The following is a 72,089-nucleotide window of genomic DNA, read 5'->3' on the forward strand; positions in this document are numbered from 1 at the left end:
AAACTGTAATATTGTCTTTTTAAGACCAGCAGTACGATTCCCCAAAACCAACAAGATAAAACTTCTGCACTGTAAGAAAAGTTGTCAAGAGCATAGTTTCCGAACTCAGAAATAACTTACTCATCTCTAAATAGATAGGAACAAAAGAAGTCAAGAGTTAGATCAGTTTATTGTACAGTGGCAAAAAATCTCCCACCGCTTAAAGTCCAAATCGTGGGCTTTTTAATATTTAAAATCATACAAATTTGATCGAATCCATATAAATATTTTGTTTCCATGGAACTTTTTTCAGAGGTTGGGGTTATTTACTATTAGATTATCTGATGGGCCCAAAAAAAAAAAATTCCTCGAACGTCAAAAATATTGGTAAAAAACTTACCTTTCACAAAGGTGACCCCATAGCACTAGCATATTATATCATGGGAAGGAGTGAAGGACAAGTATCGTCAAGCTTCACCGCAAGAAAATAACAGAAAACAGCAATTGAGATTTTCATTACTCCCAAAAACACTACAAAAAGAAGTGACACCCAGAATTTTGCTATAAACAGATGGATTTCGTTGTAGCAGAGTACAATTTCACATTTGAATACAAGGCCGAATGAAATTGACAGTTCATGGTATACAAGGAAAGCCCACATCAACCTCTCCGGACTTGACACCACTCTCAGGCTTTCTCGTAAAGGAGAACATTTGCTATTGGACGGTATAAGGCAACCACAAAATCTCAAGGCAATGGAAATCCGTCGACCATAGTAATCAAGGCAAGCCAAATTTGGACAAAGCTGACTGGAACAATGTCGAGAAAGCCTCAGATGAACTTTGATCATCAGCTTTAATTTTAATTTGTGACTTGGCTGAAGATGTGTTGATTACACACTCTACAAGAAATGTTGATATTTCTTCTGCTTTTTGAGCAAAGAAAAAGTACTTGAAGTTAGGGGACTGACCCCCTGATGCAATGCAGTGTATCGAATTATCTTTCATGTGCTTGAGTAGTGCATTAGGAGCTGTCAAAGAGGCAACTCCTTGAGGACTCATTGCATATTCCTGCAAAACATCGCCAAAGTTATCTTACAACAAATAATCCCTAATGTTTTGGGGAGAGGCAATGGAGCAAAGATAAAATAAAAAAGAGGAGTCATGTATTCGATAAGGGAAGGGGCCAACAAGAAAGGGTAGAGGGCTACGTCAATGCTGCCAATAAAAAAAAATGAAACTGAGATAATAATTTCCATGAAAACCTGAGATAAAGATACAGGCAGTTGGCGCCATTTCTGCTGAAATGTGCCAGGATCCAATACAGCTTTTGGGTTCAGCCTCAAAGGAGGGGGTGAAGGTGTGGCAGCAGTCACACCAACTGGAAAATCTAAACCAAGCAGATCATCAATTGCCAAGCTAGATGCTGGAGCCTGACCCGACATGCTGGCATTGGTAAACACGAGCTCTCCATGTGATTGTGTAGTTGCAGCGGGGCTGGATGAACTGCTGTAGGATGGAGCACTATAGGCAGACCCATTGCCGCCAAGATCTCTACCATCCTCCTTTTCTGCAGTACTCAGAAGCAAATCCTTGTCATTTGCCTCCACACTCTGGGCTGGAACAACAGTATCGGCAGATTCTGCACTGATAGATAGATTTCCAAGCTCATCTGAAAACTCAAATGGCCCTCTATGTTCCTTATCAGTAAACATGTAAGAAGGCTGCAAGAATTTGTTATTGTAAGTTCAAAGAATTTTGATGTACAATGAACAAGACATCTTTTAGAGATGATTTGTGTCAATTAAAAACCACTTGGAGAGGGTAACTACCTACCTTTTGGTACACGACAGACAGACTATTGAACTCATCAAATATGCGATCTTTAACTTCACTGCTCTGAGTGTCAGCAAAGACCGAAACTGCTTGCTTTGGAGGGTTCACCACTCGCTCTGCCACCGATACATTGTATTGCAGAAGCCTATAATAAAATAGAGCTCTATCATGAACATCCTGCAATTAGCAGTAGTTCATTTAAGATAATGAGAACAAGCAAAAATATAATAATTTCTTTGTCTAGAAAATTCAAAGTAGCAACTATTCACACCTGATGAAAATCTGCGAGACCAGCAGCCAACGCAGCTCCCAATGCTTTCTGAGTCTCGGGTGGTCTCTTAAAGAAACACTTCATAGCCGCAGTAAGAAGATGCAAGCGAACCTGCACAATGAGACAGTTGTTCAATAGACAGACGAGAAAACATAAAGACAAGAATGGAATTAGTATATACATGAGAAGAAAGACCACTAAACCACTGAGAAGTCAGTATTTATTCTTTCTTGTCTGTTTTCCTTAACGGGTAGGTATCTCTTTTTTCGGAACCAACATTGTTTGGAGATTAAAACACAAGGAATATGATGATCATTAACGTAGGATTTGAATTATTCATTAAGGAAGATGAGATTATCCCATTTGTGGTGTATTTTCTGCGTTTTCGTTGGTTTTAAGTTTATTAGGATAGAGGGTTCCAACAGAATCCCATCCAAACCCTCCTTCACCTACAACTGTTCATGCACCTAGCAAGGGTTCTTGTTATTAACAGGAAGTTAGGGACTGCAAAGGCAGGTTAGTTTTATATCTTGCTGTTTCCCCACTAAGATTGACAGTCAGTGGCAGCAGAGGGTTGCAGCATCATAAGGATTCTCAAGTGTCAGTTGAAGAGAATATGGCCGTGATTGTGCCACAAATTTGGCCACATACAGAAAGTTGAACTTGGTAGAGAATTTGCCACAGTACATTGGTAAATTCACAAATAAATCCTACAAACTTCTACAATAGATTTGTCAAAATAAATTTACTACACAGCCAGAGGGAATTTTACAAGCACGCACCAAAAGGAAAACATTCTGTGGGGTGAGAACCAGAAAGCATTAGAGACTCACGGTACAGATTGATATGTATAATGAAGTTATTCTTAGCATCACAAAATCTAAATCCAACCAGGATATACAGTTAAAAAAACAAGCAAGAATCAAATACCCAACTTTATTTCACATAACTTAACATCCAAAAGGAAACTACAAATTTCCCATGCTATAATCAACCAACTACAAACCATCATAAGGCAGGCATACTACCTCAGGGGAATGCTCCTCGTCCCAATTTTCAACTAAACTCTCCAAGGCATAAGGAGCATCTTGCATGTCCTGTGAATATTCCCCTAACATCCATATAAGAGCTGCCTTGGCCTTGGGTTCTTGGACATTTTTGCTACTGATATTCCCAACAACAGCGATACAATCTTGACTCCATTGTGGATATTTTCTTAGCAGATCTTTCACAAGCACCTGTGCAGAACAACTCCGGATAGTATTAATCCATCCTCCATAATTTAGCCAAACTAAAATGGCATTCTTTCCATCTTTTGCTGTAAATAGAGAAAACACTGCACTATAGTTAGGCACAATTCCTAGCATCTAGTGGACAGACTGTCGTGTTTACCAGAGCTTCAGCAGTGACATAGTCCTTTTCCATTTCAAGAAACTGTAGAAGTCGATCAACAATAGCATTGACATCATACTGCTGCAATGCTATCTTCCCAACGGCTCGAATTGACTCCCTAGCAATTGGAATATCAACATTTGCAGCATATTCACATAGTTCCGTCACTGAAATGGACCCAGGAAGGTCAAGCATGAGTCACGCTGAAGACTACATTTCAATTTAGAAAAACATGAGCAAAGGAATTAAGACCATGGATCAGAATATTAAACAAAGATATTTGGCAAATTAATTTTGGTTTTCCCCCTTTCTTTAGGACAGTTCTCGGTGTCAGAGGAAAGACATTGGGAGGAGTTCCTCACCTATCTCATAGGTATTGCTTTCATTTGCCACTGCAGTCAACATTTCAAGTTTCAATTTTTTGACATAAGATGGCTCATTATACTGACAATAGAAGTGTTTGTAGTCTGTGGAAAATATATAAGGTGCACGCATCACCAAGAGGTGCAGGTGGCTTAAAACCGCATAAGATTGTTCTGAACTTCCTGAACTCACTAGAGTTAAGAGAGGAGCTTTAATACGCTCATATACCTATCCCAAAAAAATTGCATCAGAAATCACAGCGCTTCATGTAATTAAAAAAAAAATGATATAAGCAAAAGGAAAATTTAGGAAGACTAAAAAAATCTGCAAAATTACACAATCCAAAACATCGTTTCAGATAAAATCCATCTTTGCCAAGATATCATTTTTTACTAACATAAAATTGGAATTAATTGAAACATGGAGACTGGATAAGGGGCACAACACAGGATAGAAACAGACACAAAAATATCCAAAACATGGGAAATAATTTAATGGTCTCGCTAGCTAAAAGTGAAGTCCTTGTCAAATGCAAAGCATCGCCCATACAGAGGACTTGATGGATCGCAAACTCACCAAAATACAGTTCCTTCTGTAATGTGAAATATAGTTAACTTGAGATAATAACAAGAAACAAGCTAGACAAATACCTGCTGATGAACGTCAGCCATAGACAAAGTCAACTGCAGAAATACTTTAGTAGTTGCCAAGACAACAGCACCATTTGCATGCTGCAATCTATCTTCAAGGAGATTCATGATATCAAATATTTCATTGCTATCTGAGGGAACATACTTGGCTGCCAACTCCAGTACAAGACACTGAGCCCATTCACTGAATTCTTTAATGCTGTATGTAGAAAAATGTAATGAAAGAACCAGTTACAAATGCTGTGCGTGCGCATGAGTGAGAGAGAGAGAGAGAGATGGAGAGAATTCAAGTATGCATTTTACAGTTCAAATGACCAGATTCTGCATAAGCATCAAAACTAGGGTTCTCTTTCACATATGTCTATATACTATAAATCCACGTTTCTTTGAGCACAAAGAACCAGAAAGCACCTGTTACATTATACAGTATATATAAATCAGTGCAGTAGAGAATACATATGAATGCTGTTTCTTTTCTTTCTTTATTCGTGCGTGCTCTAATTTCTTAGTGAAAAGACATTTCTGAGCAGCAGCCTTTCTTAGGGAAAAAAGAAAAGGAGTTTTGCACCAAACTTTATCTAGTAGAGTTCATTAAAATGTCTGAGTAAAGATCTACTAGTAACAGCTTACCGGTTCAGAAGGTAATATACAACTGGCTTGCTAAGCAGAGTTTCTCTCTCCCTGGCTGCTTCCTCGGATGTACTTGCCTCTAAGGTCCAAATCTCTTGTAAAGCAGACAAGCAATTTGCGACCACCTGACGAAACAATGCATATGAAAATTAAAGATAGCAGAAAAGCTAACATAACCACTATAATAAGCAAGGTATAATTTTGTTTAGATGACTGTTATCACTAAAATATAGGGAAGTTGCAATAGATCAGTTGTCTCCATCCTCCTAGTGAAATTTATTCCAGCATAAAGTATAGTAAGCCAGTGCTCTATCCATGATTCATGCCTAAAGAGTTTTTGCTTGAAGGATCATGGCAGAAATATTAAGAACCAACTATGGACCTTCACCGAACAAGCTTTTGTATAAAATGATCCTTGAATAAGAAAAACTGTGGAACTGGCTCAAAGGTATCATTTTGATGATTTTTTTTTAATACCCATCATCATGATTCTCTTTAAAGTTTTTTACTATAATACCCTCTATTAAGCTATATACAAATATATTTTGGTCAAATAATTTGAAAAAGGAATAAATGATAAGGTTTTTTTTTTTTTTTGGGTTTCAAGTATGGTTTGTGCAAATTTGAAAAAAAAAAAAAATAAAGGATACATTTGTGTAATTTCACTAAAAACTCTTGAGTAATTTGTGTGATTTTCTGAAATCCTTAATCATTTGAACTATGTAGACAGTGTTAGGTCTAGGCAAGAGTCTTCGCAATTTAAAGAGAAAAATAAGAAATCATGGCCTAAGCATGACAGTAAGTGGAACTGGCATCGCACCTGAGCATCTGGGTCATGAAGCATCAAATGCTTCAATGTTGATGGAAAATCCGCATCAACACAGGTGGAAGCTGATATATGATACAGCTTCAAAACCCCAATAACTGCCACCATCCTGACATAGCTATTACTGTCCTTCAACCCTGATCCTAATGGCCCAACCAAATACTCCACCAAGTTTGCCACTCTAAGGGAACACAAGCTCCTCAAAGCTAGTCCTCGTATCATCGGATCTTCATCTTTGCAATCTCTTTGTAGAAAGTTGATTGTCAAAAGTGCAAGATCAGGATTGACCCTTGCATAGTTCCCAACATATAGGTAGCACATTTTCTTCAGAACAATATCTGATGCTGCTGAGCACATAACCATCTCACCAAAGAGAGGCGAGACATCAATACCTATTGTCATGTAGGAAATCACCTTCTTAAAGAGCTCCCTCTTGGAATCATCAACACCTGGAGCTCGGCTCCCAGCAAGCTGACGGAGCTGTGATTTTAGATCAGAGACCTCACCTTTCCTGGCCAAATTAATATTGCATGAGTTTACAGACAAGGCATGCCATCAGAAAGAATGGATAATGTACCACAAGAGAACTGTAACAGTTATGGACTGAGAGAAGCATACGCAAATTCCCAAAAAAAGGTTGAGCCGTAATAACTAAAGAACAAATTCAATGGAACCAATACAGTAAATTGATTTTACTATTCCAAACAAGCTTCCAAAATGGAGAAACTGCGGTGATTATCGAATGTTGGCCCTATACTTGGTTGCTATCGAACTTAAAGCATGCAAGTACACCGAGATTAATCAAGCAGTTTATGTATGTGGAGACTACTTAGGACAAGAATTAAGTGGCATGCGACCTTAATGTTCCCGACAGCCAAACGGAAGTTAAGCGTGCACTATTCAATTAATTGAAGATGTGGAATAAGAAGGAACCTAGAGTCAAAATCAACCGAATTTGAAGATATGGAATAGCAAGGGTGCCAATTGCCATGCAATTGCTTCCACTGATGAGTCTAAATTATCAGTTGTTCAATCTAGGATGAAAAAGAGAAGAAAAGTATTCACTGTCTTCTGTGATCTGAGGTTTTATTGGCCAGGATTCCAAGAAACTGAATTCAGATTCAGAGTTGGCATTTCAAAGAGAAATCAGAAAACTCACCCAGATGGTTGCGAGGGCGAGGGAGATCGCTGGGACTGTTGTGGGGGAGCCATAGCCACTCGCAGTTGCGGCACTGCAACGAGCAGTTAGATCTTCGTTGTTGCTCAGATAAAGGAAGATCTAAACCAAAAAATGAACGGAGAGCAATCGTAGTTACTGGTAGAACTTGTATCCTACGAAAATCGGGAACTTTGAGACTTTAGAAGTTAACCCACAAGAAAAATTGAAACAACCCCCACCCCAACTCGAGAGAGCCCATAGACGTAAACGGTGTCGATGTGGCTAGATCTTATTGGCTCTGCCCATTCCGAGCTTCCAACATCACCACGAGAAACGACGACCTTCGTGTTCGACGACGTTTACTCTCAAGGAGTCGAGGTACATATGCACGTCCTACTAAATTGCAAGCAGTACAAGGTCCCGGTAAAAAAATAAAATAAAATAAAATAAACTTGCAAGCATTACAGCTATTGTCATTCTAGAGCCTGAAATTTGAGGGATCAAACTTATTTGGATCAGACTCAGTTGAAGTCAAGTTGATTCAAATTAAATTTAAAGAATTTTACTCATTTTAAAAAGTTTATATAGTCAAATCTGACCCTAACATTTTTAAATTTCAGGTCGGCCTGAATACCCAAAAATTTTTTTAAAACATATTTTTTTAATCAATTTAAATTTTTAAATAATTTTATTAAATATAAAATATTATTTTAACTTGAAAGGAATGAAAAAATAACAATTTATTAACTTTGTAGTTAAATACTTAAGCAGCTCTGTTACTATTTTGTTGTATTATATGCAATTTATTCATAAATATTTCCTTTACTTATAAATTAATATCTTATTTGTTTAAATATTATCCTTATCATGGTTATATAAAGATATTTATAAATTTTAATTAAATTATATTATTTTAATTATCATCAAGTTAATCTTAATTCAACTACAGTTAAACTACTAATTTAAAATCATTGCCTTGATTAGCTCAAAGTTTTTAATAACTATTGGATAAACTATACTTTTTATTTTTAAGAATATGAGAAATATAATTATCATTATATTATATAAAAAAATCATTAATTATGGGTAAAACACTATTTTTTTAAATTTTTTTCTTTAACCTTTTATATTGTTTAAGGCCTATATACAAAAGGTATTTACTTTAGTTTATTCTTAATTTTTAACCAAGTCTAACATGGATAATGATTAAATAATTATTTAAAAATATTATTTTATTTATTATGTTTGTTTAGTAGTAGAACCAGAAATTTGTACATATCCAAATTTATTTTTAAAATTATTTTTAATTTAAAATTAATTATTTTATTTTATAAAAAATATAAAATATATTTTTTGGACAAGAGAATTGTGTACATCACTCAACTTTTTTTAAAAAAAAATTGAGTCCTAAAATATAAAAATTAATATTAAAATATATTTTAATTATTATTTTGAGATATTTTATTTGATTAAAAATAATAAAAATAAGAAAATATAAATATTTTTATTTTTTTTAAAATAACTATAATAATACACTCAAATATATGGTATTTTAGAATAAAATAATATAAAACTTTAAAAATAATTAATATTTATTATATTATATATATTTTTAAAAATGTATTTTTTTCTATTCGAGTATTCGAGTCTATTCGGGCGACCTGAATAGGCCGAATAATAAAAAAATATTATTTTTTTAAGCTTGAGTCTAAATTTTTCGAGCGGATTCAAGTTGGCATATTGAGTTTGGTTCAAATTACTGACTCTATTTTATTTACAATTAAAAATCAATCATTTCTATCTAATTTTCCATCATTCAATTAGGGAACTATGAGCCAAATTTTATTATTTATGTAGAAAATAATTTAAATTTTAAATAGTAACAAGGAATCAATACAGGACTTAAAGCACGAAGAAGTACATACTGCTACTATTAGATTAAGTATCGTATTTGTATTACAAAACAAGTACAAATAATGCTCTATGTTAATTCAAAACAGTGGCAATAAATAGGATTAAGGGTGAATGATTAATTTCACCATTCAACTTTACCCTAGTTACTAGAAATTATAAACTTAATGAATCAATTTTATTTTTTAATATTAAATATTTTCTCTTTCACCATTCTGATATTAAAAACATTTAAAATTTATTAATCATTAATAAGTTTTATTATTTTTTTAAAAAATATAACTTTAGGTCCATGTAATTTACCCGAATTTTGCTATTAATCTTGTACTTTTTTCGGTATTTTTGATTCTTATATTTTTGTTTTTCAGATGGACCTAAAATAATAAAAAATAAAAATACAAGAACTAAAAATATTAAAAAATATAAAGATTAATAGTAAAATATAAGTAAAGTATAAGAATTTAAAATTATATTTTTTTTATTTTTTTATTGTGTTGAGGGTTATTTTTCTCCCATCGATTTTTATTCAAAGCACTAACACCTCAACTTAAATATTTTATAATAGAAAGATTAAAACATGTAATAGGGGGTACCAACTATCAATTAATAGTGAGAAAATAGCATGTCAATGAAACAAAAAAAATTTAAAATTAAAGAATAGAATTGATTAATAATTAAATTTAGGGTCCTCAATGATCTTTCAGATAAAGTTAAAGGATAAAAATAAATCTTTATTTAATTTTAGTATACATGGCAAACGACGTCCCGTTCACCAGTCACTCGGGTACGGCGTAAACGACGTAAATCCACAGACTCGGTGCGTGTGTGGGGGGCCGACCATGGATCTTTCCATGAGTCATAGCATCCAGTGTGGATATGTTAGATATTTACCGTTTGGAGCCACCTTCCTCTAATGCCCCGTCTTCCTCCTCCCGGTGTCGACTCGACTAGGCACGCTTCGCAAATCACGCACGCTAGACCGCGCCACTGATAACAAGCGCTTATAAGTCGACAGAGATCGGAGGAAATGGCTCTGCTTCACCTCCCAAGACTTCGTTCTTCCATTTTATCTTCGCATTCTCTCTCTTCCCACTCCAATCCTTTCACTGGCCACAAGCTTCCCTGCAAAAATTACTTCTTTATCAATACTCGCGCCGTCTTTTCTGCACCCAAATCCACCCTCACCACCTCCGAACCCATACCTATTAGTCACTTCCCCGATACTCCGGTCGAGAACCACGTAGAATTTTCACTAGAGAAGCTTTTTGTGCCCCCAGACACCGATGTCTCGTTCGATAGTGCTAACTTGAGCACTAGAATTTTGAAGGGGTCTAACATAGTGCTTAGTAAGTACGCGAGGGATGCACAGGTAGTGCAAGCCGAATTTGTCAAAAGTAGTGTAAGAACTGAGGATTGCCCTTCTGATGGGCTTCCTGAATTTGCTCTTGTTGGACGATCCAACGTGGGAAAATCTTCATTGCTCAATTCGCTCGTGCGGCGCAAGAAGTTGGCTCTAACATCAAAGAAACCCGGTGAGTGGTAAATGCACTGCTCCGTTTCAAGTTCTTGTACTAGTAAATAATTCATTGCTTGCTTATTGAACAAACAGAACATGAATTTTTGTGTTTTTATATAACAAATTTCAACTTCAAATTCATGGCTAGGAAGAGAACTGAATAGTTCGGTTGGTTATGAAAGAATAGGTGCTAACTTCACAATCAATTTTCTAACCAGCATATTTGTTTTAAAGTATACGAAACCTTGATCAATATGAGAGTGAATTTCATGTTCTTAGAGAGTGGGTTTCCAAGAATCCAACCAGGACATCCATTCAGTGGCGTATGTAACGTACGAACTGATGAATATATTCTATGATTATCCTAAGGTTGCTATGCTGAAAGTAAAATTTGTGGACTCCCATGATTAACGTGTAAGCTTTCATTTAGGTTTATTGATAGAAACATTTGGAATCTTAGTGTGATTATTTCATGAATATTAATGGAATCTTCGTCTGATATTCAAGTGAATTTTTGATAATACTTTCTCTACCCATCAACAGTTTCATTCTCAATGATGTTCTTTCTGTTCGTTATGTTCAAAGATTTGACGTGATTTATTTGGGGGGAAAAATAAAACATTTCATTCTGTGATTTATGTAATATCAGGCATGAAAAAGAAATTAGAACGGTCCCTTGATTAGATAGTACAGAGGATTTAGACAACCCAGATGTTCAAACCATTATATGCATGATATTCTGTCATTATTCATTTTGGGAGCATTAAAATTGGAAATTTAAGGTGCAAATTCTCTTCAGCGAAGGTTTAACATGAACTTGAATCATTAATTCTGTTGAGGTGGATGAAAAAGGAAAATTATTTTGAACTTGTTGGTCATTGACTTTCGTCTGAACTATGTGCCCGCTAACAATTTTTAACTCTATAATCAAATATTTTAGGTAAGACACAGTGCATCAACCATTTTCGGATCAATGATACCTGGTATCTGGTTGATTTGCCTGGATATGGGTATGTCTTCTATATATACTCACTTCCTCCATACTTTCTGTGTTGAAGATTGCAGTCCTTTTCTATATGCAGTTGAGATTGTGACGGATTATGATGGGGACAAATTAATATGATCTCTGAACAGTATTTATAAGGTTTGATTATGCTAGACTCTGGGCAGAATGATCTCTTTGGGTTCTTGTGTCCCACTTGTTTATGGTTGATGCATAAATATACTTTTGATCTCTCTAGCTTAGCAAATTTGTCAATTTAGTCACCTTTGATTCGGAATGCTGCATGTCCACCTCCTTGTTCTCATGTCGCAATCAGATTCCATTGGTTATAGCCTCTTTCATTGCAAATGGATAATGGAAATATAGTGCCATGGGATGGCACTGATCTGCTAATGTAGGCCCTTCTATTGCATTAATGGAGTCTTGAATCTGCACCATGTCATCCAAGTGTGACATGGCAATTCTACATCACCTTAGTTTCTAATTGGTTGATTGTTGACAGTGGTGCTTAGTTGCACTGGTTCAAAGGCTACCCTTGGGAGGCAACTCATTCACACCTTTTGCTCCACTTCTATTTGACAGTTTATCTATACTTTGGCCGGTCTTTTTCCTTTCTATCTATCTTTTTTACCCAAACATTCTTGTTTGTACTGTTTCTCCAAGTCTTTAACTAATGAAAAAATTGATACGTAGCTGGAGATAACTATTTGCCATTTTGTTCTATTGAATAGGTATGCTGCTGCTCCTCAGGAGCTTAGAACAGATTGGGCAAAATTCACTAAGGATTATTTCCTTAACCGATCAACTTTAGTTTCAGTATTCCTTCTAATTGATGCTAGCATTCCTGCAAAACAAATTGATCTCGAGTACGCCAGCTGGTTGGGTCAGAATCAGGTATGTATCTATCTTCCTTCACTGGTCAAATGAATGAATAATTACTGAAGTTAGATGCTTTAAGTCAACCATTAAATTTAAACCTGCGGATGTTCTAAATTCTGTTTCTATGAATGCCTGAATACTTCCAAAACCTGATTGACATAGCACGACCTTGTTGCTTTGTTTTGCTCATCTTCATCTCCCTTCCTTTACCTATTTTGGATCCCACCACAGACACTCCGCAGCTCTGGTAGATTTTTTTATATAAAAATAGTTGACCAATACATATGAGCTACTTCCATTGCCTGCCATTCTGAGAGTATCACAGTCACATTTAGACTTTGACATGTATGCTGCTGAAACCACCTCTCACATTTTCTGTATTTTTTGTGACATCTATTAGAGGTCTGCCTTTGCTCTGCTGCTACTCTATATGTAGGGGAAAATGGAAAATATAAGAACCTGTTTGTATTGAGTAGAGCAATGTAAGTTGGCTAATAGGAGTTGTGCTATCTTCCGTTTCAGATTCCGATGACATTAATCTTCACCAAATGTGACAAGCGAAAGAAGAAAAAGAATGGAGGCAAAAGACCAGAAGAAAATGTGAACGATTTTCAGGAGCTGATTCGAGGTTTCTTCCAGACTGTGCCGCCATGGATAATGACTAGCAGTGTCACTAATCAGGGTCGTGATGAGATACTACTCCATATGGCCCAACTACGAAATTACTGGCTCAAACACTAGGTGCATCAATCTTTGCCATATCTTCTTCCTGCCAACTGGTCACAGACTCAACATGCCGTGGATTTACGTTTTGATGTCAGCAAAAGCTTGTGTTTCTAACAAGAGAGATGGATTCAAATTGAAATAGCATGTTATGTTGTACCAAGAAATTGATGAAATGCATTTAAAGAAGCCACAAAAAGTAGCAATCATTTTTTGATTTTGCAGATAGGCATGTTTCTGAACTAAAGAAATCCTATGGACTATGGAGGGAGGTTTGAGGTTACAGGCAAATTCATGCATAGGCAAATAATTGCTGTATTGACCATGCACCTTCAGGTCCTGTTCAAGTGACAGGGAGGTTAGCCGGAGAATACTAAGCAGCAAAGCTTTGTCCCTTCCTCTGAAGATCTTTGCAACGACAGAATCTATTTCCAGCTATCTGTTTTCTTTTTTAAATGTTAGATATATGCATGTTGTAGTTTCTAATTGTCGGTGTTCAGAAAATCAGTTCATTGGATTTTATATTAGGAACTGAATCCACTCCCAACGCTTAATAAGAGGAAAAAGAAGAATCAATTGTGGAATCCTATGGCTAACATTGATAACGCAATGAGCTAAAGCTTGTTTAGGACGATAATTCCATGAATAAGCCCAAAAAAAAAAAACCAAGAGATTTAAAAATCCTTAGGAGGCAACCCTGGTACCTGGACTACACGCACAACATATAAGCAACCATCCATGGATGTGTTATGAAGCTGTTGCGAGTTGAAGGATTTCCCTCCTCAGTCTCTTTTTTTTTACTTGGAAAAAAAAAAAGACCAAATCGGAGTTGCAGATCCGCAAGGCCCGATAAATAGAATTTAGGAAGAATGACAATAAAGTCCCCAAACTAGGACTTTTTGACAGTTAAATCCTTCACAAAATTTTCTAAAAGTAAGTTGTAAATATTAATCTCAACACATGCGAATAGAGAGTTATATTTAAATTTTAAATATTTTATTTAAAATTTTTATTCTTAAATTTGTAATTATTTGAATCAGTATATGCAATTTATTATGGAAAAATTGTTGGAAGTGTCATAAACTCCGAAGACTTTAATATCATTTTTCCTGGAATTTATCATCACTGACACTGAACCTAATGTCTGCTTGCTACGAAGGATAACAGATTATAATGCTGCTTTTAAAGGCACAGTGAATTTCGCTGGCACGTCATGTAAATGTATTGTTAAAAATATAAGATTTTACATCCAATCCAATTGCGGGGATAGCTCAGTTGGGAGAGCGTCAGACTGAAGATCTGAAGGTCGCGTGTTCGATCCACGCTCACCGCAAAACGCAAGTTTTTATTCCGCACTGCCTTTCCCTTGAAAGAATAATGAGTTTTTGAATGCAGCCCAGCATAAATGAAACATGCACCTGACTCCCCCCCCCCCCAACCAACCCCATGCTTTTGTTGCATTTGGTTAGCAGCTGAATGATTCAAAGGAGTGATATTAAAATTGTGAGAGGAGAAAAAGTAAAAGTAAAACATGGATGTACGAGGCAGCAGCTAGGTAGCGAATTAGGAGCATTAAGCAAGATCAAATAATGGCCAGAGGGTACAAAAACCTTGATAGGTGATACAGACTGCCCCAGTAGGTTTTAAAAAAAAGAAAATTTTGCACGTTCGTCTTTTCACTTTTGAAATCACCACGCCTCAGACACACTGGTACAACATTATTCACTGCTGCATATTTGCAAAGATTCACTGTCTGCCAACTCATCTGATACATATCTCCAATATTTCATCTTCCCTTCCACCATCAACATCGTCCACACAATCAAAACCTAATCATCTTATACCAGTTAATATATTGTTGGTGGGCCCATTTTGAATGCGTGATATGATTAAGCACGAGGAAGGTGGTGCTGTCTTGAGCTATGATTTCTAAACGAGGCAGCCACTATTATAAAATAGACTTTTTACATTATATTTTTAGGCATTTTCACATCACAATTAAAAGAGACATTATATTGAGTGACTTAGAATAATAGCTTATTCACGTCACAAATACCTATGACATAAAATATCATAAACCACATACCCTTTAATAATAGGTGAGGTGGTTTCTATAAAATTTACGTCCCCCCTTATAGGTGGTGGACATGATTTATAAAGAAACTACATCCCCCTCTAATGAGAGAGACGTGGTTTCTCATTGCCTAGTTCATAGATTGAGAAACCACATCCCTCTTGATATAGGGGGACGTGGTTTCTTAAGAATCCACACCCCCTATGGTATAGGGGGATGTGATTTCTCATCTAATTCACAAACCACGTCCCTTTCTACTTATAGGGGGATGTGGTTTTTAAAATTTTTTATATATAATTTATATTTATTTTACAATTAAAATAGAATCTGTCAAAATATGTTATAAAAACAGTCAATTCATCTAACAAAAGTTTAATAAATAGCAATTCATTTACAACCATTTATACATTATCACAACAAAATACACCAAATGTAATGGAAAAACAAAACGATTGCACCTATAATTATATAATTATAAAATTATTTAAAATAATAAGTACATACTTTCATGGGCTCAAACAAAATTTAAGCATCATAATATCATATATATAATGTAAAACTAAAATTAATTGATCATATTCTTAGGTCAAAACAAAAATCACATTTTACGTGGAGACTTGTACAAGAAAATAAAAAAACAAGGAAAAAAAATACCTGGAGAGAAGAGAAGAGATCCTTAGTCGTGAGTGGCTGGGTTTCTTCGTCCACAGAGCTGCCGAGAGAGACAGAGACAATGAGGAAGCCGGGAGATGAGAGATAGAGAGTGAGGGAGGGAGCTAAGAGATGAGAGACAAAGACAGGGAGAGCTAAGAGAGAGAGTGAGGGAGGGAACTAAGAAAAGAGAGACAGAGAAAAGAAACGAGAGAGCTAAGATAAGGGAGGGAATTGAGATGAGAGAGGGAACTACGAGGGAGGGAGCTAAGACAAGGAGCTGCGAGGGAGACAAAAATAGAACACAGGGAGCTGACACACTAGTTTTAAAAAATAAAAAAATGAGTATACACGAAATTCAAAATTTCAATATATTATACGTTTCTCTCCTAGAAGGGAGACGTGGATTTGAGAATCCACATCCCCTAGAGGGGAGGGGGAAGTGGATTTAAGAATCCACGTCCTCCTCTCAATTTGGGGACGTGGATTCTTTAAAATTTATTTCATCTAATTTATGGGAGATGTGAATTCTTAAATTTACTCCTCTCTTCTATCTGTGTGATGTTAATTTGTTTTTTTAAATTTCATTTTCAAAATGGGACGTGAATTAGGGTAATAGAAAATCTTTTTTTAGTAGTGAGCAGACGCAGTATAGCTTCCAGTGCTGAGCTAAACATTGCAAAAGAAAATTAAGAGCAAGTACGTTGTTTTATGGAAGAAAGTGAGAGAGAGAGGATTGAGCTTTCTTTTTACTTGTTTAGGTCAAGATAGGAAGTGTATCTATCATGGAATCTTACATCAGATAGAAGAGATCAGTTTCGGTCTGCTGATTAATTAAGAGCATTTGCAAGCCTCACTTTAATCACTATATATACAAATATAAAGAAACAAAGCGGCCGTGTACGTGACGGTCTATATATGGCCATGGATTTTGATTGAGAACTTCAGGGTGGGTCCTCCGCTCTAACATCATAGTTATAAATAATATATAATGTTTTCTAATTAAGTAAAAAGATAAGTGGTTGAGACTGCCATGTTCTTCTCTTGAATGTTCAAATACATGCAAGACTCGGAAAAATCACCGGAACATGGATGTGAGTATACACAGTGCTGCAGCTTTAATTAATATCGTCAATTTTTTCTAGTCTTAATTAGTAAGAAATGGAAAAATAAGTAATCTGCTTTTTCAATAGTCAATTAAAACTGTTCGACACAAAATCTAGATATCTATATGTACAAAGCTGGGCGCGCACCTGATACATTGTTGTGGGTAAATATTTTTGTGGGATTTAGTTAGAACAGTGGGTCAAATCCAACTATAGATATAGATAATAGATATCCTCAAATAACCAAGACACGAATTCACTTGGAAACTTAGATGCGTCAACTTCATAAAGCAGAATAGATTTCGTAATGGAAACAAATAATTGATCTCCGAGAAAAATAATGAATGATTAAATCAGCGGCGACTTTATTACATATTAATGGAGTTACGGAGATTGACTTGCTGTTGTGACAGACATTCCAATGAACGAGAAAGCAATCATTAATTCCAGCCCCTCCTGTCTCCAGATCTTTCGAGTTTATCTACGAAACATATCTATGATTGACAACAATAAATTACTTAATTACAATCAAGAACCAATTACATGTAAGATGGAATTAAATCATGAATGAGAAAAAAAGAATAAAAAGATGGTCCACATGAAGGCAGCATGCATTTATCAGAAGCGTTGGGGGGGGGGTGATGAATAAATTGGACCACAGAGAATTGAAGGCTGTTAAGGTCATGAAAGCATAATATGATGATGGTTCAGAGAAATTCAGATTAAACAGGTTAGTCTCCATGTGCACCGTGTGTACCTTCCTTGTGAATTGCCCTATCATCATCTTTGTGGGTGTTATCCACCTTATAGCAGCAGGACCACCTTGTGTGTGTGTGTGTGTGTGTGTGTGTGTGTGTGAGATACATGTATGTAGTTGTTACGTTGCTCTTCCCAAGTGATGTATATATATATATATATATATGCTTTCTCATGCTTTTTATGTCCGATTAATTGACCTCTCGCCACAAACACGCATACATCTCATTAACATTATTCACGTCCCTCTTAAATTTAAAGCCAGCTGACGGGGCCTCGCCATTTGTACTTCTCTCTATCAATCTCTTGGTCACACTCCTTCGATCTCGATCTATGTGATTTTTAAAAATTATATATTACATTGCTTTGCTGCGTGAAAGGAAATATAGATAATTGGAAATTCTGAAAGATCGAGTGTAATTTATAATCTAATCTTCGTGTATAGCTTGAACTGTATGTCATGTTTATATCATATCATTTCATGTACATGTGCTCTTTTTTTATGCTCGAATGAATTACCGTAAAAGGATAAAGAAGATAATGGTACTGCTATATGTGAAAAGAAGCTATCCTATACTGAATTATGCAATGTGAGATGGGACTATCATATGGTGGCTAGATTCTTTTGATTAAATTGTGTGATATGTCCGATCTAGCAGACGTCATATCCAATATACTAAAGGATTTGCCTTTGATTTGTTATTCCTTCAAACGGGATAGGTATTGAGTTATGAGCTTTTCAAAAACTGTACAAACACTATATTAGAATTTCAAGGGAAGGTACGATTGTGGCAAGCTAGTTGATGTTGATTGAAAGTGAGCTATGCGTATTGATTCTGCAACTTTTTCCTTCACCAAATAATATGTGGTTTATTTGATTTATTTCAACATCTTTGAATTTGAACGAGACCGTTTAGTTATCATTTTCATGTCAAAATCCAGTCATAATGAGGAAATGAATCTAACAATATACACATATACGATTATTGTGCAGTCATGGCGGGGAGACGGAGTCTGATTAGATTTTTTTTAAAAAAAAAAAAATCTCCATTGCGAAACGGCTCTCTAATTTTTATTTTTATTTTACGGCGACGCTCTTGCAGAGTTTCAATATTTAAAAAATATAAATATGCCCCATTTTCGTTGACCAATTTTTTATGAAGATGAAAATAAAAATTGGAATAGGAATGAGGGTAAGAATTAGTTTTGTTGGAATAAAATGATTATGTAGGTATATATGTTATGAAAGTTAAAGGAATGAATTTTTTACTTTGTGTTTTATTTGGTTGGTTTTGGAAATAATATAATTATATAAGAATGGAGAGATCAAATGACTATAATACTCATGGTAAAATTATTCGTGATTAATTAATTTTTTTAGTTAACAACAAATTGTTTACATATATTTATTCCGAAATATGAACAAAAAATTATTAATCTATAAAAATATTTTCAAACTGCAGCACGGAATAATATTTCTGTTCAATAATTAAGATTAAAAAATAATTATTATTGATAATAGACTCTATGTTACATTTCTAGATTCGGTGCCATGAACATATATAGAACCCATTAGTATCCATTTTTTAACTTTAAAAATAACCTCGAGATCAACTGCATAATCGAGTTTGATTCCAAAAATGAACTTCACTCCCATCTATGAATGGTGTCACCAAACACGTCCGTGCGATTGAAAAATAAGTCTAAAAGAGCTTCTATTTAATTTGCACAATGGCATTTCCATGATTTTGATTTGTTTATGAAAGTATTACAATCAATTTAACCTTCAGTCCCACAACAAGAACCATTAATTCCATCGAAGGACGGTGATCGATCTCAAACATGTGGGAATGAGCTTTTCGATCTGCATTTAAATAATCAACCCAACCAAACATGATTAAAATATATTCTAATTTCGTCTTTCACCTTTGCATTGTAGATTACGTATACAGCCAACTAAACAAAACTTCAAAACCTTTGAGAAGCCTGGCTCACCCAAAAAAAAAAAAAAAGAAAGAAAAGAAAAAGAAGAGCTTAATCAGAGAATCTAGGGTCTGTTTGTTTTCTTTTGAAAATAAAAGAATTTAAAAATTTATTTAAATAAATATTTTTAATTTAGTTGTTTTCAAAATTGTGCTCATTCTTTGTTTTTTTTTTAAGAAATAACTTGAAGTTGTTTTTGCTTTTTTTTTTAGTTTTTAAAATATACTGCATTTGATTATTGAAAATTATGATTATCTTTATCAATTTTTATTATTAATCATCACCATTAACTACTTAAACTATCACTATTAATTTATTTTTTTAATTGACATAACCAAACAAATTTTTATTTTATTTTATTTTAAAATAATTTTACAAATTATATTACATAACAGTTTTAAAAAGTAAAAAATAAAAAAATCGAACATGTCCCTAAATTCGTTCATACTTGCTTTAAATTCTGAACCCTAAAAAAATGAAAGGTAAAGTTGCCTTAGAAGGACGGTGTCTAAAATTGAGACGGAGAATAATCAACACCACAATAATCATTATATATCTAATCAGAGTATATATGTTGGACTTAGCAGAGAATAAAAAGTGAGACGGAGAAAGGGACGTGTCGGGGCAAATGGCACTTTTGGGCCAAAAAAAAAAACCAGAAGACAGCGTCATTTTAAGACAAATATATATATTTTTTTAGCGAATTCAAGACAAAAATATTTTAAAAGTAAAAAAGAAATAAAATCTCACTGTTTATATATATATAAACAATTTTAAAATGTGTGCATGCATACAAATAATGATCAAGTCTTTTAAAATATTATAATTTTTTGAATTTTTTAGATACATTTTTGACATTAATAATTTTAAGTTAATGCTTGAATTGTACCTTATTTAAAATAAAAAAAATAAGTTTGACTTCATTTTTTCAATAATAATTAAGAAATTATAACTTTTCATGTAAAATTTCTTCTATGATTGATAAACAAGTTTTAAAAATAACTTTTTTTAATTATAACTTTTATTTGAGCAATTAAAAGCATGATTTTATAAATAATAAAAATTAAATAAGAAATTACAACTTTTCATATAATTTTTTTATTATTACAATTTAACTTCTAAAAATAATTGATTATAATTTTTATTATGTAAATATATAAAAATGAATAATAAATCACAACTTTCTACATAAAATTTTTTTATTATTAAAATTTAAGTTTTAAACATAACTAATTCCAACTTTTGTTTCAATAATTATAAATTTTATTTTGTAAATTATAAAAAAATAAGAAACCATAACTTTCTACACAAACCTGTTATTTTTTATTTTAAATAAGGAATAATTTAATCATTTAACTTAAATCATTAATATTTAAAAATATTTAAATATTTTTTAAAAATATAAAATTTCTAAAAACTTAATGAGATTTTATTATATTTTTTTATTTAAAAATGTCACACAAGGTTCATAATTTTTTCGTTGATATTTAGTAAAAGAAGTAGCTAACCAAAATGCTGGAGTTCACGATTCAGCTTAGAAATCCAATGAGGTGAAATTGAAGATTCTCAAAGCTTAGTTGAAATAATTATTTTGAATGAATCAATTTTTTCATATTTAATTGAAAATCATGAAAATCATTTTAAAACAGGATTTTCAAACCAAGTTGTAAAGTTTTTATGTAACAGTAAAAAGAGGTAATCTGGTCAAGTAGAATTTTTCAAACGAAAGGAGAAAGGTCCTTAGTTGGTGGCTTTCGGAAATACAGGGTTTTAAAAGTATTAATTTAATTAAGTAATTATCAATTTAATTTAATTAGGTTGTAAAATGTGAATTAGGCGGGGGATGTAAATGGAATAAGAAAAGGAGAGAGGCCCAAAGTGGGGCCCAATGAAGGAGGGTTGGCAAGGATTTCATGGGTCACGGAGACCTTTGTACATGTTGGCCTCAAAACAGGGATTACACACACAACAGCATTTCTAATATGACGTTTTAGTATAGGATCTAGTATGTTGGTAAAAAAATAAATAAATAAATAAATAAAATAAGAATTGGAGGAGCTAGTATGTAGGTACTGGTTGGCAAAACAAAACAAAAAAGTGTGTATGGTACTGTCCTGCTCTGATCAAAAGATTTGATTTGTGCGCAATCCTCAACTCTGTATGGTCTCCATAATTCCAACCTTCTCCAACTGTTACTCTATTCTCATTGCTTCCTCTTTCCTTTAGCTTACCACGTCTCTCTTTCTCTCTCTCCCTACATATACCTACACGCCGTTTGAAATTCTACCTCTGGTTCGGCAAACAATAATAATTATGTTATAATAAAAACAATGCCGAGTAACGTCTAGTCCAAATCATATATGTACCCCATGCCCATTATTTGCCCGTATATGTATGTAATAAGAGCATGCGCGCATCCTCATCAATTTTCTTGCTTGCCCTAATTCTTCTCCTCCCATTCGGGGTTTTTCCTTGTTGAGATTTTGACCAGAGAATTCAACTGGCTCTGGTTAATCCTTGTTTAAAAACCAACTACATAGTTTGCTGGTACCATGAGCAGCTGAAGACTTTTTGTAGTCCTCAGGCAATAGAAAGCTATACGTATCCCACGCTTTAATATACCATGTATATTTGATGTATGTTGTATTTATTTATATATAAGTAAAACATTACAAGTACGAACTGTGGAGCAATAATTTCGCTATACTGGAGAGAAAAATCTAAAATCAACTCAAGGAAAAGGGCAGTCGTCGTCTTCTTCTCCTTCTTCCTTTTTTTTGGGGGGGGGGGTGTGTTGGTGAAAGGTAAGTTGTATTGAGAAGAGTGGCAGTACTAAATTTGGAGGCAGTAGTGCAGAGGGTAGCAATTGAGGAAAGAAAGAAACAACAAAATCTATTGCTGATTCTAGCTCTCGGAATTGACAGTTTTGACATTAGATTAAGGTTGACCCCATGTGCTGCAATCCTTTTTCTGTTTTAGGATATATATATATATATATATATACACACGCATATAGCTTCCCCTTTTTCTCACTCCGATATGATTACATAGAATCCGATCAATGTCACTCTTGCCTCAAATCATGCCCTGCCAGTTTAATCACTTTTCCTGTGTTAGTGTGTATTTGAATTTCGTCCTCAAAACGCAAGCGAGGTTGTTGGGGTTTTTGTATTTGTACCCAGACGAATCTGATGGAGCTGAATTCCGGGGAACCATGTTAAATTTAATGAAGTTGGTGAGAGTGGGAAATGGATAATAAATGCTGCCAAATATTCCACACTATAATTCCCTGCAATTCTTCAACCTAGCTAATGCAGGTGGTCCTCTCTCCTACTTGGAATGAAATCATTTCGATAACGATATTGCGTGGAAGTAGTAATAAAAGAAAACTGCTGCCTGATGTGTTTAGCTCTTCTCGTTAAACGCCTCAGAAACGTTTTTCTCTTTTTCTTTCCTTCTTTCCACTACTCGTCCGGATTTGCCATCCATCAGAGAAGAAATAAAAGGAAATCTATCTGAACCTGAGGATTCTTGAGACTTCAACAGAATCTCAGAGGTAGCAAATTCATATAAAATGGGGTGAAAACATTAGGATATCTCATACTTTTTTTTTTCGAAAAAGACCTCGTGGGAATCTAGGTTAAACAACAATCACATGAGTACCAAATTAAACACTCGTTCTCTGTCACCCTGCTTCCCTCTCCTCTCTAAATAAGTCAAACCTAATTAGGGAAAAATTGTAATGTACAAGATGTACAGAAAGATAGGAGCCCCCCTCCCCCAACAACTACAACACAAGAAAAATAAATCAGCATATATCCTTCTCTTGCAACTTCACTTCAAAATCTCCTTTCTCCATGGCTGATTGGCTGACTGGTACATAATAATCCACGTAAAGGTGAAGGCTGGTCAGTGAAAATCTTCACTGTTGTTTACTGTCTTTAATCGTACCTTTTTCCAGCTGGTGGGATCATCCAACTCCGAGGAGTCAATCAAAACTCACTAAAATAATAACACTATATTTTAATGAATTTGAATACCCCTTCCTCGCTCTTGATGGTGATATAGGAAAAGTGCAGAAGCAATATTTCGTTGAGCATATCTCTGTGTGATGGCACGTCCATGAGATGTATGTATCTCCAATGGTAATAATTAATGACCCGAGGTTCTGACCCGATCCGATAAAATATCTTGTCATCGGCTCTAAGAACAAAGCTTGACCAAATAAAACCAAAAAGGAAACAAACCAATCATGAATTGGATTGCTGCGAAATAGAGCGAGTAAAAACAGTACTGTGCTTGGCCTCAGCTTTCCAACACTGTTCGATGTCCTGAGCTATTCTCTTCGCATCCATGGAGGCACCAAGAAGTCCCCGTTTGGTGAAACCCACAGCGTACAGCCCATTCTCTCCCTTCCACCCATTAGGAAATGGCCTTCTCGGGAACCCATCTTCTTCACAGAACATATCTCCTTCCTGGGCACAATATAGCCTTACCAGATCAACTTTTTTGAATCCCCTTTTTGCTTTATATCGTTTTCAGAATTCATGCAATCGCCAAAAGAGAAAAGGGTATAGAATAGAAGTATATATAAATAGAAATAGCGGCACATACACACACCCACCTTTAGCCAGGAGGGTACATTGCTTTTGTAGCCTGTTGCAAATATGATGGCATCGAAATTCTGTGTCGTTCCATCAACAAATTCCACAGTGTGATGTTTCAGCCGCTTAATGCCCGGACAAACCTACACAAGATTTGAGTTTGATGCACATTCAGATTTCGTTTGTGTCTAAAGTTGAAACAAACAAACAAACAATCTTGGCGAAAATAATTACGCCCTCATCAAATTAAAAAAGAAAAAAGAAAAACATGATTGACATATATCGAACTTTTCCCCTGTCCGTTAGCGTCTGGAGATTTTCTTTTTCCATAAAATCTCCATAAAAAGAAAATCTAAACCTTATGCGAACGCGCACGATTTGATAGAAAAACACAATGATAGAAAATCTCAACCCGCACTATCATCCCCACCCAAAGAATAAACATAAAGAAAAGAAGGGGTCATCTCATCTCGTTGTGCTTGCAACGGAATCATGAAAAGCAGGAAGGAAGGAGGCAAGTTGAATTTATATATAAAATTTGAGAAAAGAAAAAACCTTTAAAATGAAGAGAAAAAGGAAAAGGAGTGAAATGATGGAGAAGGGGAAAGGAAGAGTACCTGAACGTGTCCGCTTCTGATCTCGGAGAGGGTACCCACATCGAGGACTGGGGTCTTGCCGGAAAGGTTCTTGAGCTGAAGGGGACCCAGCCGAGGACGTACCAATCCGAAGCGAGCAGTGTCGCCGAGCAACAGCCACGACACGATCAGCAGGAACCGATCCACCAGTCGTATGGGAAGCCACTTGAGCAACCACATGGACAGCCCGAAAGTTGATTTTCCCAGCATCTCTCGTGGCAGGACGTGTACCTTCATCATCACTCCCAGATTTTAGTCAATTGTAAAAAGAATTCATGATTTTCATTTTTCAATCCAAGTGGGGAAAAGCGGAAGAGCGATTAAAAAAAGGGTAAGAAGAGGCCAGTTCATCATGTGTTTGATGATTATATATCTTTGGTTCTAGCTAGGCTCCAGCCCATTCTGCGCATGCTCGAGAGAATCCCAAGAAAAAGTGAAAATACATCCAAAAGAATATTTAAAAGTTTCTGAATCATGATCGTCCAATACCACCCCCTTTGGAACTTGGAGCCGCTTCCAACGATTCACAGGGAGGGCTTGCTTTCTTATTTTTAATTTGAATTCATTGAAAGAATAGGGCAGTCGCAGAATTTCTGTTTGATGAACGATGAGATTTTTCTCTGAAGAAAATAGAGAAATATCTCTCCTCCTGGGTTTCTGCTTGGCATGTTTTTTCCAATATTGTGATCGAAAAGTTTAAAATAAGAATTTTCAGAACTCGAGGGGGAGGAGAAAACTTTTAAGCAAAAAAGGAGGACTTGAGTGACTTGCCGTTTCGAGCGAAGGGTGAAAAAAGTGAGGAGAAAAGAAAAGAGAGCAGAAGGTTGAAGATTCTTACAGTGTCTCTGACCACAAGAGAAGGGCTAGCATTATGGTTGCGAAGATCTAAGCAAACTTCCATGCCCGAATTCCCACACCCTACCACCAAGACCTTCTTCCCTCTCAGCTCCTCGCCGCTCTTGTACAGGCTCGTGTGCTTTATGGGCCCTCCGAACTCCTCCGCTCCTTCTATCTCCGGTACCACCGCCTCCGCATTCTCTCCCGTCGCCACGATCAGCCACCGGCACACGTACTCCGTTGACGTTGTCGTCTCGGCCTTCCCCTCGCTTCTCAAGTGCCAAAGCCCCAGCGTGGGGTCGAATTCCGCCTCCTTCACCGTCTCATTGAACCTCGGTCTGATATCGAACCGCTCTGCATAGCTCACTAAGTAGTCTATGAACTGTTGCTTCGTCGGGTATGTCGGGAAATCGCTGGGGAACCCCATGAGAGGAAGCTCGCAGAACTGCTTGGGCAAATGAAGGCGGAGACGATCATAGGTCTTGAGCTGCCACAGAGAAGCTATGCAATTAGATCTTTCTAGAAGCACGCTGGGAACGCCTTTCTCCTTGAGACAGGCTGCCACTGCGAGCCCTGAAGGCCCTGCTCCAACAATTACAGGGCCAGGAACCCAAACGGAACGTCGCTGGGAAGACGACGATTTATTGCTCATTTTGTTAGTGAATAAAGGGTCATGAGCTTGCTTTCCTTCTATCTCTCTGACGCAGCAGTAGTCCATCGAGTAAATGCAGTATTGGTGAGATGGTGTAAAATGGGGACGCTAATTAGTCTCTATGGCTTTACGCGTATCATAACTGGTGGTTAAAGAAAACGAGAAGAAAACATGTTGAAGGGAGGTTTTGGTGTGATTGATTGTGAAGTGAAGGTGGATGATCAAAGCGTGGAATTCCTGGGATTTTGGAGTGGATTAAGGAATGAGAAGGGTCTTATCCAGAATGTTTATGTCGCAGAGTGTTGGTTTTGTGAAATGGTGAAGCTTGAAGGAGGTGGATTAGGAGGAAGGATGAGCATCTACTACGGGGCTAAATCAGCATTCATCACAGACAGGGACTCACTGAGAAGGATGGTGTTATCTCTATATATATTCCCCTTCTCATTGTTTCATATTATATTTTTAGGGCAAAAAGGAAAAATACTTATCAAAATGATCTCACAGGTACTCAATATTTTAAAGTAAAGGGTAAAAATATTCATAACACTACATAGATAGGTATAAAAATAACTTGACTATTAACTTTGATCTAACGCCATTAACTTTGACCGTTAAATACTGACGATACATGCACACGTTAGTCTTTGCTAGCGTGATTTAATAAAAGGGTAAAAATACCCACGAAGTCATCTGCTAGGAACAAAAATACCTACAAAGTCATAGACTAGGAGTAAAAATATCCATAACGTTACTAAAATTAGTGTAAAGATAATCAATCCATCAAATCCCTTAAATATTAATCGTTTAGCTGACACCTAAGCAAAAGTTGACCATTTTTTGCCAATGTAAAAAAAATATATTCCTAGATAAAATTCTTTAAAAGTTAATCGGTTATTGTGTGAATATCATATGAGAAAGTGTTATTTTGACTTAATATCAAATTAAATCGTTTATTTTTTTTTTTGCAGCAATGATGAAAATCATTTGACAATTTTGAATTTATCATGAATGCAATTATTTAAGGTTGTGTGTTCTTGAGTTATATGTGCTCAGCTTCAATTTTAAATTTTGTATAACCTATCTCACTACGTTAAATCTTAAGTTTTGCAAATAAAAAAAATGAATAGAGAGGGAGAAAGGAAGGGGGTAAGATACGTGGCAATAAAAAGAAAACATGTGATGTTGAGTTTGACAAATTAGTCACTATTATACCTACTAAAGTAACATTATAAGTACTTATATGATGATCGATCAACATTCATAAAAAATTTACTTGAGAATATTTTTTATCTACATTAGCAAAAAGAAAATCAACTTCTGCTTAGGTGTCAGCTAAACGGTTAATCTTAAAGAAATTGAATGAATTAGTCACTTCTGCGCCAATTCCGATAACATTGTGGATATTTTTGCTCATGAGCAGTGACTTCATAGGCATTTTTTTTTCTTTATTAGTCGGCGTCAGCAAAAACTGACACGTGACATGCACAATTAGCATTTAATGGTTAAAATTAATGGCGTTTGGTTAAAGTTAATGATCTAATTACTTTTGCATCCATTCATGTAACGTTGTGGGTATTTTTGCCTTTTTCCTCACTTTAAAATACTAAGTGCCCATAGCAAACTACTTTGTGGATATTTTTTTCCTTTTATTCATATTTTTATACATCCCACGTCGCCCTTTCATCACAACTACTTAAATGCTAATTCTACTTAGTTTTCAATATTTTTCTTATTAAGGTTTAAATTATACAATTATTATTATTTTTAAATGAATATTTTGCTTCCATAGGAAGATACGTTAAACTTACCTTTTTATGCACAGGTTTGGGTGCCTGTTCTTAATTTTGTAAACTTTGGCAGATTTTAATTTTCATATATAAAAAATAAATAATAAAAAACAAAATATACTGGCTAATTAATTCTAGTCTAACTACAATTGATAAATATAATTTAATTTGAAAATATCTATTGAGTGCATGTTTATAATTAAGAATTGTATTTTATAACTCGTCAATATTTTATTAAACTTTTTAAATATGTTTCAATTTTAAGAAACAAACCAAAAAACAACGTCTGGTAACTGGTAAGTTATATATATGAGCAAAATCCAAGTGGTTAATGTTTTGCGGCCTACTTGGTTAAACTCTTTCATGGATTAGAAATTAATTTTTGTTTCTTTGATCATCTACCTCCTCTTAATCAAGAGACAGTTTATGATGAAAGCGTTCTTTTAGATGGCCATTATGGGTTGTAATCTCTTTTTGAGTTGTTTTACTCTTTGTAATTTAAAAAAAAAAAATCCAAGTGGTTAAAAAGTGTCCTTGCTTGGAAAGAAAAGTGAATATGCACGCACCAGGGTAGATGGATCAGAGTCTTTCCATTTTTTCTCCTTCCTTTTCCTTCACTTCTCCCATCCCCATCATTCAAATTTTTTTATTAAATAATTTTTTTAAATGAAAAAAATTAATGAATGATGGGGATGGGGGAAGTGAAGGGAAATGGAGAAAAAAAAAGTGGAGAGACCTCACTTCCGAGGATAGATACCTTTTGGTTATTTAATTACTTTTCATTTAAAAAAAAAGCTCATACATCTTTCTAATTATAATTTTCCTTAGATAGCTCGAATTCAAAACTTCAAATAGAATACTTACCAAGTCTTTTTTTATCAAATATTGAAAAAAAAAATGCACCTATTAATTAAGTAACATATGTATAGTCACTTGAGTAGGGGTTGAGAGTTTGAATTCCAAATCTTCTATATGCAGCAACTTATTTATGAAAGATTTACTAGTTACTTTCAGTATTTCATAAGAGATGACTTTTACTGTCAGGGGAGCACATTTTTTATAGCTCATGCTATCCAAAACAAAAAAAAAAACAAAAAGCACATGCATGCCTCTTTGATATATAGTTGAATCCAGTAGCAATTTCTATGCACACATCATACAGACATCATGCTGGGGCTAATATTTTGATGATTCATGGTAAATCAAAATAACTTTGGACATGGTAGTAATTAGTAAATATTGTTTAGACTTTAATTAAGTTAACTAAAGCGTCTGATTAAGATGATTCAATCCCACCAGTTTGTACGGAAGATTTAAAGAGGGAATTTTTGGTTAGGGAAGTAAAACTGATTGAGTAATCGGAGAATGATTACAAAACGTAGCTTATCTGGTGGTGATCGATCTCATTGGACAATGCGGTGTCACTCGACTTGGGCCACTTTGACGGCCCATTTCTCACCTCAATAACTATTTTCTTTACAACTTGTTTTTTTTTTTATTTTATGCTTCTATTTTATGTTAATATTTTTTTGCTAATATTTTATGTTAATATCAATACACTATAAAATAAAAAATGTAGGAAACATTTGTTAATAAGTCATTTATCGAGCTACTTATCGTTTAGAATTCGTGTAACGCGAAAAAAATGTGTCATAATTATAAGAAAAAACTTGTATGCTTGATGTTATATACTTGATATACTTATATTCAATTAAATCATGACATGTAAATATTTTATAATAAATTCTTACTATTGATTGAAATAATATATTAAAAAAATATATTTAGAATTTTAAAAAAGTTATTATACATAATATTAAGTCTAAAAAATAAATTTAAGTTAAATATACACAACAATAAATCTAAATTTAATAAAAAACAAGAACATGACAAAATCAACACCCATAAGAATTATGATTTGCTAGTATCATTAACTAAATGTTGATGATTTCGTTATTATAAACATCAATATAATTCGATTATTTTTTTCATAGAGCCTCATCAATGACAAAAATATTAAATTCTTCATATATTTTTTCTTCATCCTCATGAAATGAGGGTGGGATTTCAGAATTAGTGTAGTATTTATTTTTTAAATATTAAAAATTAAAAAAATTATAAAAGAATTTAAAAACGTCAACCTTTTTATTTAAGGGCTTAAAAAAGCCAGGTACAAATTGTTGTTTTACACTCTAAAATAACAATTGAGTCCTAAATTTTGTTAGACTTAAAAGAGCCAGCCCAACATGATCGACCTTAATTGATAGCTCTATCAATATAAAATATATCAAGTCATATATCAATCCATTCTTTTGATTCCACACAATTAAAATAATTTGTTTAATGACTAACAGGAATTAAGTTTAATAGAAGGAATTGGTCTCTTGTAACATTGTGAATCAATATTTTTACCTTCACTAAGAGACACGCCCACATTTTCAATTGTATTTTAAATAAGATTGCCTTCAATAAAAAAATACACAAGAGCAATAAAATAAAAAGAAAAATCCACTCGGTTTTGTAATATAAAGAAATAAAATTGATTTTTATTTCAAACGAACGTTTTTTTGGCTTTATTACAAATAGTCAAACGTTAGTTCGCGCGCGCGGACATGTATATATATATTCGATAAAGTTTTAAAAATCAGTTATATATATTGATTACGGTCGATAACTAATTTAGTTTGCTATTTTTATATTTAATATGATTAAAATTATTCAATTTGACAGGTTTTTTCAAAAACCACAGGGGCTGAGATACCATCTGTTTGACCTTGATATTATTTGAATTTGGATTATTTGTTTTGTTTAAAAAATATATTAGCACTGGCCTTCGCCCTTCCGTCTGGTTGAGACGGCACCGGAATTTTAAAATTTGATACTTCATTGGTTACCTAATATACGCAATAAGCAATAGACGGCATTAGCTACGCATATTGTTGAAAGATGCTTTTGTATTTTAAAAAATTACCTTCCCTATCTTACCCCAATAAATGAGTGTAGTATAAAGTAGTTGGGTAATAGTAGATAATTGAATGGATAATTATGAAGGGCATTTTTGTAAATATAACATCAAAATATCGATTGGAATAACTAACAAATATTAGTTCAGTCATTAGGAGTTTGACTCATAATTCACCAGACTCCAACTCACTTAAACTTTATTTTTATAAAAAGATATTTGTTAAAATATGTGATATGGTATATTTGGTAACAAAAGTTCTTCCCGGTTTATCATTTATACAGGCAATGGAGGGGGTGGTTGAAGATTTTTTTTACAAATAGTGAATAACGTAATTTGACACTCAAGCCACGCTTTAAACATTTTGAACGCAGTATAAAAGTCTGAATTTCAATTAGTGCGTACCCACCAATGGCATTTATTTTAAATTTTTTATAACTACTGTATGATAATACAAGACATTGATATGTACTTCAAGTAAAACCTTGATCTCATCAAAATTTGTACATCTTTTCAATTATATTATTATTAAATACTGTATATGTATATAAGTGCATAATAATGAAAATCAAAATCATTTTTTTAAAAAGATTGATAAATGAAGTAGGGATGTAATTGAAAAAATAATTATAAAAACTATCAATATTTTATATTTTAAATCCAGCAAGACTTTTAAAAAATATCTTATATTATGGTTGGGAAGATATGTTAATATTTGCAAATAATAGTTAACTTCCAAATAAATGAATTAATGACAGTTAAGTTTTAAATAAAAAATATAAAATATAAACTACAATATTAATTTAAATAATTACAAGTAAGATATCTAGGTGTTAATTATAACCCTCGCTTTATAATTGCCTCAATCAATGTTAGAAAGTCATTTTCAAAAAAAAATTTGTGATTGTCGTTAATTTAATTTTCCAAAGCTTTGCATTCATTCTCCCTGTTGATTTCAGGTGATGATATGATTAGTTTTATTCGATCGAACCAATGAGTCGATTATTTGTTCAGTCGAGACAAAATCATGAGGAGCTATACTATGCAGGCTTGAATCTCGATAATGGCTCAATTAATGACAAACATAAATTTCAGATGAGTCCCCAGTCCCCAGTCCCCAGAATAAATATTTGAGGGGCCAGGTATAGTTTCTTGAGTAGACATGAAACGTTACTGCAATTACATAGAGAGCGAAGAAATTTTGTTAGAATGCTCTATATGTAATGCCTGTTGCATGAATCAATATTTATTTACATGATATTAATTTGTCACGAAAATATTTAAAAATGATATTTATTTTTTATTATTTTCTTATTTATTTTTTTCATGCTAAAAGGCCAAGAATTTAAACAATGAGTTCCTTGACAAGGCATAGTGGTATTTTCTCGACCATGTATAAAAGAAATACGGAACCAGGAGTGTTTAGTGAAAAAGAAGAATGATATTCATATGTTTATTTAAAAGAAGACACAAGGAATGAAAGAGGGGTTTGATTAATAACGTAAAGAAGTACATTGAAGTGTAATGAGTAAATCGACGTCGTCGGTGATTATGAGATTTTCATGATTTGATGATGAATTGGGGGTCCCGGGGGGCTACCAGATTTGGTTGGGGTCTTGGGGATAGAAATAAGAGTGCACAATAAATAAAAAGAAGGGGGGCCACAAATATGTGTGAGAATAAATGAATAATTTTTGGGGGGTGGGGGTGTGTGGGGGCGGAGGCAATAATTAGAAATAAATCGGGGGGAATGTAGTTGAACATAAAAAAGGAAGGAGAAAAAGAAAGAATGAGAAAATATCAAGAAAAGAGGGCAAGTGTGAAGGAAAAAGTATGGCTATGAAAAATGAGAAGTTACAACTCATTATTTTATTTTATTTATAAAAAAAATTATTATTTTTTATATAAGTAAAATGACACATTTCAATAAATATTTATTACACATTTTTTAAATCACCCCTTATTTATTATTTATATAAGTAAAACGACATATTTTAATAAATATTTATTATACATTTTTTAAATTATCCATCATAATTTATATTAATAAGAAATAATTAATGTACACTTATGTTTATTAATATAGAGTATTTTAATCTAATTTTTTTATTTTTAAACATATTATTATGATAAATTAATTTTTTTAAATTATGTAATATAATTTTTTTTATATATAAAAATGGAGGGAATACAAGTAAGAAAGAGAGCCACCCCTAGCCACTACACTTGTCAATGTAGTTAGTTAGCTTATTTATTATCACCCATAAGCCAGGCTTTTGAAATTTCGGTTCAACAAAGTTTCATGAAGCTACTTATGACATTAATATACTCGAACATTTCTCACTATTAATAAGGATCATTTGTTTCCAAACAGATTTAGGAATCATACGTTGGGTCAAACAAGTTGACATTCAATTGGAATCAAAACTATGGGCCGATCTATCAAGTTACTAGTATAGACCTCTTTTTTAGGCTTAAGGTTTGAAATTAACGATATTTTAGTATAAAAAGAGTTTATAAGCTCAGTTTTCTTAAGTCTTTAAAAAATAAGCTCAAACTCAAACTATTCATTTAAACACATATTTATTTTAATCAATCCTAAAAACTTGTGATATTTTATATCTATGAATTAAAGTTAAATTTTAAAATATATGTTTGTACTTTAAAATTAATATTTATATTATGAATTCTAAAACATTTTAATTTGCACTTTAAAACATAAATATATGGTATTATAATAATTTAAAAAAAACAGGCTTTAAAACTCAACCTTAAACTAGATCGATAAAATAAAATACGTTTGAAAAAAAAAAAATTCACCAACTAAGGGATGAAATTGTTTATGGGTTCGAGCTCGGCCAGGCTTATATTGGCTGAACTTTCCCATTTATCAACTCTTGTTATTATCCATCTTGTCAGTATGAGTGAAGTTGTCGGAAAAAAGCTAATTCAAACAAAAACAATTTTTTTCTTCAATTATTTAACTAGTACATTGGACGCAATAACCCATTTTATTTGTTGATTGACCAGGATAACTTTTTTCAAAAACAATTTACGCTACTAAAGGTTAAACCAGAACCATGAATCAAGTTAAAGTTTTATATCCTATGATCGACGAATGATGTATTTAAATGACATGACTGTATTTGTGTATTTCTGATCCTATAATATGATAAATAAAGAGTTAGATAAAAGTACATAATGTTTTCGAGGCAAATTAAGATCAAATCCCGTGAATTATGCAATATGCGGTCTAAAGTGACTTGTACAGGTTAGACTTGGGCTTTACAAATTAAATTATGAAAAATTATTAAAGAGATCGTGTGAATTGGTGGATTAGCTTGTATAAGTCATATAAAATTCCAACCCTACTTGTATTACTTTCTCTATTTTAAAAATATAAGATATTTTTTTATAAGTTTGATATTAAAAAATATAATTTTTTTTATTGTTTTAAGGCGTATATTAATGTGTTTTTTTTTAAAGTATCTATAATAAATAAATCATTTTATATTTATTTTATTATTAAATACCTTATTATATAAGAGTAAATATAAAAAAAATGATGTTGGTTTTAAAATAATTAATTATTTTATTGAGGTTTAAGATTTTTTAACAAAGAGGGAGCACACAGTACACAATAGCCTATGTACGATGCAGGCTGACCTTTATTTCCCCGTTTACATTTGGTTAAATTTGTATAGTTTCAATTTAATAATTTATAAAATTATTATCAAAATATTAAATTATAAAAGATAGACAGAAACATCTTAGCTATTAAAATTTAACTTGAAAAACAGTAAACGTACTGTAAAATGTTAAATTATTTAAATTAATATAAAAAATGTAGAACTGCAGAGAAAGAAAAAGTGGGGGAAACATTTTGCAGGATATGTATACTCAGAATCCACGTGAAAAATGAAGAGGAAGCGGAGAGAAATGAAATTCTTTTTTTTTTTTTTGGCCAAAGAGAGAAATGAAATTCTAACATAATCCCCGCTTTTCGTTTTTTATCCAACCTAGCATAATCCCCACTTGAACATAAGAATTGAACTGAAGTACATGTTTGCTAATTGCTATTGTAAATGCTTTCTGACACGTATTGACATTATATGTGTGTGTATAATTTTTGTATAATCCTTGTGTGGTCATCAGGTGATGGAACACGTGATCTCGATGTGAACTGAATATATTAGTTCACACCTTTTCATTCCTCATCGTTTTGCCGCTGTAAAACATTGCTTGCTGATTTGAAAGGTGATAATGAGCACAGTTTATCCCCACTTTAGTCAATGAAAAACATCATTATGATTTTTGTTAGAGTTTAAATGCCAAACAGAATATAAATCATACTTTTTTCATTAAAATTTTTTTAAAGTATTAGATGTTAAAAAATGTAAGGTATTTTTAATCTTTAAAATATAATTATTTTTTTTTGAAAGTACTCATATTAAATAAATTATTTTATATTTATTTTACGATGAAACACTATATTAAATAGAAATAAATATAAAAATATAGGTTGTAATCTGGATGCTTTGGGCGTTTTGCCCCTTTTTTACCCAAAAAAAAATATAGAGTAAATTTAAAAATAAGTAATTACTTTATTGAAATGTGAGATTCAGTTAAAAATTCTTTATATTTTTTAAAAGAATGAGTGAAAATGTATTTAGCTTGTTTGTTTTTATCTTCATGTATGGAAATTTTAAAATGGAAAAGGTTTTTTTCTTTCTTTCTTAAATGCCTGAACTCCAAAGTGAATGCAATTTGTGCAACGTGAATAATTAAGATTAGGGAGCGATCATAGATTATGCTTGAACATGTGAATCTCACTGCTCCCTCCATTTAAAATTATAAACTAGCGTTAGAGAAATTTTATTATTTCAAAATATACAATAATTTAATAAAAAATTTTTATTAATGATACTTTTTTTAATATTATTATTCAAATAAAATGAGAATTAAAATGATATTGTAACATAGTAATTAAATGTGTATGAATATTTTTAAAATTTAAAATTTTGTTTTTAAAAAATAAGATTATAAATATCATTATTATGTTTTGTTTATACGTGTAATTTTGTTTCAAACTGCCTTCTAATTTGAGAAGAAGGAAGTATTCTAAAAGTTTGAAATCAAAGTTGAAAATTTTCGCATCTCATCATTCGTGCATTACCAATTTACATTTTTTTCAAACATTAGTTAAAATATCAATTTTCTAAATTTTTTTTACATCTTTTCCCATTATATCCTAAGTAAAATAAATATAATATTATTAATTACTTGAGTGGAATATACTTCCTCTGAAAAAGATTTTTTTCCTATTTATATGTTACATCATTAAATTTTTATTTTACCTTTCATTGAATGCTAGAGAAACAAAATATATTGTTAAAGTATATATATTTAATAAAAAAAAGTTAAGAAGTTATTAAATTTTTAGATGGAGTTAATAAGTTATAAATTTTTCTTAATTTTGGTGAAACATATTAGAAGTCATTTATAAATAGAATTAAAGGAGTAATAAAGTAAGGTTATAATTCAAAAAATATACTTTCTATTCTTGTTTATAAGCCACTTTCAATGTGTATTATTGAAATTAATGAAAATCTTAAAACTCATTAATCATATCTAAAAATTTAATAACTTCTCAACATTGTCTCTATTAAATATACAGAGTTTAACAATATATTTCCTTTCCCCAATATTCAATGGAAAATGAAATGAAAAGTTTATAATGAAAATTTAATAACATGACATATAAATAAGATAAAAAAAGTTCTCTTTCTGCCCTATAAATAAGACTAGAGAGAGTATATATAATGGGCACAAGTTCAAAGAAAGAGCTCATTTCAAAAAATTAGCTTGTCAAGTAGAAGAGTCTCTTACACTTATAAATTTCACTTTATTTGTAAGGATTTTCGATATGAGACTCATGACAGTATATCAAAACCAAGCAAGAATAATCCAATATTATATATTATGGATCACATTGAGTATTCTTTTTTCAATGTGCGAGTTTAATTGACATGAGTGAAATTGATTTTTTGAATTTTCAAATAGAGTTAATATAATTTGAATTCCACGTTCTTATTTTGCTGAAACAATTAATTAGAAGTGTCTTCTAATAAGAATGTGATGGAGTATCAAGGTCTTTTATTAGGGGTTGGACCATGATGTAGCCAATGGGCTCAAGATCACTAATTAACGATATATTGTTGAATTAATTTCCTGTCCAGTTTTTCCAAAAAAAAAAAAGTTGACAGGAAAACTGTCAGTGTCTGGTGATTAATGATTAGGTGCATCTAAAACCTTCTCGTTGTGAAAAGAAGAGGCAGCACGCGTTCGTCCTTGTGAAAGTGGCTTTAATTGGTTGAGCTTAGCTTCTTCTTCCATGTTCTCACTCTTCTGATTCTTCTCCCATGATCATCAGATCACTTCTATTAGATGTACGATGATTAATTATTAATTAATGTTAATTACTTTAATTGTACTCTTGCAGTACACAAATATTAATTCCACGTTTTTGGTTGAGTACTCGGGGAGGTGGCGAGTGAAAAAGAGGTCAACGGATTTAATGGTCCACATATAGCCCTTCGAAGCAGACAAAACCAGTAAAAAAAAACAAAGAAAAAGAAAAATGTCTTCATGTTCTTATTTATTGTATGGACTAGCTGATCATCTGAGTAATTAAATTATTTATTTTCACCTTGAAATGGCCGTCAGTTAAACATGAATTGGGCATTAAAGTTCATTATGATTACACTAAGGTACAATGGCATTTCCAGCTGCTGGTCTCATCTCACCCACATATAAGCAAAAAGATGATAATGATAATAATAATAACGATAATGATAGTAACCGACATTGCTGCACGGTAATATGAGAGGAAAAAAAATATACTTTTGAGATCAACAGATGAATTTGATTTTTGAAATGTTACTCGAGATTTCATAAATATTTGTCAAATAATATTTTTCTTTGAATTTTCAGATTAAAACTGATTGTAAAATTTTCACACATATTAGTGTCAATTTTTGAAAGATTAATGTGAAATTCATTTATATATAAACATGTGCTGGCTGATTCAATAAGTTTTTTTTTTCCCCAATGTTTCATGTTCATAAGAAGTGGAAATATAGATTGCAAAATTTTCATATTTGAGAGTTATGTTTCGAAAGATTGAAAAGAATAACTAACATTGGGGAGTTGACGCTCATCTTTTAAAATTTTTTATTTAGTGACTTTATATGATACATGTGCGCCCGCGCGCGCAGCTAATCTTTCAATTTTTAATGTAGAATATTTTAGGGGGAATGGGTATTAAGTGATTGCACGTGATTATGGTCATTAATCATTGATTAAAACTTCGAAATATTTTAATACCAACCTAAAACTAATAAATGGGTATTATTATTTAGTAATTAGTCCCAAAGTGTCATGTATGGACAGGGTTAAGAGGTAATTATGAAGAAAGGAACTTGAGAGAATGTAGCTATAGGCCAAGTATATAATATATGCACGTGTGTGCCTGTAGACATAATCGATGGGCATTGATATGGATCAGGAAACATCACAGAACGTTTGATCCGCCTCTCATGGTATGTACGGTTGTGATCGATGAGGTTGTTTCCAACAAGTCAGATAATGCCAAATTAGTAACATGAATTGATATTTGACACGACAGTGTGATTCATCAAATGACAGTTTCCACGTACAAGCTGTTTTGAAAGCCACCTTTTTGCTACGTAGGGTTTCGCCTTCATGATCAGCTTCGACTAGAGGCCTGAAGAGCCCAGATTCGTGCCCGGTGTATAGATGACCTTATGTTACTATTTTTCTTTTCTTTTTAACCAACGAGTGTGTGTGACTATCTGATCATTAAAAAAAAAAAAACACTTGGTCGATGCAGGTTGGTCGAGATTATTGGGGGTGCTTCCAGCAATAATGTCAACTAGCTAGCAAGGCAGATGGTTCTTATGCATTGTCTGAATGTGTTTGCCTGATAGTCAAGGCGTCTTTTCGAGATAGAATTGGACACAATACATGTGTGTGCGTCCTTCAAATGCCACTAATTAATATTTTTCTACCCCACTATGTATGAGCATGCACCGAGCTCTGTCAACTGCCTCCCAAATATAATTAATCTGTTCCACGTAGCGTTTCGAATTAGCTTGCGCTCGATTTCCTACGTGGACTTCCATAAACCATGTTTTGTTGTATTAAAACCTAAATTTAATTGTTGTTAATTATGAGTTAAGTTAGATTTACATGATCCTCTTGTTTCAGGCTGCATTAGCCGTTAATGACTTTTTTTTTTGGGTTTTTACAGTTTCTCTACTCATTTACAATTATTTTTCTGTTAAAAATGAACTTGTTTAAGGCACAGCTGGGCATGAAGACACTTTTTACAATACGAATTCAAACTTTGGTTTTGAGAAATTAATCCCTTTTACTAAATTCAATTCTGGTAATAACCGTAAATAAATGTAAGTGATTGGGAGAGTGATATGTTTACTGGGCCGCCCGATATGGATCGAAAAGTGATTAGTAGGTTAAGACATTAGGATTGCACAAGAAAACATCTTTGCCATGTTGATCATTCTTGAGTTGTTCTAATGTATATCAGTGCTATATGGGACAATTATATTTGTTAACCTGGATATGAAATTTGCATACCCTGTAAAAACAACATATTAATAATACCTAAAGAGAATCAATTTAATTAAAGAATAAAGAAGAGAGTGAAATGTGGCACGAACAGAAAAGAAGCAGCAGACAGATATAATTTTATAGAGGAGATAAACGGCATTATATATTGGTGCTTGTGAAGCCTAAAAAGTCAAGGGAACGGAGAATGGAGAAAGCAGCCGAAAGCTAGTTGGAAATTAAAGAAGCCGTGATCGTGTATATATGTGGTGATGTGGCATGGAGTCTATCTCTCTGATTCATCAGATAAAGCACAATAAAGGCATAAACTTTGCTGAGGGTTTAATCTTAATCTACTTAAAGACTTTAAGGTTAATTAAAAAAAACGAAAATCCGAATCTAATAACTTCAACGTGGAAAAAGTTAATTCTATATTTAGAAAAGCAAGTTTAGTCCCACTCAAATGGGAACTCGACTTTAAAGACAACCTACTCTACTAACCTGTGTGCCCCTATTTTCTTTCTTTATGATTTTCCGTGCTTTTGGTATAGAAAAAATGACTGATAAATCTCTCTTAAATAAAATAATAATAATTTAATTTAACAAAATATGATGATAATAGTCAGATCTAAAACTTCTTCGATGTTAAATTTTTATGTAAAATTAATTTAGTACTCATCTATAATTATATTTATATAGTTTATAAATATAATATAAATGTTTATAAGTTTAATTTCACTAATGACTAAAGTTGCGTTTGGATAATCAACATTTAATATTTAAAATTTACTTTTCAACCTTTCATATGTTAAAAGTTATTTGGATGATTTTTAAGTGAGCATAATGTCTTTTTAAATGTGAGTTGAGATAGGATTTAAATGTAAATTTGCAAACTTTATTTTTTGATGGATTTCAAATTGCAAATGAAAGTTGTTGAGTAAGTATGAGGGAAATAATTGTACCTATTTTTAGAAATGACTATGATACCTATATTTTTTATTCTTTTTATTTTTTCATATTTTTTAAACATTTGTATAATAAAAATTATAGATTATCATAAATTAATGTCATTTTTTGCCATTGCATATTCAAAGGTACATTTCAAAAGCATAAATCATCATTAATTTAAATAATTTTTAGTTTAGTAAACAGACTTTTAAAAAAATATATCCAAACATAAATTTCATTATAACAATTAATTTTTACAAAATTGACATTTTCCAAACAAAGTTTCAGCAAATAAATTTTTGACAAACTGAAAATTAAACACACACTAAAATGATTTGAATGTGTTTGGTTCAAAGGAAAAGAAGGGGGAGGGGAAGGGAAATTTTAATGAATTTTGTGTGGTTTAAGAAGGAAGGAGAGGAGAACCACTAATGAGTTGACAATTTTATTCTTATCAATTTTAAGTTAATTTTTATTTTTTATTTGATTTACTAAAAATAATTATATTTTAGTAACTTTATCATTTTAAGTATGTGAACTTATATTAATAACATTTTTTAAGAATAAACACATTAATATTATATTTTATCAAAGTATCTAATGAAAAAATATTACAATTTTATGCAAAAAAAATTATATATTAATTTTTGTAAGGTGATAAAATTTATTTAATTACCAGAGAGAGGGAAGAAGATAATGCATAATTTTTTAATATCAAATATAGTTTATAACTTTTAAAATAATAAGTAAGTAATTTAATTATAATTTTCTTTTTCTTCTTCTCTCCTATCCCAAAAACTTCAAATTGGAGGGGAAAGTTAGGAGGAGAGTTTCTCCCTATTCTCCTCTTTTTCCCTTCAATTTTTTAATTAAATATGGGGTTTATCTCTTCTCTTTTTATTAAATACCAGCCAAATAAAGAAGGGGGAGCAACTCCCTTTTCCTCCCTTTCAAAAACCTCTAACCAAACTTACTATTAATCACAACTTTTTATTAGAAATTTTATTATTTAACAAAATCTAACTAATTTTATATGTATTACGAATTTGTTCTAAGTATTTATAAATTTAGTTTTATTAATAACTAAAATAATTTTAAAATTACAATTTTATATCAACATCGTCCAATTAATTTTATATCGCTCACAAGTTTAGTGTATATATTTGTAAATTTGGTTCAACCAATAACTAAAATAATTTACAAAACCATAATTTTTTAAATTGTAGAAGGATACTAAAATAATTTTATGCAAAAAATTAATATAAAAAAATTCCTTGATACTTTTTTGTTATCGTCACAATTTTGAAATCAAATTATTATTTTTATATTATAAAAAAATTTGTCATTCTCCCTATGATATATTTATTTCCTTTATTTTTGTTATATTAAAATCCGGGAGCTAAAAAGAGAGAGGAGGAAAAGGCTAAGGGCAGGGCATTATTCTTCCCATGGGGCCCATGAGAAATGGCTCCCAAGCCCAAAATAACCAATAGGCTGGGCTTTCTCGACCACGCAGGCAATGACGCACATTAAAACAACAACAGATTTTTTAATTCAAAGATAATCTCCGCTCCTCCCCAACCTCCACACACATGCATATAGTGATAAAATAAATTTAAAAAATGAATTATAAAGGTGAACTTCAAAACAGACTTGTTAATTTTCTATGCATATAGTCTGTTATCGTGATGATAGTTGCATGTGTGTTTTCTCGATTAGACGGACAAGTGATTTCCCTTCTCTTAATAATAATACATGTTTATGTCAATTTTATGGTACTAATGTATTCGAAGTGGCACAAAACTTGGGATGCAAGCAGACCTACCCAACAAACGGTATTCAATTCTTCAAGGTTTCTCTTGCTTTGCGAAAAGAAAACGCCTGTTTAATAAACATATTAATAGATGGATTATATGTAATTGGAATACTAGTAGAACTGTATTACTCCTTTCATTAAAAAATATAAGGTATTTTTTAAAAAATTAAATATTTAAAAATGTTAGCATATGTCATGACCAATAATAAAAGTCAAGTAAAAGCACGTGTCATGTTTATTTATACTTGCCTCATCTAGTCTTCATCCATGGGCAAGTGTACATTGTTGTTTTCCATGTTTGAAACACGGATTAATGTTTAAAAATATTTGTTGTTGATAATCATGGTCGCTCCACTTATATAGCTTTAAATATTGTTTATAGAAAAGTATAATTTGGCCTAAAGGCTAAAGGGTTATGATTTTTTTTTTAATCTACTTCATGTTATATTTATTTACAACATATGTTTTTACGATTTATTATACCCTACTTGTGGATAAATAACATTATTAATGATAGCTAAACATCTCCCCATTTTGTATAGAAAAAATATAGGGATTGTGTCCAGTGGCGGAACCAGAATCTTAGGTCAGGGAGCAAATTCATTTACACATTAATAATTCAAAAAAAAATTATTTAAAAATTACATACCTTATAAATTTTCTTTATATGATTTCATATTTTAAAATCGTTGAACAATCAACTTATTATCAATACTTTCAAATACATCCTTTTCAACATAAGTCACTAGGCAGTCATTCACCTACAAATTCCCCATTTGATTACGTAGCCAATTTTTCACAAACTTCATAGTAAAAAAAACTCTTTCTGCTATTGCTGTGGCAATGGGCAATACCATTACCAATTTTAGGAGAAAATAAATCAATGGATAAACAATATGTCTTTCGGTGTCAACTAATTTTTTTGCAAGACTATTGATTCCTTTTACAAATGCAAATTCAGCGTTGCTTCACATATCAATGATGTAGGTCTCAAGTTAATTGTCAAGCATCACTAAATCAATTGAGGAAAACTCACATGGTTAAAATTTGGCAAATTCAATCAACTTTTCCTTATCAAAAGTAGAGAATAAGTTGACTGAATTCAAACAAGACATACAAATCAACAATCGAGTATTTGTCTCGATGAATCGATCATTAAGTTTTTGAAGTTGCATATCCACAATGGTATAAAATAATTCAATTCAATAGTGATGTTCCATTGTGACTACTTGAACTTTACCTCTATGACGTAATCTACCTTTAGGCAAAAAAGTATTTTCCATGTTGGGAATGTCAGTGTCATGCTTCTTGTAAAATAAAATTACTTCTTCCAATAATGATTCCCATCCACTTTCCCTCAAAGTTTGCAACCATTGCTTTGTGATGTTAATCAAGTTCATGGCATTGATAATGTCTTGATCTTTCCTTTGCAATGCCTGTGATAGCTCATTTGAGATACCTAATACATTTTTCATTAAATTTAGCGTGAATGCAAAATCAAAATCATCTAACAAATACAAAAGACCATTGGTTTTGGCCCTTTGATATGCATTTGATCCATTTTCTTTTATAACTTCAAGAACATCAATCACAACAGAAAACATGAGTATTAAATTTATCAAAGTTGCATAATGTGAACACCAATAAGTATCAACACTTTGCTTAATATTAGTTTCTTGATTCAAGCCTCTTCCACTGGAAATTTCTCTTGTTTCTAATGCTTCTTTAATATGGGCAGTTTGTTTTCACGAAGCAAGTCATGTCGCTTACAAGAACCCCCCACAACATTTGATATGGTAGACACTAAATTGAAAAAAAAAGGCAGAATGTGATTTTTAAGTATAGCAACTAATGTAAGTTGTAGTTAATGAGCAAAGCAATTCACATAAAATACATATGGGTTTTTTTCATAATATTAAACTTTTTAGACCACAGAATTCACCTTCATATTGCTAGCACCATCATAACCTTATCCACGAATTCTTGATATGCTTAACCCATATTTACATAATAATTTTTGGAGGTGCTTGACTCATCATGACTACGGAAGGCTAATCCTTTTTTTAACAAAAAGCAAACACAATCAATTGATGTTATCAAATGTCTTTGATACAAATCTCAAATTTGCTCTGATTGCCTAACAATAGCAACTTTAATATGTTAGTTTTGATTCATTAAATCCTGACATTTCTTTCAAGCAATGTTGTGAGCACTTTTTGGACCTCCAACATGGGATAAAAGCTTTTCTTTCTTGTGCTAATTTGTGAATTATTGTGCCACAAATACATTACCACCCGATTGCTTTCTTACACCAGGCTTAAAAAGATAACAACATAAGTAAAATGCTGCATCTTTTTCTATATTATATTCTAACCAATTTTCAAATTCACTAAACCAAGCAAGACAAAATCTTCTTAGAATTTCCAAATTTTCTTTGTGGAAAATTATGTTGGGTAGGCTAACATGATCCTTTTTACAAATATGCTCTTCATACTTTTTCTTGGTCATTAGGATAATATGATGAAATTTTAATTCTTTTTTCTGGATCAGGTTGCAAATCTCACAAGTTTATTTCAATTTATTATTGTGATTGAAAACTCAATTTACAAAGCGAAGATGATTGTTATTGTTCATTTGATGACAATTTTCTCTTAAAAAATCTCTCCATTTTCTATTCAATATTTATAAAAATTGTAATTACTCAGTTACAATATATTCAAGATTAAGATTTAAGAGAATGGTTAAAAAATTAAATTTATTTCTTAAAATTTAAAAGTGAACAAAATTAGGCATTTGAAGACAAATTCATATAGGACAAACATATGAATAAATAATATTTTTTATGTCATTAAAGGCGTCACCTGGTACAAGCCGTGTGCTCCCTCTTGTGTGAAGAGAAGAAAGGTTTTACCTTTTTGTTGTTGTTGTTGTCTTTTTCCTTCCTTTTCTCCTCCTTTTTGTCCTTTGTTCTCTTCTCTTTCTTGCTTCAATTCTCCAAAGACACAGCAAAGTGCTTCAAATTCTTCAAAGACTAGTGGGCACAGCGACGTGCGAGACAGAGCAAACCGAGATTGGGAAACTTAACGAAGATGGAAACACTCTATTTTTTTTTAATTTTTTTAAAGGTTGAATTACTGATTATTTTTCATGAAATAATATTAGTGTTGGGTATAGTAAAATTATGGGCTAAAATTTACTGGACTTTGAGTTCAAAATTAGACCTAGGTTAATAGTAGCATAAAATGGATTTAAAATTTAAATATTTAAACAAAAGGGTCCAACATATAAAATTGAGAAGATGCAATATATAAATACCTATATTTCATTACATGTAATTTTTTTTTTCAATTGAGGGGTCATTTCAACTCAATTACATGTGACTCGGCCACTAATTGTCTCTATTGCAAGTTACTTTTACAAAAAATAATTTTTTACAAAAAAATATTATAAATAATATATGCAATGTCACCTACTTTAAAAAATGAAAAAACCTGTTGTATATAATCCATACATCCCACAAGCACTTTAATAGTTTTGCTTAAAGTATCATCATCTCTCTAATTGAGACACAGAGTATACAGAGGACAAATTAAACCCCCTCCTCCAATTTATATTATTCACGAATGTCCGTGATCCCCACGTCCCAATATATTATGATTGAAACTAATCATGAATTTATGGATCTTTTCACTTTTAAGTTTTAAGAATAGTCTCTTCTTATCCTGGTAACAAATAATCGTTGAAGAGTGGATAATATTATATCTTAACTTAAGACCTTAAATGTTAAGTTTATGAATAATTTTACTTTATTATATATTAATTATTAAATCTAATTATATTTGAGATAAAATTTTCTACACCAACTAAAGGCAAATTAAACTTAAACATCGTAACAAAGTTGTCACACGTGAATGCGATTACAAATGATTAATATATGTATACATGTACCACTATTATAAATTATTCATTCCGTTAAAAAATATAAAATATTTTTAACCGAACCTCATTTTTTAATAAAGTAGTTATTTATTTTTAAACTAACCCTATCGTTTCATATTTACTCTTATTAAATACCTTACAATAAATATAAAATTATTTATCAATAAAGGCACTCTTAAAAAAAAGAAATAATTATATATCAAAAAATTAAAAATATCTTATATTTTTTAACATCCAACTCCTCAAAAAATATTTTACATTTTTAAATGGTGGAAGTATAATATATATTAATTATTTTTTTGGCATTCACTAACTTGTAATAGTTGAATATTCCCATTATTTCCATCCCACAATGAAGGAATTTTGTTGTCTCTTTGATAATAATAAAGTCTCATTAATAATATTTTTTCAATGTTATCTCTCAATTAAAGAAAAAATTGAAATGATTAATAGATTTAAAATTATATTAAATAAAAAATATTTTTAAAAGTGTATATTTTTATTTTAAGAAAATAAGCTTGTAGAGTGTTATTATTGAATTTTATTGGTATATACAATCTTATGTCAAATTATTTTATAACTTAAAAAGAAAAGAATACACAAGGCCACAGACTGTCGTTGGATGTGGGATCTGCCGATATAGTCACTCCGTGCAATTGTTATTTTTTTTATTCTTTTGTTGATAGATTATCAATCATTAATAATTAATTAATTCGTTCGTACCTACTTTACCTAAAAGATCAGTCAAATTTTGTTGAATAACTTTGTGTAACCACTGGCACGGGATCACGTTATGGCAATGGCTGCATTTGCACCCCTTACATTTGGCAGAAATTACAAGTATAACATGTAAATTTTGTAATTTTGTATCTGTTACTTGTGATATTTTACACCCTTAAATTAAATAAAAAAATATTTAAATTCAAAAGCTTATTAAATTGTAATATTTTAATGGTTGAGATAAAATATAAAAAACATATTTACATAAAATGCCATATCATCAATGTGTTCAATATAATCTTTTAAAAGAAAAAAGATGATCAACTTATTTATGTTATTATAATTTTTATGTGGCTATCTAATTGTTTCAAATTACAACATTATCAGCCATAAATATTTTAATCCCAATGTAATTATTGTTTCTAAAAAGTTGTTAAATGCCATCTTGATAGTTAAATGGTGAAGTGCATGTGAGACTTAAAGGTAATTAGCCCACTTAGATAGATTAATGATGCAGTATCTTAATTCTTAGGTCATCACAAAGAGCATATCTAAAACTAAATCAACCACATGAAGCGTAATGATAGTGGCCACACGACTCATCATCATGATCCTGGAAGCTTCCATTGCGAACTTCCCAATCACTCGCTCAGTCTATTTGCCACTAACTTTCTCAGTGTTTGATGTGGGAATTAATTATTCCCTCATTCTCTCACTTGCTAGTCAAAGCATGATTACACTTTTAATTATGATATTTCCTAACTCGAGTGATGCTAATCTTGCTACTTAACATATAGCTTAATATACAAAGCCCCTCAATGATAGTGGCCTATCTAAGCATATTTAAGGAAACTAGCAAATTGATTGTGATAACGCCATTTAATTAATATTACTGTAGTTCCTTGCTAATGAGGATTTGCCAGAGGGGTGGATTTATTATATAACCCTTTTATGAAAGGCAGTACACTTAACCACCGATGACACACACACACACACACGCTATAAGTCTACATATCTATGTATTGGAAAAAAGAGTGATATAATAACAAAAATACTTTGATTTAAGTAGATCATGCACAAATGAATTATATTGATTAGTAATAGACTTTTATAAGCTTAGAAAACTAAATTGCATACGTGACTGTTTAAGTTACTCCATTTGAATTTAATGTTAAAGGTTCCGCTTAAATGGGCATGGGTCAAACACAAATTAGCGAAATTACCGTTTAATCATGCACACTTTGACCAGCAATCAAAATATATATTACCACTTAGAATTTGCATATCTTCTTTTTATGGATGGGAATCATTGCGATAGACCCTTGTCCGAGACAACCTTAAAATCCCACCTAAGCAGATTCTTTACTCACAAAAGCCACACTTACTCCTCATTTAAAAATATAATTTATTTTTAATTAAATTTTATCTCTCAATAAAATAATTATTTATTTTTAAATTAATTTTATCTTTTTATATTTATTTCCCTATTAAAAATATTATAAATATAAAGTCACTATCAATAAGGATACTTTTAAAAAAATATAATAATTATACCTCAAAAAATTAAAAATACCTTATATTTTTAAATAGAGGGAGTATATTTCTATCAACATACATAACCTTTATTAATTAAAATTCAATAACCATACATGTCCATGACACGATGACAATTGTTGAATTAAAAAATACAAGCTATTCCGGAGCACCGACTGGTATGGAGAAATATGATCCTAATTTATATAAGATTTATTTTGTATATAAACAATCTATCTTGGATAAAAAATGTTTTGTGAAATGATAATTTTCCTTGGGCAACGTGTTCCTTTTATAAAAAGCACGTAGTTTATATGGCTGGGCCAAAAAGTGAGTTAGGCCCAATCCAGATGGAATTGATCCAGGGAACTGGAAAGGTTGTCTGCGTAGATGAACGTGAGTGAGTGGACGAGTACGGAGTGGCTTGACAGATTGGCGCCGAGTTTCAAGAAACATGCAACGTGATAGGCGCTAGACGATGCCAAAAAATATGCTTAGGAGAGGCACTGAGGAAGATATGAAACAAGAAACAGTCTCCAAAAACTCTCCAATTATTACACGTATCACTGACCAAGAGCCAGTAATTACCCTTAGCTTCCTTTTTCGTCATGCAAAGTTACTTTTACTTTTCATTCATTATCCCATTTAAGTTTAACTTTTTCGTATTCGCTATGTGCACTAGCTCGCATTACCTTTATTTACTACAAGCATTTTTCGATCACCTGTATTTTTGACCCGCATTTTAATAAGAGTTTAGAGATTGTTAATTTTCGTTTGACCGAAGTCAGATTACTTATTGAAACCACTCGGTCTCTAGCAGGCTTATCGGCTTATCAACTTTTTTGCCACCAGACGCTGAACAAGGAACCATACTTAGATGATTAATTAATCCATTTGTTCATGAGATCTCAGAAGAACGTCCTCTGCCCAAATATATCTTCTCTTTAATTTTATACTGTTTGAAAGGTCAAATTAAGGTGAATAAATTAAAATAAAGTAATTGAAAGTAACAATCGCGCACCCTATTCCTATGGTCGTAGCCTGTGTGATGAAGTGGTGAGATTAACTTAGGCAGAATGAAAGTACGTTGATAGAGCATTAATTAGTGCCGGGGTTAATTAGTGGCCAAGCAGAGTAATTATGCCAATAATTATTAGTATAGAAATATGAGACTCGCGTGCGGGAACCCAGTACCTGAAGATGGTTTTAAAATGAGTATAAAATTGTTGTTGTGGTTGACATTCACTTGGAAATAAACCGAAAGCGTGATGAAATTATCCAACAAAGTAATCCCCTTATTATCTTAATGTTTTATGGCGTCCCATGACATTATAACAAAATCAATCTCATCATCATAAGCCCAAGTGGGGACATGAGCCCGGAGCAAGAAAAGGTAATTAAAGCAGGTGGCTTTCGGAACTACTTAAAAAAAAAAAAGGCGCAACCACTTGAATATTCTATAATTTTAGGGGCTAGAAAGTAGACTACACACACATATTTTGATTTATAGAATAAATATTTGTTTATTTATGGAATAAATATATGTGTACTTCTGTAGCATTTGGAACTTCTCCTTTGAAGCGCAAATAGAAACAAAAGTATGTTTATTTAACACTTGTACCGTCAAGATCATTAATTACTGCAATTATTTCTAAATGACGGCAAACTTTTTTAAGCCTAAAATAATAGTAACAATCTAAGCGACGGGAAATAATTAAAATAAAGAGATAGGAGAGAAGCAACTTCATTATGAGTTTTCATAGAAAGTCATTAGTTTATGAATAGTGGTAAGATTTGATAGCTTATTTGTTGCTTAAAAAAAGAAAGATATATCAAGCTTATTTTAATTAAGCTTCATGCTTCGTTTGTTTGTATTAATTTTATTAAAAATATTTATTGTTTAGATTTTTTTTAATTGAAAATTGACATGTTAATTTTTTTTTCCTGTATGTATTGCTATACTCTTGGAGGATCATGTACAAGCTAGCAATTAGGAGGCTAATATAATTAAAGATAAATAAATATTCTAGACTTTAAACTATTACTTGAATAATATCTTAAACTTTAAACTCTTAAAATAAATAAAAACTTTTCTCAACTTGTAAATTTCGAGCAAATTATCCCCATATCTCAAGAAAAGATTAGTGCCTCATCAACCTTTGATTGAGCCCAACAAAAGTCAAAAGTAACGACAGTTATATATAAATTAACGGTAAGGGTAGTTTGCTTAATTTTATAAGTTCAGGAGAGTTTTTGCTTATTTTAAAAGTTCAAAGTTTATGATACAATTCGAGTAATAGTTTATGATTCAGAATGCTCATTAACCATATAACTAATGGCACAAATACTCTACAATGAGAGTTTTAAAAACTATCCTATCAGTCCTATCCAATTTAGTGCCCTAATTAACTGCTCTAAAATGATGAAAAAATGGCACAAAAGTTGTAAATGTATGTCTAGTTAGTGTTTGAATAATGTAATGTGAAATAAATATAGGGTAATTGAACAAATTGACCCCTAAATTATAACTTTAAAAAAAATATCTAATACCCTAAACTTATCTTTTGTGCAAAATGATTAAAAAAACAGCCTAAAAAAAAGTAAATGTATGTCTAGTTAGTGTTTGAATAATGTAATGTGAAATACATACAGAGTAAATTAAATGAACAAATTGACCCCTAAATTATAGGTCTAAAAAAGTGTTTAAAACCTTAAACTCATTTTTTATATAATGTTTTGCTTCAACTTTTAAAAATGGTGCGATTTGATCCTATCAACAATAAAAGCTAACTTTAATTATTAGTTGACTAGAAAATGATACAAAATATCTTCAAAAATTACAAAAAAATAACCAAAAAATACATTTTTTAATCATTTTTTGGATTTTTTCTGTAATTTTTGGGTTTTTTCCCTATAATTTTATGATAAATTAATGGTCAAAATCAACATTTGTTTACCACAGCAGTCAGGTTGCATCGTTTTAAAAAGTTTAAGGAAAACATTATATAAAAGATGAGTTTAAAGCTCCAAACATTTTTAAATTTATAGTTCAGGGTCAGCTTGCTTATTAGCCAATCATATATGTATCGATGTTATTACTAGCTATTTAGTATAAATTCGGGTTGCATGGTTGTTGTTGTTATTTGACTTTATAGACACTTTCACCAAACCAAAGCTTAATCAAGGAACGTTTTATATTTAAGAAAATAAGCACAAGGAAAGAATAACTTATCACTTTTAAACTCACGGCTTACATGAAATAACGTCTAAGCTATAAAAGAAATAAGCTGTCTCATCTCTTCTGTAAGCTTTATCTCTTGCTTTTATTTTTCTTTGATATTTTTTCCTAAAGAAAAATTATCTTATTTATGTTGCATTCTAAGCATCTAATTGTAGAATGGTGTTGCCTTTCATATTCTGCATGCTTCTGTTCCTTTGTCCTTTTCACACGCCCCAAAAAGCAACCAGAATTCGTTGAATTTATTTCTAACCTAATTAAATTAAAAAGGTTCTGATAAGAGCCACTTATTTTTCATCAAACCTGAGAAGATTCCACATTTGCGGTTTTATATAAAGAAATAAAAATATGCATATAGATCAGAACAAGATATAGTATTTTTTTACACTCAAAAAAGATATAGTATTTTTTTGATAGAACAACACACACACAGAGTTAACAGAAGACGTAGTTTAGTTCCAAACTAAAAAGTATACTTTCAGTAGAATCTGATAAAGCCTTTTCTTTCTTTCTTCCTTCCTTAAAAAAAAATAAAAAATAAAAAATAAAAAAAGACCACGAACCAAAGCTTCATTGGGTTCGTGATTGATGATTGTAGGGTGCCCGTTAAATTCGAACGAGAGCTTTTTAAATACTTTTTACTCAACAAAACACTTCCGATCACATCAAGTATCATTGAACACATTTGATGCATCTTTATGATAAAGACGTGTGTAGTTAATGTCAACCCTGTATACATACGCGCGCGCGCGCGCATATGCATACATACATGTACATTGAAAAGAGAAACAGAAAGAAAATGCAAAAGAGTGTGAGAAACTTAATAAAATCAAAGAAAGGCAAATGTGTTGAAAGCCGTAAGAGGCAGCATTCCCTCGTTAATAGTTAATTAAAAAATGAGTATAGGAAGCTGAAAGGTGACGACTTTATCAGCAGAATCATTGCCCCCACTTCTGCGTGTGGAGCAACTTAGAAATATTACAGACAGAATCGGAGTGGGTCATATTTTCCACTTCTTTATCAGCATCACCTAACTATAGCTATATATACATTTAATCCCCACTTCAATGCATACACTATATATATTAAATATTAATTGTATATCGTAAGTTCTCTCAAAGGCTTGATTAGACAGGCGTGGCGAATGTAACTTTTTTTCCATGATTTAAAAGCTCAAATATTATTTGTCCAGAACCATTCGATGAGAATAAAGGGTTTCGGATATTAAATTAGGGTTATTTTTAGCTGCCCACTTGACTTTTATATATAACTTGCTCACAGACTCAGAATATTCATTCATGATGGAACCGATCTTGTCAAGCAGTGAACTGTATATGTCTAAGTGAGGAAACCATTTGATGATTCTGGAGAGAATCTTCACCCCCAGAACCAATGAGTTAGAAATTGTAGCTAAACTTTGTACCACAAGATATATATGTTGCATGCCCAGCACCATTGAAAAGCATACCATTCATACAGATACCTAACTTCTATCGCCTCCAATACATTAATATATGACAACCACTTCTTAATTATTATATATCTTACGAATAGGTATAATAAAAAAACATATTATTCTTACCAAAACAAACCATCTCGCTATATAAAATACAGTCTTGTGAGAATACTCTGTCTGTTTTTAATGATGCACTCATACTCTTGAGAGAAGCTTGCCTGAGACTTCTTTTTTTGTTAATACACGAAATTGTAATAATACAATATAGTTTTTTCGTTTTATGTTTTTCTTTTTTATAAAATGTAAGTATGGAAGGGTGGGTGGGTGATGCATGCCGATACAATGGTGATCAAAATGCTCGGTCAGAAGAAGCTGTGGGTTTAAAACTATGAACTCCCATAATAATTAAGAAGTTAATTGAATAGCTTTACCATGCACGGTTTTTTGCTGTCATTGATTGTCGAGACCAATTAGATGATACAAACATGCTTAGTAGTCGTGAAAGGGTTGGCAAAAAGCAATTGTCCTGCACATAATAATCGCATAATCATTGGAGGATCGGTTATTAAACGAAAAATATAATCAGATATTATAATAAAATTGTCCGATGCATCATTGGAGAACCAAATAATAATGCCCCCTTCTTGATATATAATTATATATTATACGGAAAAAAAGGGTGATTGTGGAACAAGTTATGCTGGACACTCAGAATTAAATGCCCAACAAATTCGGATAAGACGCAATATAATTTGAAGCAGCCACCGTTTTCATTCCATTTATATTTTTTGTTCATATTTTCGTGAGAAATAGAATCTAATTACTTTTGGTACAAATGAAGAGTTTATTTTATTTTATTTTATTTCAAATAATTGTGAGGGTTAAGCATTAATAAATAGTGCCAAGATGTATAGTAAGGAATAAGAGAAAGCAAAACCGCCCCACCAATGCTGGTGTGCAAAATGTGAAGCAAAATTTGGTAATAATAGACTTTGCTTAATGATGATCACCCACAGAAATTGACCAGCCCTGGCGATCTAACATAGTAAAAAGGAACAAAGTTTAGCTTTAATTAGTGGAATCCACTTTAATTCCTCCCACCAAATAGCTGACTAGTATATACATAGCCTTATATAAAAGAAGAGATTAGTGGGAAAAAAGTGATTGTTCTAGCTGCATACGCTTGCTCGTGCCATATATATTGCTTAGCCCGTCAGTTTTGTTGAGCTTGTAATTAAAGCAACACACAAGGAGGCATAGTGCGCTAGCTTCTACTCCACAAATGGCCATCCTATATAGGATTACATGCCCTCATCCTTGTTAATTATTAATTCATTAATCAATTAAAGCTAATCAAAAGACGACAATAACTCCTGCTTTCCCTCTCGAATAAAGTATTGGACACGCTAATCTTGCCCTAATCCCTGCTTTATAATTACCTTGCTTGCCTTGTTCAGGATTTTTATTTGTAAAAACATAACTTTTGATCGTTATAATTTTAATAGGTTTTACTTTTAATTCCTGTAATTTTTTTCTAGTGTTTTTAGTTTTGATAGAGATTAAAACCAGTAAAAAAATAAAAAATTATAGAGACATGAAAAATAAAGGTCATCCAATCATCTTAAAACTATAGGGATTGAAAATACTGAAAAAAATTATAAAGACTAAAAACAAAACTCGATAAAATTATAAAGACTAAAAATTGTGTTCTCCTTTTTTTTTAAGGTCAAAACCTTGGAGAATCACTTTGTTCCAACTAGCCCCCCCAAAAAAAAAAATCACTGTTCACAAGAGAGCCACAAATCTTCAAGGCTGAATGCTTGGCATCACATTGATCACAATCATAGCAGCAATAGAGGCTCGTGTAATGTGAATGAGGTAGGTCGGTTTTAATTTACGTGACCTAATAATGCTGCTAATCATATCACTCAAATGAATTTTTTTTTTGATACTAGACCACCCAATATTCTAAAGTATTTTGAATTCATTTCCCATCTCAAATTAAATCTGGATCCCCATATTAGAAACCTTATGATGGTTATGAGTACTGATGGAATGATCTATTTGAGGTTGCTTTAATTATTACATTTGTCACTTTTTAGAGTTTGAACCTTCACCCTGAAAAATGAGAGTAATAGCTCATGCTAAACCTACCGAGCACCTATTGGTACTTTCACTCCAACGAAATTTATCGGACGCAAAAGGCATTTGATCTGTCTGCGGATCTGTGCGATGTATCGCCCTCCGGGATGCATTTATGGAAAGGGCTTATTGATTGACGAGGCCCAACAATTTTGTCGGAAAAGAATCTCGGGCGCAGCCAGTTAAGGCCAAAGGCCCATAAAAGTTGACATGCGGGCTTCCAGGATCGTCACCCTGAGAAGTATGAGCCCAAAGAAAATCATGGGCTGTCAGCAAGCAATAACCCAATTAGCGCGCCCAAAACTTGGGGGAACAGGAAGAAGAAACAAAGGATTTTATTTTAATTGCATGAAAATCGTTTCCCAGGGAGGTGGGGGAAACGGGAAGAAGAAAAGGCGATTTGTATGAAGGGCCAAGGATTTTATTTTATTATATTCTCTCTCACTCAAATTATAAAATAATTTTAAATAAAATCACAGATGAATAAAACATTTTAAATATACTCTACAATTTTATTTTTTTAAAATAAAAATATAATTTTTTAAAGATGCTTTTTAATATTTTATTTAGGAAAGAATGTTAAATAAAAAGAATATAATTAAAGAGGATGGCATTAAAAAATATTATTTTATTAAAGTGCCTTGGGGGGAGAGAGAGAGACAGGGTGATGTGGAGAGAGAGAGAGAGAGATGAAGAGGGGTCCATTTTGGGGGGATTATGGGGTGGAAAAGTCAAAGCATGAGTTGAGAGGTGAGGATCACGTAGATGAGCATAATTAATGAAGATATTGAAGGCGAGAGAGAGAAAAGAGATGGATTTCGCGTGAGAGGAGAGAGGAGAGAGGAGAGAGGAATTAATAAGAATAGAAAGAGGAGGGAGGTTGAGTCGCCATTTTCAAGCTCCGCGGCACGTCAGATGTGTGTGCGTGTGAAGCACACACGTGGATGCCCAACCCATTACTTCATCGCTTGTCCAAACTCCAAAGTACAAGCCTCAGCCTCCCTTCTCCACCGTCCTCAATTGTTCTCTCTCTTTGTTGTCAGTTTCCAGTTACCATCACCAAACCTCTCGTTCATTTTCTTTCCTCTAATTTAATGCTCTCGACCTATCCAAAGTTATTCAATTTAATGCTCTCTTTTTATCGTTAATTTTCGGTTCCCCAATAATCATCGACAATATCTATACTCTCCATCTTCAAATTTAACACGTCTTCGCACTTTGCATGAATTTAATATTTATTTATAATAAAACACAATAAATTTACAAGAAAACACGTCAACATATATGAAAAATCAGTGGTGTCAACGTGAATCAGTACATTAATTTGTTAAAATTTTAAAAATAAAACTAACGAGCGTTGAACGACCATGACAGCTTATAACAGGTTCACGTAAATGCGAAAAAAGTACTTTTGAGATAGCTAGTGAACTGCTCCTGATCATGCTTGAAGTGGAAAACCATACCATCCATTGCTAGCGCACAAGCATTGTGAGCATGAAGTCAAAGAAGTAAATAAAAAAAATTAATATAGATTTAAAAAATCTTGGATCCGCCACTATATATATATATATATATATGCAGGGAATGTAAAAGATCAGAATCACCTGCGCCGTACAAATTTGTAAAACGTGGAGTCTTGCACTGCAAGAAAAATAAGAATATAATAAATCACCTAGTTTTGCCTCGGTTTCTTTTCTTGTCCCAAAAGTTTTTGCAAAGCTCCCCTAATGAGTATACTCTCACACACATATTTTAAACAAGACCCTTTGAAATGATTTCTCGGAAGAAACTGACCCATTCAAAATGCATACTTTAATTAAAACACTATTTATTCCCAGTTCATCTAATTACCAAAAAAAAAAATGGATGGTCGAGCGCGTTTAAATAAAAAATAAAAAAAATCATTTTTCAAATGTTAATAACGTGATAAGCTACGGCTGTGTAACGATGGTGCAGTGACATCTTTGCTTCTTCTTCTTCTTCTTCTTCTTTTTTTTGGGCTACGAGGGAGATCTTTAACAAAGAACTTACCGAATGAGAATTATTCGACCAACAGGGGGAGCTCCACAGTCGGCAAACTCTCGTACCATACCTTTTTTTATATTTTTTTAAGAAAATATAACTAAATTTTATATAAAAAAATTAATTACTGTAAGATTTATTAAAAATTAAATTAAATTATATCGACATGGTTGTATTATTAATGTAGCTTAATTTAGTTTTCAATAGATATTGCAATAATTAATTTTTTATATGAGACTTTAATGTAATTTTTTTATTTTTTATAATTTTCTCCCAGCATTTTTAAATAGAACTAAGGTGAAATTTAAAATTTATCAACTTTTTATAAAAATTAACAAAATTTTCAATTTTTTCCTTGCTAAATCCATCCTTCGAGAAGCAAAAGAGTGCAAGTTTGAAAAAAAAAAACACAATAAACATTCCGTATAATGCTTTTAAAAAAGTATAAAAATCTCCTCCAAATAAGTGCGAGGATAAATCATTATTATAATCCGAATTATTTCTTTTCTGTGCAACGTACAGGGGTCTCTTGATAAAATACAAGGATAAATGTAAATCAATGTAGAATAAATTATAATTAATGATTGATTGTAAAAAAAACATATTTATATTAACTTTTGTTATTAAAACTTATGTCTCATTAAAAATAAAACGAATAGAAAATTAATCATATTTAAACAACCTAATTATTAATTCTCTAAATTTCTTATACATTAAATGATTCAAAGATTTAAACATATATATGCATGACTAAAAACAATAAAAATCATATTACCAAAAAAAAACAATAAAAATCAGTAATGACCATATATTTGAAAACAACTTCAAAGAATATCATTGTGCATAAGGCCAAAATTCTTGCGTGACATACATGACTAACTTCATGTTCTCATTTTTTCTTTTCACAATAGCTTCTCTTTATTATTTTTATTACACATCCGTGCAACTAACGGGGTTTGATACTAGTTTATTAAACATCCCGTCTTGTACGAAATTTTTTAAGAACAAAGTGGTAAAAAAGTGTATTGAAATTGTATTAAACATCCCGTATTGAAATTGACATTTAATTAATCAAAATCAATTTTCGCTGCGAAGCTCTTAGCAAAAGCCACATGCTTTACGGAATTGGCAATTAATAACTACTCCTCCTTCTATTAAAAAATATAAGATATTCTTAACTGAATTTTACTCTCAATAAAATAGTTACTTACTTTTTAATTAATTTTAGCTTTTTATATTTACCCTTATTAAATATTGTATAATAAATATAAAGTTATTATCAATAGAGACACTTTAAAAAAATAATGATTATATTTTAAAAAATTAAAAATATCTTAAATTTTTGAATATGTAACTTTTTAAATATTTTTAGATGGAGAGAGTATCATGTTCGAGGGAAAAAAACTGTTGAGACTGAAGCTGAATTTATGGAATGACAAAAAGACAAAAAAAAGCTGAATTTATGAAAGTCTATCGTGATGAGCGCATGGACATAGAGGCATGCTGATTAGTACTTCCTTCTTTTCTCATTGCAATGTACTCTCGATCACTTTATTAAAATCAAAAAATTGTAATTAGGTTATTAAATTTATATAAAAATATAATAAATTTTTAATTTTAACCTTATTCAAACCGAAAAAAATGTAAATTTGCATTTCATTTTTTTCATAATTAAAAAGTTTTAGTAATGATAATATTAAAAAATATAATTAATACCCTATAATGTTTCTTATATTAAATTTTTTAAAAAAATACGTTTAGCAAGGACCCTATAACAGAAAGCAGAGGAGCAAGAGGCTATCAGCGTTTTTCATGTTTTTTTTTTAATTTTTAAATATATTGTGGGCAATAAAAATAGAAGAAGTGCACATCAGTTCAATGGGAAAGAAAAGCGGAGGGCGACCCTCAACCCCCTGCGAGCTCCTAATAAATTAGGGTAGTTGTCCGTTAGACGGACCATTCTAGAAATTTGTCCCATCTCAAAGGTATTGCGATGCAGCAGCATTTAAAATTATTTACATGTTCTTGTTTTCTTTTTTGAAAATAACGACATAATAGAGAGTTAAAAAAAAAATCAGTTTGCAGGATAATACTTGGTGCCTTTTTTGTTTTTTTATGATAATTATTTCCTATCCTTTTAATTTTATATAGCTTTAAAAAAACCGAGTTATGTCATTCGGGGGAAAACTTGTGATTTTGAAACTTGTACTGGGAAAAATTGCAGACGGATGAAAGTAAAAATTTCAAAAAAAGGAACGTATATAGGAGAAAAAGTGTGTATTGCTATATATTAATTATTATAAAATGGTATAAAAATTCCTATCCGCAGCTATATAAAAATATACATAGGTAGGAATAATCACTATAATTTAGTTAAAAATGGTTGGTGACTCCTCATGTATGTATTTATATGCGGGCTCCATCCATTCGGAGGAAAGGAAGTTTGTTGTTATATGAGACTAGGATATGTGAAGGTAAAAAAAAAAAAAAGAGGCAAATTTTTCATTGATGTTTTTTTTGTTGTTGTCAAGAAATATTCCATCGAGACCAAAGTATAGGTTATCTTCTAAAAATGTTATTTGATCCAAAATATAGAATATGAGGCAATTTTTATAATTATTTTTTTAACTATATATACTCTTGCTCTATCTATAACTTTTTTGACAAAAAAATTAAGATGCACATGATTTCAATTATTATTATTATTATCAAGATATTTACATAAAATATTATTTAAGGATGATAAATATAATTTAAAACACGTACTCCCTCTGTTAAAAAATGTAAGACATTTTTTGAGGAGTTGGATATTAAAAAATGTAAGGTATTTTTAATCTTTTGAAGTGTAATCATTGTCATTTTTTTTTACTTCTATTGATAATAATTTTATATTTATTTAGGGTGTTTAATAAGTGTAAATATGAAATGATATAGTTAATTTGAAAGTAAGTAACTACTTTATTAGAAGGTGAGATTTGATTAAAAATATCTTATATTTTTTAATAAAAAAAGTATAATTTTTTAAGACATGAAGGTTTTAGTGATTTTTTTTTCCTGAGTTTTTTCAAGTCCAGATGTCCTCAGTGCCTTCGAGTCCTTGATGATGATGCCCTTTTACTTTAATAATTTTTGTTAAAACCATGAGACAATGAGGAATGTCCTGTGAGGATGGAGCAGATGATTTGGAGATTATATGTGGCGGCAAAAATAGAGAAAGGAAAGAGACAAGGGAGCAATAATGGAAGAAGGGAAGCTGAGTGATTGAGGGAGGGACAGTTGAAGGGGGTTATTAATTAATCCCATAATGCACAGCTGAGTGGGTGAGGACGTGAGGTCTTAGCCTTCCTATATATTCCCTCCCTCCTCCATCCTCACCTCTCATCACTTTGCTTTTCTTCTTCCTCTCCCACATTCACAACATGCACAGCAGCTCTCTCCTCCCCAGCTTGCTAGCTCTCCTCGCTGCAGTAAGCTTCTGGATCTTCATCACTCTCATCACTCCTTCTTTATCATTCCTTTTTATGTTATATTCACTTTGCTTGTTTGCTTTCTTGCAGGTCGGCCTGGCCGCTACCCATGCCGCCTTGCCTCCTCAGCTTTACTGGCACTCCATCCTTCCCTCTACTCCCATGCCTTCTTCCCTCTCTCACCTCCTCCTCCCTTTTGGTCTCTCCCTTCTTTCTTCCCCTTTTCTCTTCTCTCTCTACATCTTCATCCATGCACCTCCACTTACTCTCTTCATCTTACATGTTTTCTCACATCCTGAAACCCCCCCTCTCTCTCCATGACGATATTTAATAAATTAATAATAAATTAATTCATTTTCTATGTTTAATCTCTGTGTCTCATATACTTTTCTTTTCATTTTACTGACTCTTCTTCATACATAACTGCATCAGAATACTTAAATTGGTCTGTATTCAGCTTCAAACACCACAAAAACCCATCTCCTCCTCCCTTGTCAATTACATGTTACTGCTCCTTTTCTTTTTCATCCCAAGTTATAAAATATTTTTTTAAAGAATAACACATACCATTAAACTCACTAAATATATTTTATCATTTTATTTTTCAAAACAAAAATATAAACTCTTAAAGATGTCCTTTATTTAATATTATATTTATGAAAAAAATATTAAAGGAAAAATATAGTTAATGAGAAGGTAATGTTAGAAAATAATTAATTAACTTTTATCAAAATCTCCCTACAAAATGTATTATAATTTGGAAATTTAAAGCAGAAGGAGTACTGCTCTACCTAATTATAAGGAACTAATTCTATGTATTCTCCGGGAGCACGGGGGCAGAAATTCAGCAAAGTGTGTCTCCATTCGTAATTACTCCCTCCAAGTTGGGCGGTTGAAATCAATCAATATGCGGGGGCCCTTCATGTCGACCCTCCGTTTCTCACTTTTCCGGTCATTAATAATACCGATATAGTTGAATTAATCCCCTGGAAAACAAACATCGTGTGAATCGTTGCTTCTCCATCGTATTACTTCATTTAATATTCGTCCGTGTCCAAAAATAGATCGGATCTTCCGAATCCATTAATTCCTTCTTTTAACCCTTGAGTGTGCGGTGCATGCATCCGAAAGCCATCCAGTTTTCACTTTTTACTATAGGATCTTCGTTTCCTATAAGATACTGACCCGAGTGAGAAATTTCAAACATGCAGATTGGAGGGAAGACAAAGGCACGTCGGTGGCCGTGGGAAAGGGCGGCGTCCACGTGGATGCCGCAAAAGGAAAGCCCGGAGGCACCACCGTGAACGTCGGAAAAGGTGGCGTGAACGTACACGCGGGCAAAGGCAAACCTGGCGGCGGCACCACTGTCAACGTCGGCGGCAAAGGCGGAGGCGTTACCGTCAACACACCCCACAAGGGAAAGCCTGTCCACGTTTATGTCGGGAAGTCTCCTTTCAATTACCAATACGCTGCCACGGAGACCCAACTCCATGATGACCCCAACGTGGCTCTGTTCTTCTTGGAGAAGGACTTGAAACCCGGTCACAAAATGAACCTCCAATTCACTCAGAGCACCGACCAAACCTCCTTCCTTCCTCGCGAACTTGCCAAATCAATTCCCTTCTCCTCAGCCAAGGTAACAAGACCTGATCAAACTTCCCGATGATATAAAGCTACAGGCCTGCTTGTCATTAATATATTTCTATATATCTACGTATTTACACTTTCTTTTTCCTTTTGTTTTTGGCACAGTTCGATGACATATTGAACAGGTTCGGTATAAAGCCTGAGTCTGAAGATGCAGAAGTGATGAAGAACACGCTGAAGGAGTGTGAGCAAGCGGGTATAAAAGGTGAGGAGAAGTACTGTGCGACGTCGTTGGAGTCGATGGTCGATTTCGCGACGTCCAAGCTCGGGAAGAAGGTGGAGGCGGTTTCTACGGAGGCGGTGAAGGAGACGAGGATGCAGGAGTACACGATAGCTCCTGGGGTGAAGAAGATCGGGGAGGAGAAGGCGGTGGTGTGCCACAGGAAGGAGTACCCGTACGCCGTGTTTTACTGTCACCAGACGGAGACGACCAGGGCCTACACGGTGCCGTTGGAGGGGGCGGACGGGATCAGAGTGAAAGCCGTCGCTGTTTGCCACACCGACACGTCTCAGTGGAACCCGAAGCACATGGCGTTCCAGGTGCTCAGAGTGAAGCCTGGCACTGTCCCCGTCTGCCACTTCCTCCCTCAGGATCATGTCGTTTGGGTGCCCAAACACACTTAAATTCTCTGAGCAGCTTTCCATGTGATTTGTGTTTGTCGACAGCCATGGGCTAAGTTCGATTGTTCCGATACGGAACTCAATCTTCGTATAATAACAGCATGTCTTATCGTATAATAATCCTACTATATATAGTACTACTCTGTGCATGCTATCTACTTGGTTACACGCACACTTGATCAGGATTCAGGCTTGTGTACAAATTTGCATGTGATGCGTTATGAACCATGTATATGTTTTAATATAGTGAGGTTTTCAGACTCCCTCATTTGCCGTTTCTAATGAGCTAGGCTTGGTCGTCAAAAGATTTTAGACAAATGATCTTTTCGACTTTATGTATGTGTCTTCGTTCCCAGTCAGTTGGCGTTTACGTCGATTAGTTTTTTTTTTTTTTAACAAAATATCCAATTTTGACGTAGGATTTTATGTTTATTTGGGTAACTCAGAAATAGTAGTGTTTTGCAAAATGGAATACTAATCCAAAACAAAGCTTAGGTTTTGAAAAAGGAAAATAAAAGCTGATTTTAACAAAAAGTATCGGAAATTGGTAGCTAGACACACCGTAATAATTAACGAAGTAAATTAGTTATGTTACAGGTTACTGCTTCCTTCGATCTGATTTATACGGCCTGCCCATTAATACTTAATATAAGAACCTTTGTGAAATGCCAGTCTCTGATCTTGCCCACCGCTAATTACGGAGTTATCATCTAGCCCTCCAGTGACAAGGACATCTTTAATGTACGTTCTTAATATTAATATGAGATATTTTGTTTAGGACATTATCTTTTTTCCATTTACTATCCTTGACTCGCTATATATAAAACTTTCTAACTAATTAAACAAATTCTTCTAACTAGTAATGTTTTTTTAAAGCTAGTAATGTTTTATTTTATTTCATTGCCAGGGATCCGGGAAATGTATCTGAGATATCATCACCTACTTAAACTAATATGAAACACCACTACATGGGGCATTATTACCAACAATAGCCTTACAAGTATTTTTGGGATGTTTTTGACATTTTTATTTAATATATTTGCATGTCCCAAGACTTAAACCCGAGATTTTATATGAAAATTATTAGATTATTTTGACCAGTTAAAAACTTTTATTGTGGGCAATCATAAGATTTTATAAGAAATAACTAATTTTTCTATATGATTATCTGATTGTACTATATTCAAATATTGTCAAGCTTAATTGAAAGTAACTCTTTCGAAAGAGTGATTTTTGTATTCACATGAACTCGAATTTGAAATCCGGCTATAGTAGCTTTCACTGAGACTAGCATTTGTTGGTAGAAATAACTAATTTTGATTAACTTTCTTAATTATTTAAATAAACTTGCTAATATATGCTTTAAAAAAGGATTAAAAGGCATATCAACTCAAGCAAAAACTATAAATTCATATTCTCTCCCTATGTCATCTCTGTCATCCACACACTACTTCCTTAACCAACAATTCTCACTTTGCTGAGGCAAAAGTTGAACTTGCTCGTTGCATTCCTGTCTACAAAGAAGAGAAGGATGCCTTACCAACAGCCCCAAGATAATATATATATATATATATATATATAGCAACCTTAGTTCACAAATGAGTTTACAAATTAGGGAATATCATTTTCACAACTATTGAAATACAAAAACTAGCGATGCATGCCCAGACTCATCATTGTAGCCCTCCCTATCCATCTTGTAGGGTTGGTTGGAGACTAAATTGAAAATACACATAGCCAAAAGTACATTGTCTACAATGCTAGAATCCCATTCTTAAAAGAAGGTACCCTATATCCTGCAGTTCCAAACCAAAGAAAAGGACCTTGATAGAGAATACTAATCACAAGATCTTTGGTGGTGGCTTACCATATGGCAATAAAATAATTAACACAATTCCCATCACATCTACCATATTTATATCCTCCCTTATACTACCTACAACTACATCATATTCAAAATAGTTTCAAAACACACAAGCATACTTAAAAAGATTAAATTGTATTATTTTCAATTTTTAAAGCAACCAAGCATGCTTGAAAGGATTAAACCAGTATAAAAAATCATATTCACAATCCAGTCATTACTTAACCAAAACTAACATATTTAAAAGGAATAAGATAATCATACAGTAGTTCAAATATTACACAAGTATGCTAGATTAGATAGTTCAAAACATAGATTTTCAATCCAAAATCAATTAAGCAAGCTATTAGACACAACATTTCCATGACAGTTTATACATATAATAATATAAAACAATGATTTCTCAATATGAAAAGAATAACTATTATTACCTCATTTTCAAGCTAAAACTATGCCTTCTAAAAGGTTCACAGAACTATCAACACAAGCACTATTAGTCTACAAAAATTAATAATAATAAATATAATTATTTAATAAGTCTAAATAATTTATTTTATCCAAAAATTAACTCTAACACAACCATTCCTAACGTTCCTTATTTAATTTCTAAACTATTCCTTTGGCTTAAATTAATTTACATAAAGTTTGCATATTTTTTCACCTCCATAAATTTAATAAAACTCCTTATATTCAAATTTTCCTCAAAAGACTTAAATTTTATCTCCAAAGTTTATATTCTAATTTATCAGTTTCATATAATTGATTCTAACCCTTATATTTATGATATTTATAAATAGATTTAGCCTCTATAAAATTTTTTCTAGCCTATTAGATTATAAAAAATATTATTCATTTATAGTAAATCTCCCAAAAAGTTAAAAAGGACTCTAGAGTATTCAATAACAATGACTTGGACAAACTAATGCATATAGACTCTTATTAATATAACATTTTTAACTCGGATAACATTCCAACAATTTGTTGGAAACACTTAACAAATTTAGTCTATCTAATTTTAATTTCTTTTCTTTGTCAGATCTCAAAAATATATATAAAAAAAAGAAGGGGAAGAGAGAAAAAGGGGAATTACTTACCTAATTTTTAGGAGTCTCGTAGTAGATGAATTAAAACTTTGAGACTTAAGAGTACTCCCTTCATTTTAAATTATAAGATACTTTTAAATAAAATTTTATATACCAATAAAACTCATTAAATACACTTTATAACTTTATTTTTTTTAAGACAAAAACATAAACTTTTAAAAATGTCATTCATTTAATACTCCATTGATAAAAGAATATTAAAAAGAGAATATATAAGAAGGATAATATTAAAAAACTATTATTAATAAAACTTTATTTTTATCAAAATATTTTATATTTTTAAATATTAATTTTTTTAAAAAATATTTTATAATTTAAAATGAAGGGAATATCAAGATAAAGCTCTCACGTTATCACTCTCCCTCGCAATCTGATCTGACTCTCCCACCTCTCACACTGCCGCCACATAAAAAAGACGCGTCCCTTGCGTCCACGCACAAGCACAGCACCGTGGGTCCGTATTAATAATACCCTAATCTAATCAAGTAGTGGGCTGGATCCCACTATTTGATTATGGTTATATTATATATATTTTTTAAATCTTTACACGCACACACACTATAAAAGTTGATTATATATATAAATATAATTAATTAAGACTCTTAAAGTCCGAAAGACTAGATTAATTTACATATTTTTCCCAATTTTAATTAATTTCTTTGTTTAAATAATATATAACATGTTAAATTAAATAATTATTTTTAATATTTTTATTTTATCTCATCTAATCTTATAAATTTTCTCCTTTTCCAAAAATTATATCTTTAATTTCTTTTTTGAATAAATTTTCTTTACTCGATTAATTACATGATAAATCTCAAAATAAAATTAGGATATTACATTTGAGGATGAAATTCCTTTTATCCCTTGCTTTTCTTAATACTGGAAAGGGTATGATCCCTATCCTTAATTAGTGATCCTATTTTGAGGAGTTTTAATCTTGATTTGGATAGAAGGAAAAGTTAGAGAAAAATAGAAGGGAAGGAAAATTAGGAGGGAAGACTAACAATATTAGTAAAAATAAAATATTTTTTTGCAGTTTTCTTCCATAGTTTTTGTACTCTCTAATCTTCCCCTCATGCAAATCAAGGGTGGTAAGTACTTAATGCGCTGAGTTTTTCTTGCAACATGCTCGTTCTCAAATAAATTTAAGTAAATTTGATTTTGAAAAACTTTTTGTTACAATGACAAATGTTATGCGTATTATTAGGTTTTTTTTATATAATTATCTGACTAGATCATATTTAAGTATTGTTGGGTCCAATCTGAAAAAACTATTTCACAAAGATATTTCATGCATTGACACATGCTCAAATTAAGGCCTATTATTTAAGTGGCCATCGTGCCACAGTCCCTTCCACTAGGATTGATATTGCTTAATGTTTTGTTATTTAGACTCCTTATTCCAATATAGTGAAGGAAATACTATAATAAACTTTATTTTTTCAGTGATTTTTTATTCATTATGTTACATATGGATTTTCCCCCATTAAATTTATTTTTTCTACCTTCTACTCCTTTTGTCACTATATATAAGGTGTTTTTAACTAAATCCTACTTATCGATAAAAGTTTGTTATTTAGTTGAAAGCACATAAAAATATAATAATTTTTTAGTTTTTTCCTTAAAAATGCCATAATTAATATCATGATAGTAGGTAAAGCACAATTAATGCCTTTTTAATTTCTCAAGGTAATGAGGGTAAAATTGTCAACTTACTTAAAATTATCAAGACACCCCTTATATATGGGGACAGAGATAGGGGTGTAGGCCAAGTCCTTAATAAGGGCAAGCTACCCTATTTCAGGCTAGGCCATGACTATTTACTAAATAGATTGGGTTAAGTTTAGGATTTTGATTAGGTCTGTTTAATTAAATAGTCTAAGCCTATTTTTTACAAAGCCAAGCCTATGAGTCTTACAGGCTAGGCTATTTATATGTATATTATTATATAATATATTACCTATATATAATGCTCCTTTCGTTTAAAAATGTAAGGTATTTTTAATTGAATTTCACCTCCTAATAAAGTAGTTACCTACTTTTCAACTAACCTTATCTTTCTATATTTACCCTATTAAATACCCTACAATAAATATAAAGTCACTGTCAATAGGAGCACTTTTGAAAAAAAGCAATGATTACACCTTGAAAGACTAAAAATATTTTTAACATTCAACTCCTCAAAAAATACCTTACATTATTGAATGGAGGGAGTATGTACTATAGAATATTTAATTTATAAATTTAGATATAATCAACTCCACCTATCCCTTTTTTTTTTCAACCCATTCTCGTTCTTCTAGATCCAACTCGAAAGTATTAGGTGGTTCTTCCTTGCCTATATTCTTTTTTATTATCTTTTGTATGATAAATTTATGATATATTGGTTTGATCACCATTTTATTTTTAATAAATATGTTCCTTTTTGTATCTAGTTTCTTGACTATATTTTCAATTAGATTGGATTGATACATGTATTTATTTCAATGTTATTGTGTATTTTAGTTGGTAAATAAAGTTGTATATATGTGGGTTTTAATAATCCAATCTATTTAAAAGTGTTCCTTTTTGTTTCTAGTTTCTCCACTATATTTTCAATTAGATTGGATTGATACATGTATTTTAGTTGATAAATAAGGTTGTATATATATGTTACCTTTAATAATCCAATTTATTTAAAAGTCTTACTTTTAAATAGGTTTATAGGTCAAACTGGGCTTTAGGTAGGTTCAAGCTTGAGCCATAAAAAAAATTTTATATAGGCTTCAAGTTAAATTCAGGCATCTAACTTATTCTATATGTTTAGGCTTATTTGTCTAAAGCCTAACTCGACTCAACCTATTTTTACCTCTGGACAGACGAAGTACTATTTTTCTTTTATAATAGATTTAATTCTGTGTGTTGCATAGTTTTTTATTTTAAAAAGATAATTGAAGTAATAGAGATAACAACATTTACAAAACACCAAATGAAGTAAAAATGTTCTGATGTTAGAGAAAACAAAGTTTAGGTTTGACATGTATTAAAATTTTAGAGTAGACTGAATAAATATTTGATTTAAATCATCTGCTTCATCATCCAAAATGAAATTGCCTTATTAATCATTCCAAAGTCTTCTTCAAAAACAATGACATTGTGAGTTAAAGATATGTTAAAGATATAGGTTTTATATATAAACCAAAACTTTGCAATCTTATGCTTTATTACATGTAACAATTAGATTTCACTAATTTATCAAATAATTCTTTTTAATAAAGTAAAATAATTGTCATAATTAGGGACAAGACAAAGAAGAGGCAAGGCTTCAAGAGAACAATTAATAAATCTACATATATAATATAAAATTTATAGAAAACCACACTATTAATAAACCATGAATAGTGCAATGCCAATGGAACATGAGAGTGCTAAAATAGTACACACTAATCGTGTGAGGCACAAGCTTGATAATTGTCCTTGACATGTGATTTATTTGCTAGAGCACATTGAGAGTGCTAATGCTGGCTACCATACATATAAGACGATTCACTAGGTGTGACTAATGCCTTGTTTGAGGAAAAAATGTTGACAAATTTTTTGTGAAAATCTGAACAAAAATTACACCCAGTTGAAAGTTAACAAACAAGGGAGTCGCACAGTAGCATTGGTTAACAACGAAATTTAATGTTGTCTACAGTAGAAATGTGAGGAAAATTTTCGTTCATTTAAATTTTAATAAAGAAGAGAGTTGCACAGTAATTGAAAAGAATGAGATTAGAAATGCAAATTATACTGGACATGCATGGGTTAAAAAGTAGTAATTTTGTTTATTCATAATATAAATTTAAATTAATAACAAATCTAAAAGTAACAACGAAGTAATTGTAAGAAAATAGCTTAAAATAAACATAAGTACCACTCCCAACCTACGAAAAATAAGATGTTTACATTTAAAAATTTCGAAGACCATTAGCAATCCAGCAACATATTAATTATAAGCAAAAGCTTAAAATAATAAACATCAGTACCACTCCCAGCCTAGAAAAAAAGATATTTATATTTAAATTAACATAACTGGTTACCAACAAAGGCACAACCACACCCAACATCGTTATTTTATTCCAATGATATAAAGACAAGTGAGATTTTAAAGAATCACAACAGTTCTGTCCTCGCTGTTTTGTTGCTGCAGGAGCCTTAAACTCATAATCAACTTACTGTTGTTTTTTGATGAACCAAAATCTCTTTCAATTGGTAGTAGAAGTTCCCCGAATAGAACCCCGAAGAAGACATGGTGCCACACCTGCGTAAACTGAATTTCAATTCTTTAACAGCTACTTTAAAAAACTCTTAAGGTTTTTTGGTTGAAAATAAACATTCCTAGGCTGCATTGTTGAAGGCTAGCTGGAAGAAGGTCGCCCTTATTGTATGAAATGACTACAACGTCTACCAGTGATTTCCCTTCTCGATCTGTTCCTACAATTTGTTTGTTAAGTTATCTACACATACTCCCTGGTGCTTCCCCCCAGTGAAACTCCAATGTCTTTTGGATCATAATCGGCCCCGAAGCATTTAGAAGGTTTCATTTGGAGAAGATAAAGGTTGAAGATCAATCCACCGAAGCAAATGTTCCAGAAATTATATGTGATCCCAAACTCAATTAGCTATAGTTAGATAGATCTTTATGGACTGAAAAAAAATAGAATTACAGAAGCAATCCACCAGTTTAGCGGCATTGTTTCATAGATAAATAAGATACTAGTACAAAAAAGAAGACACATCAGCTATTTGAGATGCAAGTAGCCTCGTCTACTCTTTCAGCTTCATTTACATTCTTTCTTTCGTTTTTTCTAGCTTTTGATCCAATTTTACACTTCATTACTACAATGTAACTATAATGAGCATTAACAAAGAGAATCCCAATGCTAAAAAAAAATTAGTTACACATTTTTCTTTTCGTATAACTACTTTGCCTTTTCGATTGTGTTATGAATAGAAAAAGAAACTTTAATCCTCAAAGTAAAACTGACAGTTAAAATTCTGGAAAGAGAAACAATGTAAAAATAAGCAGCATTCCACACTCACCCTCCAGTACAGCTCAATAGTAGAATTGGCTTTCTGAATTCCAATTCTCCAAAGGCCACCAATTCTGGACTCATTGCTGACTCTGCCTTTCCTTGTATTCTTGAAGGCGAGGCACTTCCTGGATGCTCTGAAGTAGCAGCTCCGTTAGCTGTAATTTCAAAATAGCTCCAGCCAAGTCCCTGGCATGATACCCAACCATGGCAAGGTACCTGAAATTTATTGAAGACATCAAAACTCAGAGGTAAATTCAGATTGATGCACCAAAAGAAAATGCATTAAATGTTCAAAAGATTGACTTTGCAGCAAAGCAATGCAAACCTTTGGTAGCTTCTTCAAATTTATATAAGCCTTTGCAATTGAAAATCAATTGATGTGAGATTATGTATCAAATCTATCACAGAAGTCTGAAGTACGAAGACAAACCTACGTTTAAAGTAGCACTTCTTTAGAATAAGCAAGAATATGGAAACGTCAAAAATTGACATACCGACAGCAATTGGCTACTTCACAATGCAATGGACCAGTAACCTGCAGACCAATAAATGATACATTATTTTAAGCACAAGGAACTATTCCAAGAGATACAAAATCAAAATTCATGCCTGTTGTAAAATCAAAGTGCAAGCTTCACTGAGCATGCCCTGAAACAGAAAAATAATAATTATACAAAATG

General features: G+C 32.1%; 4 protein-coding genes and 1 non-coding gene across 5 annotated transcripts; 3 read left to right on the forward strand and 2 right to left on the reverse strand.

Moving 5' to 3' along the window:
• Positions 1-467: 467 nt before the first annotated feature.
• On the reverse strand, positions 468-7,432 carry LOC129298961 (beta-adaptin-like protein A). Its single transcript, XM_054937401.1, has 11 exons — positions 7,106-7,432; positions 5,941-6,457; positions 5,121-5,245; positions 4,491-4,689; positions 3,840-4,068; positions 3,478-3,644; positions 3,114-3,323; positions 2,086-2,196; positions 1,815-1,991; positions 1,244-1,702; positions 468-1,049 (listed from the first exon to the last, which is right to left on the reverse strand). Exons 1-11 carry the CDS (start codon positions 7,156-7,158, stop codon positions 759-761), a joined length of 2,538 nt encoding a protein of 845 aa, XP_054793376.1. The 5' UTR covers positions 7,159-7,432; the 3' UTR covers positions 468-758.
• Positions 7,433-9,889: 2,457 nt separating this feature from the next.
• Positions 9,890-13,575, forward strand: LOC129299026 (GTP-binding protein At2g22870). The gene is made up of 4 exons (XM_054937476.1): positions 9,890-10,548; positions 11,473-11,542; positions 12,267-12,429; positions 12,937-13,575. The coding sequence occupies exons 1-4, from the start codon at positions 10,044-10,046 to the stop codon at positions 13,153-13,155; spliced, it is 957 nt and encodes a 318-aa protein (XP_054793451.1). The 5' UTR covers positions 9,890-10,043; the 3' UTR covers positions 13,156-13,575.
• Positions 13,576-14,397: 822 nt separating this feature from the next.
• Positions 14,398-14,470, forward strand: TRNAF-GAA (transfer RNA phenylalanine (anticodon GAA)). The gene has a single exon. It is a non-coding gene; the product is annotated as a tRNA-Phe (tRNA).
• Positions 14,471-23,257: 8,787 nt separating this feature from the next.
• On the reverse strand, positions 23,258-26,845 carry LOC129299012 (indole-3-pyruvate monooxygenase YUCCA6-like). The gene is made up of 4 exons (XM_054937454.1): positions 25,785-26,845; positions 24,929-25,177; positions 24,332-24,454; positions 23,258-24,182 (listed from the first exon to the last, which is right to left on the reverse strand). Exons 1-4 carry the CDS (start codon positions 26,499-26,501, stop codon positions 23,958-23,960), a joined length of 1,314 nt encoding a protein of 437 aa, XP_054793429.1. The 5' UTR covers positions 26,502-26,845; the 3' UTR covers positions 23,258-23,957.
• Positions 26,846-60,957: 34,112 nt separating this feature from the next.
• Positions 60,958-63,650, forward strand: LOC129304099 (BURP domain protein RD22). The gene is made up of 4 exons (XM_054943746.1): positions 60,958-61,114; positions 61,205-61,313; positions 62,326-62,750; positions 62,867-63,650. The coding sequence occupies exons 1-4, from the start codon at positions 61,067-61,069 to the stop codon at positions 63,383-63,385; spliced, it is 1,101 nt and encodes a 366-aa protein (XP_054799721.1). The 5' UTR covers positions 60,958-61,066; the 3' UTR covers positions 63,386-63,650.
• The last annotated feature ends 8,439 nt before the right edge of the window (positions 63,651-72,089 follow it).

The sequence above is a fragment of the Prosopis cineraria genome, unplaced genomic scaffold, assembly GCF_029017545.1.
Source record: "Prosopis cineraria cultivar Desert tree isolate PC_DT_omini unplaced genomic scaffold, ASM2901754v1 PC2, whole genome shotgun sequence".
NCBI classification, from domain to species: domain Eukaryota; kingdom Viridiplantae; phylum Streptophyta; class Magnoliopsida; order Fabales; family Fabaceae; genus Prosopis; species Prosopis cineraria.

What these genes read in the sequence shown, in the direction of transcription:
- LOC129299026 (XM_054937476.1), top strand. Translation starts at nt 10,044, where the DNA reads ATGGCTCTGCTTCACCTCCCAAGACTTCGTTCTTCCATTTTATCTTCG. An exon ending in GTTGATTTGCCTGGATATGG is followed by an intron (nt 11,543 to 12,266) that starts GTATGTCTTCTA and finishes TCTATTGAATAG; the next exon opens with GTATGCTGCTGCTCCTCAGG. An exon ending in GCTGGTTGGGTCAGAATCAG is followed by an intron (nt 12,430 to 12,936) that starts GTATGTATCTAT and finishes CTTCCGTTTCAG; the next exon opens with ATTCCGATGACATTAATCTT.
- LOC129304099 (XM_054943746.1), top strand. Translation starts at nt 61,067, where the DNA reads ATGCACAGCAGCTCTCTCCTCCCCAGCTTGCTAGCTCTCCTCGCTGCA. An exon ending in TGCTAGCTCTCCTCGCTGCA is followed by an intron (nt 61,115 to 61,204) that starts GTAAGCTTCTGG and finishes GCTTTCTTGCAG; the next exon opens with GTCGGCCTGGCCGCTACCCA. An exon ending in TTCCCTTCTCCTCAGCCAAG is followed by an intron (nt 62,751 to 62,866) that starts GTAACAAGACCT and finishes TTTTTGGCACAG; the next exon opens with TTCGATGACATATTGAACAG.
- LOC129299012 (XM_054937454.1), bottom strand. Translation starts at nt 26,501, where the DNA reads ATGGACTACTGCTGCGTCAGAGAGATAGAAGGAAAGCAAGCTCATGAC. An exon ending in CTCTTGTGGTCAGAGACACT is followed by an intron (nt 25,178 to 25,784) that starts GTAAGAATCTTC and finishes GTGATGATGAAG; the next exon opens with GTACACGTCCTGCCACGAGA. An exon ending in TCAGAAGCGGACACGTTCAG is followed by an intron (nt 24,455 to 24,928) that starts GTACTCTTCCTT and finishes AATCTTGTGTAG; the next exon opens with GTTTGTCCGGGCATTAAGCG.
- LOC129298961 (XM_054937401.1), bottom strand. Translation starts at nt 7,158, where the DNA reads ATGGCTCCCCCACAACAGTCCCAGCGATCTCCCTCGCCCTCGCAACCA. An exon ending in GTATATTACCTTCTGAACCG is followed by an intron (nt 4,690 to 5,120) that starts GTAAGCTGTTAC and finishes TTCTACATACAG; the next exon opens with CATTAAAGAATTCAGTGAAT. An exon ending in TGGCTGACGTTCATCAGCAG is followed by an intron (nt 4,069 to 4,490) that starts GTATTTGTCTAG and finishes TTTTTGGGATAG; the next exon opens with GTATATGAGCGTATTAAAGC.